Here is a 72,089-nt window from a genome sequence, read left to right on the forward strand (position 1 = left end):
CAGCTATTCTCAGGAGGGACCAGCAGCACCCAACATTTTGGACACGCCCACACCAATGGAACTGTCGCAACACCACTACTTTGAGAAAAATGTCTGTCAAGACATGATCACCATTTATGTAGATGGGTGCTCATTCAAACATCAGGGGACCCTGAAAGCTGGAGCTGGCATTCTGTGGCTCAATGACGACCCTGTCCCACCACAACAGCTCAAGCTTGGTCCTCACACATCGCAGTACACAGAGCTGGCAACAATCTTAATAACCCTGGAGATGGCCTCCGAACGTGAAGTAAAGGACCTGCTGATCTGCAAAGACTTCAGCTATGCACGTCTCAGCTTCATGTGCCATCTCCCTCACTGGACACAAAATGGCTTCAAGACATCAGGGAACAAGCCAGTCAAACACCAAGACCTCCTGCACACGTGCGATGCTCTGATTACCGCACGCAACACGCAGATCTATTGGAAGAAGGTCAGCGGTCATTCCAGACTCCTAGGACTGGACAAGACATACGATGACCACACGGATGCACTCACCAAAGCAGGACCACTGCACGGTGACTCGTGGGAGTTTTGCTCCCTCCCACCCACCCATGTCGTCCAGGTTGTCACCTGCAGCCACAGCCAAGCACCTACCTCGATGCCAGAGGCCTCACTGCTAGAACTTTCCCTTCAGGTCTCCAACTCTGACATCATCTCTCTCCAGCCCACTGATGCTGTGCTGAACAAGGTCTGCGATCACCTCCGCGACCTCTCTGCTAACTCGATCTCCACAACTGATCAGGCATCCCTTCCTGACCTCCATCACCTGATGATGGCTTTACCCTTTCTTCATCTTGCCGAGGGCGTACCTCTTGATGTCCCTGATGCCCACACTTCACCACGGCTCGTGGTCCCTGTTGGGGAGCTGGAGGAAAGCGCCGTAGCTTTGACCCCCTCTCACCCTTACCTATGTGGAGGAAGCGCTATCGCTTGCCACTCCACACATGCACTTCTTGGACTCAGGACTTAAAGAGACAGCACACTTCTTATCTTTTACTTGCGCAAGGGTGCCCACTCACTTAGATGCAACAGACAGTATCTGCACCTCAGTTCAGTGTCACACCGGGCAGTCCCTTGGCTTCTTTATTTATACTTGGCGGGAGGGGCTTACATGGGGCGTAGTTTAAACTGTTAATACTGCTAGTACCTTTACAGACAAAGGTTTATCAGGAAACGCTACACAACCCAGGGTAGGCCTCCTTGGCCATGTTGACAAGCCTATTCCCCACCCAGAGTTATAGTTCCTGTTCTCTCATCCTTCGGCGTCTAGGGACCACTTTGTTCTGCCCTGTCTCTAGACGCAGGGGCTGATACATATATATTACATAATGCTAACACACATACTTAATATGATAAAAGTAATACATTTTCCACTCTAACAGTCCCTCCTGTTTATCATGTTAATTGTAAGAAAGCAGAATCACACTGAGGGTCTCCTCGAGCTTCAGGAGTGGTCCACGCCCTTTAGGTTTTCGGACCGTCCGTCATTGTGAGTTACACCTCTCCGGGCTCTTCTTCCATCTCCATATTGTCGGTAAGGGACAACAACATATTGTCTTGAGCTCGAAACGCGGAATGTAGAGCAGAATTAATCAGCATTTTCAAACATGGAATCACAGTGATACAGCAGCAGAAAAATAGTATAAAAAACATCAGAAATGGTGCACATATTTTCATCAGAATGGTCCACCATGCTCCGGTGGTGAACCAGGACAACCAAGAGAACCCTTGCTGGCTCTTTTCTTCGGTCATCACCGTCCGTAGATCTTTCAGCTTTTGCAAGGCATTCGTCATGTTGGAAGAATGTACATTATCAGGAATATAAGTACAGCAGGTTTGATTCAGTAGTACACACACCCCTCCCTGCGCCGCAGTGAGGAGATCTAGTGCCATTCTATTCTGTATCACCATCTGCCGGGTTATATCCAATTCTTTATTTTGCTGCTGCTCTATTATTATGGAAGCATTCATGAACAAACCTAATCTGTAAGTCAGAGTTTCTACGCGGAGCAGTAGTTTTCCTACTCCCACGTGTGGAAACAAGGCAAGTATTACTTTCTTCCCTTCGGACCACAGCTTTTGATCGTCGGGGACATCTGTTCCCCACACGCTATCATGTTGTTTCACGGTTTCTTCCGTGCTGCGTTTACGTCGTTTAGTTGTGTCCTCGATGCTTATTACATAGGTGTGATCTGAAACATAAATGGGTGCACAAACTCCGTACCAGCCGGGGGGTAACACAAAATAAGCACGGCTACCACACAACCAGGCTACGCCTTGCACCCAATAGGACCCATTGCTGGGGCCTGACATGTTGACTGGTGCTCCTTCACCTGAAACAGCAATTTGATCACAGTTTGTGGTGTTACCTAGGGGGTTTGTGCCATTCATTTGGTCATAGCACATAGTATGGTTGAATGTTCTCGGGTCTTTATTCATAAGGACCGGGAACGGGAATGAACTATTGGACTTGGTGACCTTGAAGTCAATCCAAAATAGTCGATCACAAGTGTTATTGTCGATCCCTGGGGCATATGGGTTTGTGTCATTTATTTTAATACCTGTGTGCTGATATCCGACGCCTCCGAATGAGGAAGCACATTTAGCCTGGGATCTGTTCATAGGTTTCCCGGTTAAAGTTGGGCCTTCACTGTGGTGTGGCATGACAGAGCAAACATAACAGTTAGACAGATTCTTTTGTTTCACAGCGTCATGTACATATCTGTACCAGTAATTCTGTAGGAACGGATGTTGTGCATCTCCGTTTATACGGGTGAGGTGAATCCCATCCGGGGTCCACTTTTTCCCTACATCCACATTCTCATCTCCAAATTGTAATATCAGTATAATTAGTATAACGAAAAGACCTCCAAACAGACTTTTAGCCCACCATGGACACCCTGTCAGAGCCATCCTAAAGGAGTGCAGTTCAGTTGATTTCTTCACCGGGTTGAGACAGCGAAAACCTATTGTATTTCGTGCCTTTGTAGCGGACTTCCACTGCTACTCCGCGAGTGAGGCGTCTGGCAAGGGCTTTATGAGCTTACAGTGACTTTTGTGAATCCACGACGGTCTTTCCGCAATCTTCAGTGCGGTGGGTGTTGTCAGGAGTACTTGATATGGTCCGTCCCACCGGGGCGTAGTCCAATCCTTTCGTTGCAGGACTTTTATCAGTACCCAATCTCCAGGCTTCACAGAATCCTGTAACACAGACACAGATGCTTCTGGCAAATTACTAGGATGTTGAGCGCTCTGTTTAGCGAGCAGTCTGCTCATCCAATCCGCAAGCGTTTGCTCATGTCCCGCCTTCCCTACGTCAGTAGTTTCCCCTATCAACGGAAATGGTCTCCCGTATACTATTTCAAAGGGGGTCAGTCCACTGACCGCAGGCGTGATACGCATCCATAGTTTCACTAGTGACAAACATTCTGGCCATAGTCTGCCTGTTTCTTCCATGGTTTTCTTTAGCCTATTTTTTATTGTTCCATTAGTTCGCTCCACTAGACCTGCACTCTGGGGGTGGTATGCGCAATGATTTTTTTAGTGTGAATCCTAGTGCTTGTGAGCATAAGTCTAGTACTTTGTTTACAAAATGTGAGCCGTTGTCTGACCGTATTATTTCGGGGATTCCATATGTCGGAAAGAATTGTCCCACTAAGCATTTAGCTACTGTGATTGCATCACAGTGTTTTGCTGGGTATATTTCTACCCACTTGGAAAAGGTGTCTATTATTACCAAACAGTACTTTGCACCTTGTGACCACGTCAATTCTATGAAATCCATGTGTATTGCTTGAAACGGCTGCTCCGGCATGGGGAACTGGCCTCGCTTAGGTCTCATGTTCCCTTGTGCATTATGTTTACAGCAAATCATGCACGCTCTACAATAGTTTTTTGCAAAATCAGAAAAATTTATTGTGTAAAAGTGTTGTTGTATTATATGTACCATCCCTCCTGTTGAGACATGGGTCTTCCCATGACTCACTAAAGCTGCTGTTTTATACAGACTCCGCGGAAGGACTGGCTTCCCGTCCACTTCATACACATTATCTTTTTCTTGTGCCCCCCTTTTTGTCCATCTCTGTTTTTCTGCCTTTGAGGCATTCTGCTGCGCGTCTCGTAGTACATTAGTTTCTATGAGGAAGAGCCCATCGCTCTCTTCGAGCGGTGCGCTTTGGGCTGCTTCCTTAGCCGTTTGATCAGCGAAAGCATTCCCTTTCGCTTCCTCAGTTTCATTGGCCTGATGCGCTTTGCATTTGCAGAGTGCTAGCAGTTTTGGTTTCTGCACGACTTCTAACAGTCTTAGTAGTAATGCCGAATGAGTTAATGTGGTCCCTTGGGACGTCTTGAATCCTCTCGTTTTCCACACAGCGGCATGATGATGCACTGCTGAGAAAACGTACTGACTATCTGTGTATATTGTAATTTCTTTCCCCTCATGTATTTCACAGGCTCGGATGACGGCATACAGTTCTGCAGCTTGTGCTGAACAGGTCGGCGGCAACGCCTTTGCTTCTATTACTTTGTCTTGGGTTACCACCGCATACCCTACTCTGTTTTTGCCATACTGATCTTTAGATGCAGACCCGTCCACGAATAGGACTGTAGTCTGGGGTATGGGCGTTTGAGAGATGTCAGCTCGGGGTTTTGTTTGTTCTTCTATTATGGTTTTACATGAATGCGCGTCTCCCTCTGCCTGAGACGGCAGGAGGGTGCTGGGGTTTAATGGTCCACACCTCTGCAAGGTTATATTAGGCTGTGAAAGCAGAAGTGAGACCAGGGTCAGGTGTCTAGCGTGCGTTAAAAAGGGTAGTGGTGTCTGGAGCAATATCAGCGATACAGCATGTGGTACTTTCAGGGTCAGGGGGTGGCATAACACTAGCTCTGCTGATATTTTCACTGCTTCCGCTGCTGCTGCACATGCTTGCAGACAGCCTGGAAACCCTGCTGCCACAGCGTCTAGTCTTTTAGAGTAGAACGCTAATGGTCTGTGTTTAGTTCCAAACGGTTGTGTTAAAACGGCTTTCATATACCCTTCTTGTGCATCTACGCATAGCATGAAAGGCAATTCATAATTTGGTAAGGCCAAGACTACATCTGTCTGCAGCATGTGTTTCAATTTCTCAAATGCTGCTTCTCCCTTTGCGGTCCATTGTATTTGGTCTTTTAGTGTCATCTCCTTCCCATATATTAATTCCTGCAAAGGCTGTGCTAAGGTTGCATAGTCTGGTAACCATTCCCTACAGTAATTGCACAGTCCCAGGAAGGACATCATCTGTTGCTTTGTCCTTGGTTTAGGCGCCTCTCTAATCGCTTGCTTACGAGTTTCTAGGAGCGCCTTCCCTTCCCCCGTAAGATAATGACCTAAATATATGACCTTCTTCTGGCAATATTGTAGCTTTTCTTTCGAGGCCTTATGTCCTGTCTTGTACAAATGTTGGAGCACAGCCAAGGTCGTCTGCCGGCAATGTTCCTTAGTATCGGCTGCGACTAGGATATCATCTACGTACAACAATACTTGGCTGTGTTCCAGCACTGGGCACGTTTGCATAGAGAAGCGGAGGGCCATTGTGTACACATGTGGGCTTTCAGAAAAACCTTGCGGTAATCTAGTGTAAGTATATTTCTTCCCTTTGTAGGTGAACCCGAATAAATGTTGCGAGTCCTCATGTAGTGGCACTGAGAAAAAGGCATTACTCAAATCTATCACTGAGAACCACTTCTTGTCTCCCGTAAGGGAGTTAAGCAGTAAATGTGGATTAGGCACATCTGGTGCCGCATGCTGAACTATGTTATTTATTGGCCTTAAATCTTGCACCATCCTCCACTTTCCCGTTTGACCTTTCTGCACTGGGAATATGGGGGTGTTGCAAGTAGCCTCTGGTGCCTCTCTCAAGATTCCTGACCTCAACATGTCCTGTATCACCGGTGCTATTCCGGCTTCGGCTTCGGGTTTCAAAGGATATTGTCTCACTATCGGTTCTTGTTGTGTTCGTATTTGTACCTTATATGGTGGGAAGTCTTTTACTAGCCCTACATCAGTGGGGGAGGAAGACCACAGCCCTTTAGGTATTACTGACAGCTCTGGGCTCTCAACCGTAGCTATCAATCAGGCTGGGTCATCCATGTGTGTGACAGGGGTCACAGGCACTCGCCATCCCAAAGGAAATCTCCATATGTTTTGTGTTTCGTTATAGCTCCACTCTGTCCCTGGCTGCGTCGTATATTTAAGTTTTGGGTGTGATGCGCAGCTCACAAACTGTCCCAAATCTTTCCATCTATGCTTTTTTCCTTTTGAAAGAGAAATGTGTGGTGTGTCTTCTAGAAACAATCTCCATTGCCTATTCGTTAGGGTGACGGATGCTGCTGCTAGCCCATTTACTGTGTCCACATACAGATATGGGACCGTAATGCATTTATCAGTCTGTGCATGGAACAAGGCGTCATATGCTGGGTCTGGCCCTGGTACTGTTTTGTACCTTATTGTGACGTGCAGCGCATCACTCAGCATATATTGCGTTTGTGGTGCTTTCTGCTGTTGTCTTGTTTTTCTCAACATTTCTCTAGTTTGGTTCGTGTCTCCTAAGTCTAAGGACCAGTAATAGGTTGGGGTGTTATGTCCTTGTAACACACAAACATCCTCCTCTATTATGGCCTTCATTCCATTTGGGGTTGGCACCACGCCTATTCCTAATGCTTGCATTACATCTCTCCCATTAAGGTGAAAGCTAGCCTGTAGTTCCGTCATAGCTGTCCAGAACTCAGGCACACCGTCCTCTACGGCAGGGATGCCTTTCAGGGCGGCTGCCCTATCTTCTGCTGTCCATGGGCGGTAAACTAATATGGTGGCTGGTGGGGCTAAGCCATCTTCACCCGGGGCTATTCTTGGATTAGCCACTTCCACCATCGGGGCGAGAAGCTCATCTTCCTCATCTGCTTCTATTGCATGCCACTGAACTCTCTGACTTTCAGGGTTTATACGTTTTTGCAATTGTGGATCTGTCGCCCTGGTTTGATGTAACCTTGGTCTCTCTCCCTCCGCTCCCTGAGCCGCTTGCAAAGGTGCAGGCTCATTTTGATTATGATAGGGTGGTGGCTGTGGCCCTAGTGGCGCAGCCGCAGGCACATGCGGGGGAGCAGTGGGCGATGTCTCCTCATCTATTTTAACCAATGCTGCTTGTAACTTCTCTTTTTTGTTTTTCTGTTTCTCCTTCCTCGCTTTATCTCGGAGTTTGCTTTGCTCTAACCAAGCTTCAGACAGCATGTATTCTCTCTTCTTCTATACTTTATCTTTCTCTGAACGGCAACTAGCCAGTATATCTAATTTTAACTCGGTCTGCAGTTTTAGAATGTCCCCTGTATTCAGATTTCCAGGAAATTTATATCTTTTCTGCCATTTCCGATTACTCACAACTCCTGCTCCTACTTTGTATGCTTCCATAAATTTCTCATCTCCCGCCAATTCTACTTTGCTCTGACTCTGTCCCATTTTTCTACAAAAAAACAACAACCCCTAGGTGCAAGTCCCTGGCATGAGACCTCAGGAGGACACTGACACGGCCTTCTACTGTCTCCTATGGAGACAGCGGTATCAGTTTTCAGGGATGAAACCCGTCCTTTCTCCCTTGGTCACCAGTATGTTGTTGCACCCAGGCCAGACGTGCAGACCTTCTACTAGTCTCTTAATACACGTCTGTTTTCTATTCACGCTGCAGCGTCGTGCTTCTCACCTGATCCTTTCGCGAAGTGCTTCTAGTTCTTGTCCGGAGGCCCATCAGACGTCGCCCCAGCCGTCGGGAACGGTCCTAACCACCGGCCTGTAGACGAATTCACGTCACAGGTCTTTCACACACTCTCTGTGAGTGAGACTGTCGACAGTTTTCGGTGTTGTTCGTCGGCGGACTGGTCGGCGTCCTCTGGTTTCCTCTCGGATCCGGCTCGAAGGACCAAGTTTTATGTTGGGGAGCTGGAGGAAAGCGCCGTAGCTTTGACCCCCTCTCACCCTTACCTATGTGGAGGAAGCGCTGTCGCTTGCCACTCCACACATGCACTTCTTGGACTCAGGACTTAAAGAGACAGCACACTTCTTATCTTTTACTTGCGCAAGGGTGCCCACTCACTTAGATGCAACAGACAGTATCTGCGCCTCAGTTCAGTGTCACACCGGGCAGTCCCTTGGCTTCTTTATTTATACTTGGCGGGAGGGGCTTACATGGGGCGTAGTTTAAACTGTTAATACTGCTAGTACCTTTACAGACAAAGGTTTATCAGGAAACGCTACACAACCCAGGGTAGGCCTCCTTGGCCATGTTGACAAGCCTATTCCCCACCCAGAGTTATAGTTCCTGTTCTCTCATCCTTCGGCGTCTAGGGACCACTTTGTTCTGCCCTGTCTCTAGACGCAGGGGCTGATACATATATATTACATAATGCTAACACACATACTTAATATGATAAAAGTAATACATTTTAAACTCTAACAGTCCCTCAGGCACAAAGGGGGGTCATGCTACTGTACGCCCACGATGCACCCTGTGCAGGACACCGCAATGCCAAAACAACCTACGAGACACTTAGTCAAGTAGCCTACTGGCCTAACATGCGACAGGATGTAACAGAATATGTGAAAGGATGTCTGGTCTGCTGCCAATTTCAACCAGCAAACCCAAACCACAAGGCCCCTCTGCAGCGACGGGGTATCAATTTCCCATGGTCAGATCTACAGATTGACTGGGTAGGACCCCTGACGAGATCAGCTCGCGGAAACAAATACTTCCTCACAGTCACCTGTCAGTGGGTAGAATGCCTCCCGGCACCCAATGACACAGCCCAGACAACGGCATATCTGCTCACAAACCATGTGTTCTCCAGGTTTGGCCTCCCACTGAAAGTCAACTCAGACCGAGGCACCCACTTCACAGCCGAAGTGATGCAGGACAATTGGAAACTGTTGGGGATCAAAGCCCAGTTCCACATCAGCCACCATCCTATGGCATCCGGCCAAGTAGAACGGACCAACCGAACCGTCGTCGGTATGGTCAAGAAATATGTGGCATCCAATCAGAAAGATTGGGATGTGAAATTGCCTCTGGTGCTCATGGCAATCAGAGCCACACCCCACAAGTCCACAGGAGTGTCCCCCTTCGAACTGATGACAGGACGACAAATGACACTCCCTCTCCACCTGCTCTACCAACCTGGTGACAACAATCTCATCACAGCCTACACCACACAACAATATCTGGACAGCCTGCACCAGCATTTGAGAGCTTCCTTTGCATTCGCCCAACAAAACCTGCAAAGAACCGCAGAGGGCAGGAAAGCCTACAATGACCAGAAAACCTCACAAGATGAACTCCAAGTGGGAGACAAAATCTGGTACTATAGGTTTGTGCAACCAAACTCAGCACAAAGACTTTCCAGGAAGCTTCTACCACGCTGGTCGGGACCACATGAGATCGTGGACAAACTGTCACCTGTGGCTTACCGAATCCGAACCAACAAAGGCACCCACGAAACATGCCTCAAGCGGGTTCATCGGAATCAAATCAAGAAATACCAAGCCCAGAGAAAGCCTGAAACACCCACCAACCAGTCTTCTCAAGATGAAGCCAGCAGCTTGGAATAAACCACATTCCAACCAAAAGAAAGACATCTTTTCAGTCTGAAATCTCCCCAAACTCCCAAGGAGAAAGACCAAAGAGAAAGTGGAGGAAAGATGGTCACAGATAGGGTAGATTAAGGTGGTGGGCCTGACTACTGATATCTGGGTGACCTTTTCAGTTTTTGCTGTACTTATCTGTTTCTTTCTTTTGATAGCTTTTCATTTTATTTTGGTTGTTGTTTTTGGTAAGGACCTGGGGTGGCTCACGCGTGCCCGGGAAATTACTGAAGAGGATCCAGTTTTGCAATTTTCTTTGTCCCGTTTGTTTCTTTGCAATTGTTCTCTGGCCAAGAATTGTTGCCCACTATTTCTTTCTCCTGTTCTCTTTTGCACCGGTGTGCACAACATTCAGAGTCTCGACTCACCACCTCACTCCTAATCTGGTCTTTATTTTCTACCCCCTATTACTAGGATGATGCTGCCCCCGCTATTAGCATTACTCTGCCTAGGAGGCTGAGGCTCCAGTCTGACACGGCGTTCCCTGGGCCTCCGCCTGGCACCGTCTTCCGGGGACAGCCCGGTCTCGTGATTACCAACTGTTGTACCCACACAGAGAGAATATTCGTCGGACGATGTCAACTGAGCCATTACCTGCCCGAGAGACCCCAAACTAGTGGGACAGGTGTCAGATGGACTCAGGAGGCCCTGCATCATGCTGCCGCTGACACTACCCACAGATTGGAGCAGTAACCCAACGACCGAGACCCAAGCTGAGTCCAATCGACGGCCCAAGAGGCTCCTGAGCACCCTGCTGGGAGCTGCAGCAGCCGTTGGCACCCTGTTCGACATAGGATTCACCACTCCTCGCGGTCCCAGAAGCCAGGCGCCAGCCCCTGAGCCTCCTCCCTGTCCATCCTGTCACTGTGCCACCCAGAGTGCCAAACAATGGGATGTCAACAATGCCTCGTTGCATGGTGGTGATCCTGTTTCAACTTCCGTCGCCTGAATGATGGCAATGCCATCATCAGCCGAAAGGGGGGATATGTAGGATCACACATGCACATATCACAGGGCCTAAATTCCAGGTGGCCTGAGACAAGGCCGAGCCTGGTAACGAGAGGCACCAAAGGGGGGTTACACACACGAACACATACACACAGATAACAAGGGAGGCCAGTACTCCAACTTTTATTGCCCTTGACTTGGCACACAACCCCCCTCCACATACACTCTGCCTTACATCTCACTCACCCAACAGACGAACACCCTAAAGGAAATTTCATTTAAGTTTGGCTTTTGTATACAATGTATATTGATTTACTCACGACTACTAGTCTCAATCTACAGATACGTTATGCTTGTATGTGTCCTTAGACAATCTTAGTGTTTTGTGTGCCACCCTTATAACCATGTTCACGGAGTATCACCTATTTTACCCCTTTGTACTTGAACACATATAAATTTAAATAAATAGATAGGTATAGCTACCATTGTATATATGTTCTCATGGTATACCAGAAGAATCTGGAAAATTAGTGTAACCAATGTGTCCTAACTTTGTTAAAACCCCCCCCTTCTCTTCCAACATTCCTTTGTGGTCCTTATCTGATCTTGGTGGACAGTCACCAAGTTTCTTTGTTTCTACCATGCTATGTTAAAAGAACTGAATTAAGGTGTATCTTATCCATTCTGGAGAAGATGAATTGGCATAAGCCACACTAAACAAAATATGTTGTTTCCAGATGTGCAACTTATATTGATATTACCACAAACTAACGGCCACGCCTATCTATGGATAAGATGTGCTGTTTGTAATATGAATATTTGATGTAATATCCGCACAAAGTGTAACATCTGTTGAGGTGCAACCCAAAACACCTGTATCCTGATGTGAATCAGTCACATAGATAAAATAATTAATTGTTTAATCAATTAATACAGAGGGTATGAGGTATGTACCTGTGAAGCTGGTATGGCATGTTTGGTGTCAAACTGATTGTTAATCACCCCTGATTGCAAATCTGGTCAGTGATTACCATAAAAGTGGATGTATCAAAAGTTATAACAGCTTAATGAAAATCATCAGTAAAGGGAGAATCAGTCGGGCCATAAATCTCAAAAGGACTGATACAGACCCCCTTCCGAAAGCCCGCCAAATGGATGGCCAGCCATTGGGCCAGGAGTCGAATTCCTGGTCATCCCTATTCATGAACTTTACAGCATAAAATCCTGGCACCTCAGAACAAAGGCGAGCAGAACAACCGCCAGCCAGCGCAGAGAATAACCGCCAGCCCGAAGGAGAACATCAGTCCGGGAGGAGAGAAGCCCACAAGAAGCCCTCCGGTGAAGGCCCAGCTGAACAGAGAACAGCACCCAAGACAAAGCTTCACCAGGAGAGAGAATCTAAAGGGACTCCACTCCACTGCTCCAAACGCCGCGCCTTCCTGAGTGCCATCAGCTCAGCAGCTCTGCCATCAACTGCCAAGACCCCCCCCACTCTTCAACCAAGTAAACCAACTTCCTTTCATTCTAACAACTTAAGCTGTTCTGTTTAACCTGCTATAAGACTTTAGGGTCGTGTTTCCACAAACTATGCTTGCTTTGCAGAACAGTATTTCCCATTTAAGGTTACTCATTTAAATCCGGTCATTGCATTTTTATAATTACATCGTTTGTTTTATTCCGTTATTTCGTGTTTGTTGTTTGTGTTAGGTGTAATGTCTGTCTTATGTTAGTTGTAGTGTTAGTTAGGAATAAATGCATGTCTTTTACACAACTTCAGCCTCCGTCATTGAGTACTCACACTAAGTTCCTGCCTCTGTGTGATCTTGCTACACGCTCTGAACCTCAAACTCGCCTGAAACATCGCGAGACTCTCTCTCATTGGCCGTGAGGGAAGCTTCGCTACCAATCGTGTACATTACCTGGTGATGCAGCTCGCTGGACGAGCCTTCTAACCCAGGTTACTAAGCGATACTGGTAATTAGTGAATCCCATTTAAGTCTCACATTAACAGACTCACAGGGATGCCGCAATTGAGTTTGGAGGAGCCGACCATTCGGCATAACAATTGATTAATAATCAGCATTAAATAATAATTCATTAAACTTCAATTAATTCAAACATATTGGTGGAGAATATTAAAATTTATTTGAGCTAATAATTCCTACATTGGGATAGAACAACAAATTTAATCATTCTGCTCATTTAATATTTCGATTTTAATTAGGTTTACTTTTTGGATATCCATGTTTACATAATATTTAGAATCCCACTGCAGTTGAGAATGGAATGCCACAGATATTAGTCTCCACCACATATCATTGCTTGTTTTACTTCAGGATTCCTTTGGTTGTTTAAACTGATTGCTCTGTATCAGTTGGCTTTGTGTGTTTTGAGATGTATAATTGCCAAAGAGTCCTGGAAAGCTGATGGTTTAGATACCAGAATTAGTATGAGCAGGACTTAATGTGTTTTCTTATGGTGGGGATGTTAGAAGACATTGAGGTTTTTTATTCTATGTACATCCAATCTTAGCCTCCCACCCAAGATCACTCCATGGAGCACGAACCAACACACCCCACCAAGATCTGTTTTAGCTGTGGTAGCCAATATATTTGGGGATTTATGCACTTGTCCTATTCAACATCATAACAGTGAATTAAAAATCTACTAAATCAAAGGCAGTACCATGTCATGCTATGCAAATATACATATACATATACATACAGCTCAGGCTCTTTTCTGCAAACATAAGGCTACAAGGCCAAGTGTGGGTAATCAAAATGGCCTTACATTAACAAATACATCACCCCAAAAAAGCATTACATGAGCAATCACAGCTATTCCATTTTTTTTTATCTCAACAGAGAACATCTTGCAAGATCAGTATTTGGGAGAGTTTCCTTCATGACGGTGGGTGAAATATACCACAGCTGCAGAAAAGCCCAGTCTTGGCAGAATAGCCATATTAATGAGCTCTTGAGCAAAGACCTTTACTCCCAAAGGGACAGAAAACTGTATCAGGCCATGCTGGCAAAGACCCTTGTTTCAAACCTGGTATCACTTTGCGTTGAATGCTGAAAAGGGCCCTTTAAATACATTAGGTATGTTATTTGCTAAACTTGGGTTTACTTTACTCATAAAAAGTAATATCCCAATTTACCCAAACGAGTGAGTACAAATATTGATTTGAAATATTAATTAATGTTAATATTAAAATTAATTAATATTAATATTGAAATATTGATTTGAGTAAATCTTATAGGATAGTACTGTGACAGTGGGTAGACTATAGCTTTATTTATTTAAAATGTTTCTTAGAATTGGGTATAAAGTCAACCCAAAAAAGTGAGTGCAAATTGTTACATCATTCAATCTGAGTAAATTCTACAGTTTATTTTTTTCCAGTTCATGTACAGAATTACAGTACATTACAGTATTTTATCGACAAGGTTCTCATAAATATTGCCCAGAAAGCATTTTTTCTACAGTATTGTACTATTTTAAACAGTATGTTACTGTAAAAATGTCACTGTTTATTACAGCAGGGGTGCAGATTGAACCCATGACCCTGGAGGCGTGAGGCTATAGTAGGAGCAACGGACCACTATTCATACTGTGAGAAATGATGTATTTTTAATCATACATTGTAACTGATATGTCGTTACACTGCTTGTGTATGCTTTGCACCTTGCCTTTCTCCCTTACTTGTGTTTCTTGTTCTCCACACCTTGTGAGCTTCAACATGAATTGATTGATTGTTTTTTTTAATAAGGCCCCAGGTTAGTTAGGTCCAGTCTCCTGGAAAATCACTAGAATGTGTCCTTGCCTTTGGAAGCTAAGAGCGTCTTATTTTCAGGGAGAGCCCTGTAATATTTAGTTTAATAAATTATTTTTATTGATAAACCTTCATACTGATAATCCTCTTGTAGTGGTCCTAAAAGAAAACATGACTGAAGATATTATCCATTTTAGTACAGACACATTTCACGATTCAGTAACCTGACTTGTCCAATAGATGGCAGTGTAGTACTTCGACTAAGACGTGCTATGGAAACTGCCGGTAAAAACGGAAAGCTGGTTTTCCATTTTAAACGTTTGTCTGACTGAAATGACCACATGTTGTACATATGTAATCGTACTATACATCTAACCTTCAGCGTTGTATTACCTACCTTAATTATCTGCAGCAATAAAATATGTACGCGTAATTGGACAGTTGCAAGTTAAGCAATCTGTCTGATTTTACATTGAAGTAGGCATGGACGGACGGTAAGATGAATGCAGGAGAGACCTGTGAATAAGCTTAAAGTATACATAAAATATGATAAAATAATACATATTTTTAAACATTTAACTGGATAACGACAGCTTCACAGTACTTATATAACCCTGCACAATTTCGAATATCATCACAGCTCCCTGAAAATTAACAGCTATCATTATAGTACAAATAAGCAGTTATCCAGACATCCCGACTCTAACGGAAGTTCCGGGAGTCTCCCATATATTGACAGCGACTCCCTGATACCCGCAAATTGAATAAAATATCCCGGAAAGAAGAGGAAGTAAACAAGAGCATGCATGCGAGACAGTAGTGTGTGCATCGCGCACTCGAGAGACGCGCGCGTACGACGGAATGAGCGAGAGAGAGAGAGAAAGAGAGAACGTGCATATATGTGTTGATCCCTGCGTGTGTGCCTGTAGCCCGTGCTAGACAGACAGCATCCTGATTGGTTTACTTAGCAAAATAAGCCAATCAGATTTCAATGTGGGCGGGCTTCTATTTAACTTCTCGAGGACCGAAGTTATCGGTTCAGTGGAGCATCATGACAGACGAAGAGTGCCCCAAAAAACGGAAGTATAAAACGCATTTCACTTCAGAAAGTGTATCCATGTTTAATAAGGATGAAAATAATGACAGTGTTGCGTGCTGTACTGTTAGCAACAGTGATTTCAGCATTGCTCATGACGGTTTAAACGACTATAAAATGCATGTTGAGGTGAGTTTAACAAGTGTCATTTCATGTGCTGTATTATTCAGGTCTACACTAGTTAGACACTTGGTTAGTTGCCAATGCTGTCATGAAAGACTCCTTGAAGACTTTTGTAACGTAGCAATGGAATATAATTAAGGAATTTGCATAGATGGTAAAATAATCTACTTATATTATTGTCAAAATAATACATAATATTGACCTTCGTAATTTAGTGCGCTGACTAGAGGAAATTAATGAAGAAATTAAACTGTGAAATCAAGTTTGTTGGAGTTACATCTCACTCCTTGTCGGGCGGTTGGGGGCACCTCACTGAACTGAGTTTTTGCAGGTTGGGATGCCTGAATTATTCTACCTTAGGGAAGGGAGGGGGTCCTGGCTGTGAAAGTTGGGGGGCGGCGGCAGACGATCTCAGAGGCAAACTGCTGTCCACCCAAAAATGCAGGCCCCTCATGTAAGATCACATCCACCCAAATGTTCCAACCCCAGAGGCAAGCTGCTTTCAACTCAACCCCCTGACCCCAGAGGTAAGCTCACTTCCACCCAAAGACCCTGATCACAGAAGTAAGCTGACATTCACCCAAACCCCCAGCCCCCAGAAGGAAGCAGCCATCTATCTAAACGACCTACCCCCAGAGGTAAGTTGACATCCATCTAACTGCCTTGATCCTAGGCGAAAGCTGCCCCGGTACGTCTAGGTGGTGACACTCCATCCTACAGGGTTCACGTGATGCACTTTCCTGAAGCACACAGAGGACACGTCGGGTTTTAGGTAAGTGTGCTTTGTTTTTCTGTGTGTGTGTTTTATTTGGTATGGATTTTATTTAATGGCACGTAAAGATTTTATTGAGCACTGTTTTGGTTGATCACTGTAGCACTTATTCATCAATATTAACATTATTAACATTTATTAGCATTTTATTTGATCTGTTGTGCTGTTTATTGTGCGATTAACCTATTTCATTCCCAAGCTTACTGATTTTATGTGTTTTGGGAAGGTGTATGATGCCGTTTTAGCCCGACCCTTGTGCAGAGTAGGGCTGCACGATATTGGAAAAAAATTACATTGCGATATTTTTTTCCAAACGATATATATTGCGATATTGAGAGCCATCAATCCAGGCTAAAGTCAATAATTACCAATAATTACATATTAATAATTTCACTAATAAGCAAGCTTTATTACAAGTGACAAAAAGGTTACTTAATATTTTATTCCAAAATTCGAACATTTCTGTAAACACAAAAGCAGAACACATTTTTAAATAAAACAGCAGCTTTACACCAACCCCCCTGATTGATTTACAACAATATAACTTAAAATAAATATATTTTTTATAAAACAACTTATAAGCATTTTGGTTCACAATCTTTTAAGTCAACTTTTCTTAGCCAAAGTGCCAAAGTAAAACAGTGTTGGTGTTGGTCATCATAATCATGGCTAAATATATTAAATAAACTAAATGAAATAAAATTTTTAGATATTTTGTATTAAATCTTCTAAACAGATTAGAGAACATATTCCTGTAAACAGAAAAGCTGAACACATTTAAACAGCAGCTTTGCAACACCAACCCCCCTGATTGGTTCATAACATAACTTAAATATATATTTTTTTATTTGCTTTGCTAACTCAAGGTTTTTAGCTAAGAATACAAGTCTATCAACTAGAGGTCGACCGATATATCGGGCCGATATTTAGCATTTTTTAATGTATCCGCATCGGCCGATATCCGAGTGCACTACGCCGATTTTCAGACAGGCACGTCTGCGGGCAGCCCAGTGTTATTGTTGCTGTGGAACACGTGACCCATGCTGCCTTGTGCAGGGCCACAGCCAGAAGTTTTGGAAGAGTCCTGGGATAAAACGGTAAGGCTTAAATTCTGATCTTTCAATGACCTGTTTATTTAAGTAGTTTGCTATGAAATGTTGCTTTAAAAGAAAACGCGAATTACGCTATTGGGAACTGGGGTAATGATAATGAGCCTTCAACCAACTGTAGCTTACAGGTAACATTAAGGATCATTGATTCTAATAGAGTTCGTTTTGTGCGCTTATTGGTGGGCTCACAGACGTTTTTTAATCGTTAAAAATCATTTTAGTTGTTAACATTTTAATTATTACCGTATCAGCCCGATGTTATCAGTTATGTTTTTTTTCTTGTGTCGGAGAGTTTCACTCTGTGAGTGTGTGGGGCGGATCAGGCAGCTCTCAAATACTGCAGCGTGTGTGAGAGTTGCGTTACTCTGCCCTGATCACAGACAGCGCCGTCCTCGGGAGACACAGAGCTGCTAAGAACAATGCATGGCGGAGAAAAGTGTTTGTTCGAAAGCCTGGTTACCATTTACTTGAGCTGATGCTGACAATGGTCCTTCTGTGCAACTTTTTTTCATTTGAGACCGGAGATTCAAACAATTTGTCAGACGTCTAGATAAAAAGTGCATGACTTTGCGCAGTTAGTTTCCTCATTAAACATGTCTGTCCTTTATACGGGCTTATACGTAGACAACGTCAAAATCACTAGGGGCTTATGTTGTCCTTGCATACAAGGCTGTGCAATACGACAGTTATTTTATTTTATTTTCCGGGATCACTAGATTCTGATTGTGAATTTGGCTTTAAGCTATCTGTCTGCTAACAACAGAAACAACATGTTAGTGTACACTACTCATCATACCATGATGCACTTAGTGTTTTTTTTTTCTTCAAAATGTATTAGAGTGTAATTGTTTTAATGTGCATGGAATACTGGAATTGTAGAATGAATTGAAGATGAAGGTACTATAATAAAAATTCTAACCTTGCATTTATTCTTCTGTTTTAGTAATTGCTGTCTGATGACTGAACAAAAATCTAATCCTGTATGGCAGCATTTCACAAAGCCAACACCAGGAAAAGCCAGGTGCAATATCTGCAGCAGACTGGTGAGCTTGGGAGCTGAAGAATGAGTTTGCTGCTAAAGAGATTCTGATGCTGCTATCTTTATTGTTTATAAGTTTAAGTTGTTTATAAGTTGTATTGTGTTTTTGTTATTTAAGTTTATATTTAAATTTACACAAGTCAGTATTCAGTAAATGCTAAGTTGAGAAATTTTGTGTATCGTTTGTTATTATTAATGTGATATTTTATCATGCAAATAGAGGGGAAAACGTCCAATTTTCGGCCAAAAAATATCGGCAGCATATATCGGCCATCGGCTGACCCTGACTCCTAAATATCGTCATCGGCATCGGCTATTGAAAAACCCATATCGGTCGACCTCTACTATCAACCTTTGCAGGCTTGAGACAGGTTCGTTGGCAAGTGACGATGTTGCCACTAGTACTGAAAAGTCTCTCTGACGGCGAGCTTGTCGCAGGAATACACAGGTTTTTGCGGGCAAGTCTGGCGAGATGAGGAAAGCTTAGTTTGTGTACTTTCCACCATGCAAGTGGATCCTCCTCTTTGTCTATTGGAGGTGTTAGCAGGTAAGTGTTTAGCTCTGCTTCCAAAGCATCCTTTAGGGTCAGAGAGGAATCACCCTTTGCTTCAGTTTCTCTCTGTTTAAAGAAGCTTCCCAATGACTTCTTTGCTTTCTTTGCCTGGGGTGCACTGGTAACGTTGGGCTCCACGTCAGTGCTGCAGCTTGATTTCTCCTGGCATTCCATCATCTGTGATACCACTCTGGCCTTAACTTGGGTCTTCTTGTCTGCACTGATGAAGTCTATCTTGAACCGGGGGTCCAAAAAATATGCCATATCTAGCAGCTTCTGAGTATCATCATCTTCGTATTTCTCATTGAGGTAGTCCAGCATCTTCATCTTTATGTTCTTGGTCAGGTCTGTGTCTTCCTCTCACATTTCCAGTAGTGAAATGTTGAAGAGCTGAAGAACTGGCTTTACAAAGGAGACACTGACGTATTCATCGCCTGAAAGTGCATCAGTGAAATCCAGCATTGGGCCCAGTGACTTGCTTACAGACTCCAGCACATCTATATCTTGCCAGGTTGGAATTAGATGCCGCAGCTTCTTGTCTGCAGACAGGACCTGAGTTAAAGCCTGCTGCTGCTCTAATATCCTGCTGATCATCATCTGTCTGGAACCCCATCTTGTTTGGCATTCTGAGATGAGACAATGTGATGGTAGATTGAGTTCCTTCTGGACTTTTGCCAGGGCATCGCTGGCCTTCCAGCTGTGAGAGAAGTGGCTCACCAGCTTCTTGCAGACTCCTGTAGCACGATCATTGCGGCCATCCTTTTTCACTGCATTTTCTAAGCGGAGAAAACAAACAAAACATTGCGAACTTTAATTATTGAAGCACACTGTTTTATTTCAAACAATAAATGAAGAGCTCTTTTCCAAAACGCGATAAACGCCAATAATAATTTCCTTGTTTAAAATGTACTGCAAGATGCAGTTTCTTTCCAAACCCCAATAAGCACCGAACTTAATTTTAGCCTAGTGAACGTTCTCGCAATCCAACGTGGCTGCGCTCCTAACAGATGTTTGTTCATTAGGCTATAATTCCTCAAAATAAGTAAAAAAATCTTATTCTCTCTCTCTCTCTCTCTAAGTTTTCGGTGCTGATGCAGGACGCGTTCATGTAAACGGCACCTAAAAGCTGTCACAAAGAACCAGCAAAAGTAATGATTAGGAATATGTAAAATATTGCAATGAGACATTTTAATTGTTTATTAATAACTGCGAACATGAAAAATAAAAGACAAAAGACTTTTAAAAAAAGACAACCATCAATTTTTGGGAAAAATGGATGGATTTATAGCGTTTTGAAAAGAAAAAAAATTTACTTTGAATTTTTCAACAACAATATAGTTGTTTGATTTAATAATCATTATTCAACATGTTCAGACTAAGCAAAAAACATTTTAACAGGATAAATTGAATATTCACAAAATGTGTGGGTCTAGGTAAAACAATTAATTTCCCTGAAAACTATTGAAATGGAGTTATCGCATTTTGGAAAAGAGCTCCTCAAATGTGCTCATAAAACTATTTTTTATTTAAAATTAAATGTTTAGTGTCTGTATTTTTTCTTACGTTTTAAAGCTCTACGTACACACATGCAACAAATTCATTTTACAAGTTTTGTCAGGTTCAGGACAGGTTAATAAGTAAAACAGCTGAGTAAAAATGTATTTTTATTTTGGATAAAGATCATGGTCATTACTCACCAACTGCAAGATGCAGTCTGTGGCCGAAGCACTGTAGCCTGGTCCACTTGTTCAGATCGGCAGCTTTCACCATGTTCGCTGCATTATCTGTTGTTATACAGACTTGACGTGTCTCATCTAAGCCCCAAGCGGACACGGCTTCTCTCAGGGCCTCTGCGACATTCTCGGCTGTATGACTTTCCGGGAAAAATGCCGTCTGCAAACAGCGACTTTTTAGCTCGAAGTCCTCTGCGATGAAATGGACCGTCAGACTCATGTAGGGCTCCGTTGTCCTGCTGGACCACAAGTCTGTTGTAGTTGCATAGTATTCCACGTGCGACAGTTCTGCTTCAATCTTAGATTTGCATTTTTCATACAGCTCTTTTATCGCAACTTGGGAAAAATATGTGCGGGATGGTATAACATACCGCCTGTCAAGCGTTCGGATCATTTTCTTAAATCCCTCTTTGGCGACGGTATTTAATGGCAACATATCTTTAGCGATATGAAACGTTATTGCGTCTGTTATTTCTTTCTGTCATTGAGAGCCTTTCTGGTAAGGTGTCACACTGGCAAAGGCATCACAAACATTTGTTTGTTTTGGTTGACATCCAGATTTGGCTTTGTATTCGTTGTAAAGAGCTTTGTGGTGCCGTTTTAAGTGATCAGACAAATTGGTGGTGTTTCCATGTTTTGTGGCCACAACTTTATGACACTCCATGCAAAGTACCTCTTTTTGGTCAACATCCTCCTTTTTGTAGCCGAAATAGTCCCAAATAGATGATTTCGACTTTCTTTTTGGTACGAAATAATTTTTTTGCGGCGGATCCTCTTCGTCGCGCATTTTTAGCAGTGAATGTTGGCTGTGAGCGGTGAGCAGCGACACAGCGAACCAATCACTGTGCAGGCACGCGGAACGTGCATGTCACCCCAGCAACAAGCCATACAACAAACTCGTGTTTACTGTGTGCTACCGTTCTCTTAATACACAATGGGCTTCTACCCTTCACATCGTATGTTCCGGCGATGTGACTATCGCTCACGCGCACATCGCGATGTCGATGTCAAAACAGAATATCGTTCAGCCCTAGTGCAGAGCTTGGAAGTCTGCGGATGTGTTCCTTTTTAACCCTCTGGAGTCTTGGGGTAGGGGACACACTTTCACTAACTGGGGCATGCTCACACATTTCATTCAATATCATAAACTTAATTCCTGGCAAATAAATTATTTATTATATATTTGGTTTGGTAACAAACTCATCTTAATCTTAGTGTACTTTAGATTTATGTGAAGTTTGTAATTTGACATTCAAAGTATAGACATTGTAAAATGCACTTTGGAACACTCTGTGGGTGTTTGTTTAATATTATCTTTGAAAGTCTTATTGTACTGTGTTGGCATGATTTGCATAGTGTGGGAATGTTTCAGCCTTATAGATTGTGATTATGTGTTAATGTAAGTAGTACAAGCATAATATTTATTATTCATGTATTTGAGCTGATTTACATTTTGTTTTGGTATGAAAAGGTTATTTTGATACGTCCCCCATGGAGGGGACCACATATTAAACGGATTTTTGGAACAGGGAGCCGGAAGTGGGGCTTGCCCCATCTGCTCCAGGCATCGACCCGGTATTGCAGTGCTTCCAGGAACGGTGCACCTCTACTGCCCCCTGTTGTTGAAAGGCAGAACTGACTGACTGAATGGGTGACTAATAGACTGAGTGCCTCTGGATGGCCAACTAATTAGCCGCATGTGGTGTGAGGGAGGGGCCCTGTCTGTGCGCGGCCCCAATTTCCCGCCTTTTTTCTTTTTTTTTAAAGTAAGGTGACACGCTGTCGTTTGTGCGGTGGGCAGCTGTGCTGAGGTAAGGCATGACTTCATCTTTGCCTTTTGAATTTTCCCTCATGTTTGTTTAAATGATTGCTGTTTTTTGAGAGGACAGGGAGGACGCCGGTGACTGCGACGCCCCTGGGCATTCTACTCTGCGCGGGGGCGTCACGGAGGCCCGGCTAACGGCGACCCGCTAAGCGGCAGCCCCATATCGACTCGGGTCTCTCTTCGGTCTTCAGGACCGGTATACGTTTCTTCTCTTTTCTGGATTGGAAAAGACAAGAGCAAAAGTGGAAGAGTTGACGAAATGGCGTCGGATGGCGTAGCTTATAGCGGTGGGGCGTAAAGACCTTGCATTCCAGAGCATCCCTGCACATATGAGAGTCTGCTCCATACATCTCCGTTCAGGTAAGTCAAGTTCCGGTGTGATCACTAGACTCCATTCCTGTGTTTGTCCCTAAAGAGAACAGCCAGGATAGGAAATGCTGGAAACCCATCCTGACTGGAGTCCATCCCTTCCCGGTGACACAGTAACCCAAAAGTGTTTGTGAGTGTGGTTTATGTCAGATTAGGAGAGCTGAAATGAACCTTTTGTTGGATGATAGTCGGCGACCAAAACAAGAGCTAGATCACAGAAAAGTGTTTCAAAAGCGACAGCGTCAAAGTGAAATGCAACGCTGGATGGAAGTTTTCTAGTACTGATGAAGGATGTAGAATCGGAATCCAGATATGTTTCCATACAAGGAATTTGCCTTGGTGGTGCTTTTACATGACATTACAAAGAACATAAGAACATAAGAAATTTACAAACGAGAGGAGGCCATTCGGCCCATCAAGCTCGTTTGGGGAGAACTTAACTAATAGCTCAGAGTTGTTAAAATTTTATCTAGCTCTGATTTAAAGGAACCCAGGGTTTTAGCTTCCGCTACACTAGCAGGAAGACTATTCCATACTCTAACTACACGCTGTGTAAAGAAGTGCTTCCTCAAATTTTTCTCCCGCTAATTTCCACTTATGGCCACGAGTTCTAGTATTTAGACTAATATTGAAATAGTCATTTGGCTGAAGAGCATCCAGACCCGTTAGAATCTTATAGACCTGAATCATATCCCCCCTTAGTCTCCTTTGCTCAAGGCTAAACAGATTGAGTTCCGCTAACCTCTCCTCATAAGACATTCCTCTAAGACCAGGAATCATTCTCGTAGCTCTTCGTTGCACCTTTTCTAAGGCAGCAATGTCCTTCTTGAGGTATGGTGACCAAACCTGCACACAGTATTCTAGGTGGTGTCTTACCAAGGAATTATATAAGTGTATCATCACCTCCCTTGACTTAAACTCCACACACCTAGAGATATAACCCAACATTCTGTTGGCCTTTTTTATTGCTTCCCCACACTGGCGAGAGTTACCCACATTTAGCAAAGACATATGCAGAAAGGTAATAAACAATAGACTGGCAATTGGGTAATATGATAATTATATGATAATTAAGTTTATTAATGGTAGTAATGATGGTATTATGATATTTATATATGTGTGTGTACATAGTAATCATTGTAGTATGAATATAAACTATATAAATGGTATAATAATTTAAAGGGCTCTTAAATGGTGCCGTTATTAAGTAGCAGCCAAGTCAACTATATGTGCAAGAGTGCAATATGTATACAGAGTTTGCAGTATGTGTGCATAATGTGCAAGAGTGCAGAATATAATCATAGAGGAAGTTTATCAGTTGTTCACTGGTTATGCTGGTGGATATTTCACTGCAGCTGACGATTAATTGAACGTCCATTCAGAGACTGGTTTGGTTAATGAGAGAGACTACCTGAGGGGAGAAGCTCTTGGCGTGTCTTGTGGTCTTGGTTCTGATTGCCATGAGTCTTCTCATGGAGGGTAAGGCTTGAAAGATGTGGTGAGCAGGGTGAGATGGGTCCTCAAAGATTTTGTATGCCCGTTTCCTGGTTCTGGTGATGTAAAGTGTCTGGAGGGTAAGCAGGTTACTGCCGATTATTCGCTCTGCTGAGTGGATGATCTGTTGCAGTCTGGCCTTGTCTCGTTCAGTGGCTGATCCAAACCAGGCTGTGATGGAGGAGGTGACGATGGACTCAATGATTGTAGCGTAAAACTGGGCCATCGTGGTTATAACATGTTATTTTGGATCAGGCACGGACAGTTGTGAGAGTTCATTCCGCATTAGCTCCGATAGAATAGTATTAAATGCAAAGCTAAAGTCCACAAACAGAATCCTAACATATGTCTCAGGGCACTCCAAGTGTCGGAGTAAGAAATGGAGTCCAGTGTTAACTGCATCGTCCACAGGTCTGTTGGTTCTGTAGGCAGACTGTAGCCTGGGGTCAAGCGATAGGTCTGTGATGGTTTTAAGGTATGACAGCACAAGTCTCTCAAAAGCCTTCATTACCACCGATGTGAGAGCCACCAGTCTGTAGTCACTGACTGGTTCAGTGACTGGTTGAAAATATCTGTGAAGACAGGTGACTATTGATCTGCACAGTGCTTCAGAGTGGCTGGGGAGACAGAGTCTGAACCAGGAGCTTTCCTTGTATTCTGGCTACTGAAGATCTTGTTTACATCTCTGTCGTTGATTCTCCTGGGGAGGTGGCTGGACGTGGGGGGGGTGAGCTGGGTATAGTGTGGGCGAGGTGTGAAGGTACCCAGGTGTGAAGAAGGCCATTGAAAAGGTGAGGGCTGTATGATGCGCGAATGTGGCTTTTCAAACCCGCAGTAGAATTTGAACAGGTTTTTGTCACCACTCCTGTAAGCTTCATCTTTTGTTTTAGGAAGCTGCCTGAGTTCAGTTGTAAACCATGGTTCGTCGTTATTATAGCTGACAACAGACTTTTTGGGAATGCGAGAGTCCTCGCAGAAGCTTATGTGCCATGTTACAGTGTCCGTGTATTCATCCACGCTGTTAGTAGCAGTTTTGAAAACATTCCAGTCTGTCGAGTCAAAGCATGATTTTAATTGCTCTACTGCTCCACATGTTCAGTGTTTCACTCTAGTAACGACAGGTTTAGCAGTTTTCAGATTTTGTCTGTATGCTGGAATTAGATGAATTGTTGCATGGTCAGAGTTTCCTAGTGCAGCACCAGTCATTTTCTGTCATTAAAATGTGACGTCTTTTCAGTTAGCTATTTATTTATTTTGGCTTTTTCTTATTATTATGTGTTCATTGTAATTGATTAATAAAATTATTTATTTTCATTATTATTTCTTTTACTTATCTTTGAAATGTGATTTTGACATTTTAATTTGATTGTATCCTTGTCTTTGTAAAGCACTTTGAATTGCCTTGTGCCCGAATTGTGCTATCTAAATAAACATGCTTAAAATCTTTGATGATGACAATGTGCCCAGCCGGCTGTGAACTGTTCTTCGCTTTCTCCATCTTTGCATTTCTTGCATTGTGAAGATCTGCGAGCTGTTTAATTTTAGTGACCACTCCTTTTCAGGATTATGTAGTATATGTTTAACATTACTTCAAAGTGTGGAAGGGAAATTTAAAGTGATGGTAGGCCAGGGTTGGGAGGCATTGTGGGATTGTTCTTGTGTCTCAGGTTTTGTTGTTTTGGGGATGGTGCCGTGTGTCCTTGCCTCACAGCCACCTGCACGGAACCAGCTTTGCAGGCCACAGATCTTGGAGAACTGGGCTGAAGGGAACATCGCCGGGGGGAGAAAGGGGACCTGCAGGAAGCCTTGAAATGTAGCTGCTATACTATGCTAGACGCAGTTTGTTGTATGGTAGCATTTGAACACACAAGCAAGTTATGTACCCATAAGGGTTGTATATGTTTACGCTGAAGTCTTTATTTAGGTATGTTGGAGCACGGCGTCTCCACCGGGTCCGTGGATGAGAAGAGATTCACAGCTGACACGGGGAGAAGTTGCAAATCACCGGTTTATTGTCTGACAGATTGCAATCCGGGAGCGGCCGTCTGACATACATTCAGCATGTACAGGAGGAGGCTCTGCCATATGTATCAGCTGTATCCCTTTTAAAGCCCTTTGGGCATCTCCCCCCCTTTCTCGGTACCTTCCGTGTACGTGACAACCATATGTGTGATTCTAGCTGGCTCGTACTGTTCTTGGCCTTCTGGAAGGCTAAAAGATAAGTAGGGGCCGCTGATGTTCTCTGTCGCCCCCCTATCTGTTCCGATTAGGTAGCCTTGACTTGCCGGCGCGCCAGTCAGTTCTTGTTTTGATTAGTTACAGCCTTATAGAATCATTCCCTTTATTTTATTAATTATTCCCTCAATTAATATAGGGTTGGGGTTTCCCTTACTGATAACATTGTGAGCCATGCCAGCCATGGACACCAAAGGGGGGGTTGCACCTTTTTGCTGGGTTGGGAGTGGAATTTCCCTAATGTTTAGGGTTTTTGCCCTCCTTCCTAGGCTGGATAGACAGGATTATGTGTGGGACTCATAGGAGGCCTAGGCCTAACGAGGATTGGAAACTGAACATCCTTGAAGTAGACCAATAGAGGTGGCGTATTATGTTTGTTGTATGTTCGAAACCTGGTTTGCAGATGTTTGGTAACCAATCAGGACTTAGAAGTCCATATAGGGGAATTCGTCTTATAGTATATTAACCTGCTGATTTCTGGCATTGTCCCCGAGTGTGGTTGGAACACTATGCTGGATTGCTGAATAAAGAAGAAAATTTTGCTCATTACATGCGAGGCCTGGAGTTTGATTCAAGTGTGACAGAGTGAGAGTGATTATAGAGGATTATAGAGTCATAGTTGTTTGGGTTAATTCTGAGTACCACAAAAGTTTACAAGCCCTATTTTGGCAAGAGCTAATCCTAATCATTTTCATCCTTGCCGTTTAAATCACTCATGAATAGATGTGTTTGTGAGAAATTGATCTGTTTTAAGCATTTTCAATTTAAATAAATACTGCAATACTACTACGAGATATCTAACAACATACGATGCAACATTCAACAGGGGGTAGTGAAGTGATTCATGGCTGATCAAAGTGCCAATTCGATGTGGGGCAGTGATTAGCATGTGGAGAATGCTGCAGCAGTATTACAAAATCAGCAACTCTTTTAAAAATAATAGTGATAAAAATATATTATTTATTAATAAGTATATATAATCAGTACACAAAGTATAAGTATATAAATATAAGCATATAAAGTATACACTCACCTAAAGGATTATTAGGAACACCTGTTCAATTTCTCATTAATGCAATTATCTAATCAACCAATCACATGGCAGTTGTTTCAATGCATTTAGGGGTGTGGTCCTGGTCAAGACAATCTCCTGAACTCCAAACTGAATGTCAGAATGGGAAAGAAAGGTGATTTAATCAATTTTGAGCGTGGCATGGTTGTTGGTGCCAGACGGGCCGGTCTGAGTATTTCACAATCTGCTCATTTCACAATCTGCTCAGTTACTGGGATTTTCACGCACAACCATTTCTAGGGTTTACAAAGAATGGTGTGAAAAGGGAAAAACATCCAGTATGCGGCAGTCCCGTGGGCGAAAATGCCTTGTTGATGCTAGAGGTCAGAGGAGAATGGGCCGACTGATTCAAACTGATAGAAGAGCAACTTTGACTGAAATAACCACTCGTTACAACCGAGGTATGCAGCAAAGCATTTGTGAAGCCACAACACGCACAACCTTGAGGCGGATGGGCTACAACAGCAGAAGACCCCACTGGGTACCACTCATCTCCACTACAAATAGGAAAAGAGGCTACAATTTGCACAAGCTCATCAAAATTGGACAGTTGAAGACTGGAAAAATGTTGCCTGGTCTGATGAGTCTCGATTTCTGTTGAGACATTCAAATGGTAGAGTAAACAGAATGAGAACATTGGATCCATCATGCCTTGTTACCACTGTGCCGGCTGGTGGTGGTGGTGTAATGGTGTGGGGGATGTTTTCTTGGTACACTTTAGGCCCCTTAGTGCCAATTGGGCATCGTTTAAATGCCACGGCCTACCTGAGCATTGTTTCTGACCATGTCCATCCCTTTATGACCACCATGTACCCATCCTCTGATGGCTACTTCCAGCAGGATAATGCACCATGTCACAAAGCTCGAATCATTTCAAATTGGTTTCTTGAACATGACAATGAGTTCACTGTACTTAAATGGCCCCCACAGTCACCAGATCTCAACCCAATAGAGCATCTTTGGGATGTGGTGGAACGGGAGCTTGGTGCCCTGGATGTGCATCCCACAAATCTCCATCAACTGCAAGATGCTATCCTATCAATATGGGCCAACATTTCTAAAGAATGCTTTCGGCACCTTGTTGAATCAATGCCACGTAGAATTAAGGCAGTTCTGAAGGCGAAAAGGGGTCAAACACCGTATTAGTATGGTGTTCCTAATAATCCTTTAGGTGAGTGTATAAGTACATAAAGTATAAGTATATAAAGTTTAAGTATATAAAGTATATAAGTCTTAAGTATAAAAATGATATAAGTATAAAAAGTTTAAGGGCTCAGAGGACCGCTTCTCCTACTCATCAGAGTGGATCTGGTGCCTGAACTTCTTTTTCAGAGCCTTTGATTTTTTTATTTTTTTTTCTCTTTTCCCTTTCCTTTTTTCTTTCTTTTTTAAATTCCCCACCACCACCACCCCTCTTCGGAGGACAACTTTATTTTACACTAAATTCAAGAGCAAAGAGTGTGGCTGCTCCGAACTCACCCGTCCCGTGGAGGAAAGGAAAAAAAAAAAAAAAACGGGGGATACAGAAACAACAATCGTAACGAGAACAGACATTAATCACCATGGGGAGAGAAAAGAAAAAAAAAAAAAGGAAACAGAGGTATACAGGAAAAAAAAAACTAATAATGTAGGTGGGACGGAGAAAATGAAGTGTAGGGGAATACAGAATACAAACAACCATAAGAAAAATAACACTCATTACAAGGACATCAAACAACAAACATTATAACATCAGTAATAATAATTATAATTAATAATGTGACAAATAGGTATTATATATATATATATATATATATATATATATATATATATATATATATATATATATATATATATATATATGTAGCATACACACACGTGATCCTACCCTTATACATGTATATTTCAATTCCTATGTCTATAACACACGCTAGAAAGTAACAATAATAATGATACTGATCGCTCAACCATTCTTATATGTATGTGTAAGTGTAGGTGTGAACTGATTTGTCATTGGATGTGCTGGCATATGATGCCGTCGGGGGAAGTGACAGCACCCCACCCCCCCACAAGGCCGAAGGCGAAGGCAGGAGAAACCAGGCAACCGAGGCCACCCTGCCGCCCCCCCAGCACAAGGGCCCACGGCCATGTGCCCCGGAGATAAGCACCCGCCCAACCCAGGAAGCAGCCCGCGAGGGACTAAAGGGGCGCCAACCCCCGTACAGGGAGGCCCGCAGAGGGAGGACGGGCGGCGAGCCCCCCCGCCCAGCCCAAACCGAACCCCCCAATCCGCCTAGAAGGCCCCCAGTGTCCCAAGATCCCCCGGACTGCCCGCCAGGGCCCCACCACGGCGCAGCAGAGCCAAGCACCACCCGGCCCGCGGCCCAAGAGAGGAGGCCGCCCACACCCGCCAGAGCCTTTGATAAGATGGAAGTAATGTCCTCTTGAGGCCATGGGCGTCCCCTGTGTCAGCCCCTCCTTGGCACTGGCGTCCCACCTGGCGATCTCAGCCCCGGGTGCAGTTTAATGCGGGGCAGCTCCGCCAGGACATCCACCATGTTGGGGCCTTTGGTGGGTCCTGCGCCACTTCCCTGACGATGACTCTGCTTGGGGCCCTGGATACTAGCAGGTGGAGGAGGACGAGGTGGCGGTGGAGGATGAGGAGGAGGAGGAGGGGGCGGGAAACAGCTTGGAGCTGAAGTGGGGACTACAAAAGGAGTCCCAGTGGTCTCCGAACTACTCCGGGATATATATGGGTCAGTCAGGGCACCAGCAAGCATGGAAATCTCGGACCGGAACCTTGTCTTCGAGGGCTGCAATCTTTTTCCAAACTGCCGCCCACTCGGACCCTGCCTCTGCTGCAACAGCAGCATGCTGGAGATCCCCGTGTCCACTGGGGAGGTGGATGCCGTTGCAACACTTGAGGATTTCTTCACAAAGCGCTGGGAAAGAAAAAAATCTCCAGTTGCAAAAAACTTGTTACATTGCGCAGTTCAACGCAGAGGGAGCGACTCTGTGAAACAAGCGATCTTCCTTGGCCGAAAAAATACTGAATTCGGAACGGAATCAAATCCAAAAAAAAACAGTCTGCACACAAAGTACAGAGAGTTAGATGTCTTACTTAAACATCACACAAAATTATATTTTTTTCCATCATCCATTAACATACAGCGCAATCTCAGATTCACATTAGGCCATACTATGATACTATACAGATTTCCTGAATAACATTAATATACACATATACATGTATATACTTATATATGCACATTATAAACATTTCAACCTGCAATGGTACTAACAGGGTGGCTAAACTGAATAACACCATATCACAGTCAACGTATTCCGATCAATTAGCAAGTAGCCTTATAGGTAGCTTTAGCATTTTACATACAACTACAAAAAATGATACATTAGTAAAGAAAATAATCAACCACACAATCAGCAAAGGTTCACATTCATATCCTGACTGTTTTTCCTTCACACTAATGATCCCTATATCTATATTTTCAAACAGGTAAATTGACCTACCAGGATATCCAAAAGAGAGCACTTGCACCAAAATCTTTCTATCCACTAATTGCTGCAATTGTATGCTTAGGCCAAAAAAAATAAACAGTGCTCTAAACGTTGACATCTACACAAATATATATATGTAGATATATACGTTTATTTCCCTAAGTTGCCGTTCACTCCTCTTTCCGCTCTCTTTACCCGCCTTCCTCCGTCTAGAAAAACCCGCCGGAAAAAAAAACTCCCACCCTACCTTTTGGCACTCAGGAACGTCTTAAAGAGACAGCTGCCCACTTTGGTATACACAACTTATTGTAAGGTTCATGTCTCCCTCTTTACAAATTACGCTCTATAATAGCTTCAAAGCCTTATGGTAGCTTTATAGACCTGGCTACATTTGGTTTTGTTATTATTATTATTGGTATTAGTATTATTATTTTAAGAATGAAGCTAAATAATATAGCTAATATATCACATATGGGTTAAAATGCAGAGGACGCATTTCGTCGTTGTGTGATGTGCCAAGAATGGCACTTGATCACAAAGTACAAATACTTTTTTACTTGCCAACATTCATAAGCAACATTATTTTTCATTACAGTTGAACTTTTTTTTGGGGGGGGACTTTTTTATTTGAAGGACTTACTTCAAATATTGACAATAATAACAAAAATAAAGTACAAAAAAAACTGCTAAACAATAGCAAGTGCTCAAAGTGCTAAAGAACTGAACTGCTAAACTGAAGATTAGAAGTGAAATCAAGGCCATTATCACTTATTTTTTCTTTTTTTCTGGGTTGTAAGCAAAGTCCTGCAAACTCTTTCTTTTTAAGACATTTGGACCAGAAGATGGAGCTGGTACAGTGGAGGAGGATGAGGCTTTGGCTGGTCCAGATGATGAGGATGAGGCTTTGGCTGGTCCAGAGGGAGGGAGAAAGAGTTTGGCTAGTCCAGAAGAGTCTGGTCCAGAAGATAAGGATGAGGCTTTGGCTGGTCCAGAGGATGAAGATGATGCTTTGGCTGGTCCTGAGGATGAAGATGAGGCTTTGGCTGGTCCAGAGGATGAAGATGAGGCTTTGGCTGGTCCAGAGGGAGAGAGAAAAAGTTTGGCTGGTCCATTGGAAGTTGAAAATGGTCTGAATGGTCCAGAGGAGGAGGCTGAGGGTCTGGCTGGTCCAGAGGAGGTTGAAAAAGGTCTGGATGGTCCAGTGGAGGTTGGTGAGGGTCTGGATGGTCCAGTGGAGGTTGGTGAGGGTCTGGCTGGTCCAGAGGAGGTTGAAAAAGGTCTGGATGGTCCAGTGGACGAGGATGAGTGTTTGACTCGTCTAGAGGAGGCTTTGGCTGATCCAGCGATATTCCTGGCCTGCCGTATGAGTTTGTTTGCCATCTGTGATGGCCGAATCCTTGCTGCCTCATTCACCCTTTTCTTCTTTTGTGCCTGTTGTGCCTCTTTCTTTTTCTGCAGATGTTTTTGATATGTTTGATACAATGACAGGCAAGACCACCTTAATGGCTGGTCTATTGTCATTGTCGATGCTGTCCACTCCCTTGCTTTAATCGTGGATTTTACAATTGCAAGGCTCTCATAAGTTTCCACATTCATGGAGCATCTGTCTGCTTCAAGAATATCACCCATGAGATTAAATGATCCCTCAACCAGGGGGCCTGTGAAAATGCTAAGTAGTGCTTTGACCAGCTGACCCAGAATGGGAAATCTCACACCTCTCTCTGGATTTTTCATGGATACAACTCTGCTCCACCAATCTACATCAACTCGGCCTTCTTCTTCAATGTAGTTCTGGGCACACGTTACCAGGTCCACCTCTATTTGGTACGCCCGTATCTCTTCCTCCACCTGACCAATCTCTTCTGGTGCGACCACATTAGGCAAGGCCTCTCCTAATGTGATAAAAGCCCCACAGATGGAGTCATCTTGAATCAGAGAGGGAGTGAGTGCAGAAAGTGAGGTGATTATCTTGTTGTCCAGAGGAAGGTTTTTGAGAAGGAACTCTGATGACTTCATGTACCCTTCTCTGAGAGAGTTGTAAATGTTTCTCACCCATATCAGCCTCTCCACGCGGGCCTTGTTTAGTGCAGAGTAGCAGTATCTTCCAACAGACAACCTTTTGTCTTAAAGTTGCAAATCTTTACTCCGGACATCAACCTTGATGATATCCTTTGCACTCAGTGGGATGGCTTCCAGCTTCATAAATTTGCTGAGGAGCTCTCGAACTAGGGCCACCATCTCCACGTGCAGCAAGTGCGCCATTGGTTTTTCATGTTGCATTTTTTTCAAAAATCCCTGAAATGTTGAAAGTATGCCTGCAAACATTAAAAAAAAAAAAAATTTTATTTGACATTTTCACATGCGTAAAAAAAACCCAACAAGAAAACAGAATTAAAGACAAGTTGCATACAGTTCAAATAAATAGCAGTGCGTTTTAAAAAAGTGAATAAAGTATAAATACTTTTAATAGCTTTTATTTCCATATATCAGATGTAATGGAAAAATTACTCCAAATCAAATTATTAACGAATTTGACCAGGTCTGCAGTTTTTTTTACTGGAAGCAAAGGAAACGGAATATGAATCTGTTCCCAAAAAAAAATAAAAAAATTGCAATGTTGAGATTTTTCAAACACTTGACATAAACTTAAGACATTTTTCAAGATTTAACTTAACTTTAAATTACTGAAGTAATATTTTGGTGCATAATCATTGTTTTTGTCAGATGTTAATCAGATCATAATCAGATGTTATCATCAGTTAAATCTTTAAAATGTTTTAAGTGTATGTCAATGTTTGTGGCTGAAGAGAAAAGAAAAAATTCACAACACTGCTATATTTTTTTCTTAAGATAAATATTCCTTCTCTTCATTTCCTGTAAAAAAAAATGCACACTTAATAAAGTATTTTACATTTTTTGCCTTGGAATTGAATGTCTAATCTTTCCATTACATTTGAAATATGGAAATAACATACTGATTAAAAATAATTTCACTTTATTCACTTTTTTTTAACAATAAACTGCTGTTTATTTGAACACTTCTATATAACTCTGCATAACTTCTAAAGCTGGTTATGATTGCTGTAGTAGAGACCTGGCTGTTCCCTTTGTAAAAAACAACAACTGTTATTAACTTTCATTACATTTAGCCTAAAGTTTTTGCCTACACAAGTTAGCCTGCTACAAGATACCTCTGAACATGTCGACCATGACTTTGAATCGGTCAAACTCTGTAAAGAGCACAGAGATTCGTGCCTTCCGGTCAAGGTTGGCTTGTGTTCCCATTCGGGATGTTGTGGCTTGTTCTTGTTGAAGAATTTCTACTCTGGTCTTTTCCTCAACTGTTAGTGCATATCTCGTCAGCAATTCATTAAGAAGCCTTCTGTATCACACAAACACACACACACACACCACTGTGGCTATTTTCATTGCTTATTCCTACATAAAACCTAACAACACTCTAAACTAGCACATCACTCTACATGCAATATAATACAATAAAAATGGTTAACTGCAGAGACAGCACATTAAAAAATACTTAATTTATACTACAAAATGATTAGCATTACCTGTATTTGTGTTCTTCATTTGGATTCCCTTCCCTACCCTGTTGCAAGTCTCGACTTTAGTGTTGTGAGATGTGGTGACTATGTGCTTATTGCTGAGGTGTTTTTTTTTCTGTTCCTATATTGTACTTCCTACTGGAGTACAGTCTGGGGGCTGTTTTTTTTATTCACCTCCACTCTCCTCACGTAATCTGTTTCTCTGAGTTTTCCTACAGTCCCCTGTCTTCCTGACCTGTCTGCCCCCCTATAATGTTTGTGTATGTATGGTCGGGTTGATGGCCTGCTTTTCGCTGGTACTTGTGACTAGTGACATGGTGAATTGCAACAGCAATAAAGGGAATCAATCAATCAATCAATCAATCCAGCACATAGTAATAATGCACCACCAGTACATCCATGAGTTCATTCAGCCTGGTGCACACCTCCAGCATCTGAAGAAATCTGTTGCTAATAGGTCTTATCAAGCTCTTGGAAGGAAGATGGAGCAGACTCTGAAAGTCTGAGAAAATCTCCTTCTGTTTTGGTGACTTCTCAATATCATAATAGACATCGGAGCAGAAATTTTCCACTTCTGTGCTGAACGGACTCATGAGGCCTTGGCAGCATTGGAAACCATGTGCACGGTGTCTCCAGATACGTCAAGGAGGTATGGGTTCGCCTTCCTTGCTTGAGTTTCAAGTCCAGACTTTTTTCCTCTCATGACTGCACAGTTGTCAAGGAGGATGCTGGTAACTTGTCTCCACTCAAGACCATAAGTCTGCATGACATCTTTAAGTTCCAGCATAAGGTTTGGGGCATTTGCAATGTTGACTTTTCTGCTTGCCAGATGTTGTGTTATTACTCTGTTGCTTTCATTATCAAAAAAGCGAACAAGCACATTGAGTGTTTTATCCATATTCAAGGTTGTTGCTTCATCAACATTGAGTGAGAACATGCATTTTTTTAGCTTCTCAGACAAACATTTTTTGAACTGTAATGCAATTCCATGAGTGTTCATGTAACTCGCATGTTGATTTGAAACCGACAGGCTAGTTAACGCTTTTTTGTCTTCTGCCAGTTTTTTACACAGGGTGACCAGTGGATGCGAAATTCTGAATGACAAATCATGTTCTGCTATAAATGTGCACAAACGTATTTTTAAATCGCAGACACGGTCAGTCATAGACAACGGTGTGTCAGCTGTAACAGTTGCTCCCGGCAACGTCGTGGTAAGTTTGAGTGCACGGGCAGCGGCTCTATGACCGGAGTCTAAATCATGACAAGCAAGCACTTTCTTACCGCTGCTGGCATACAGTAGCTTCCTCGAGCAAATCGTGCAGAAACAAGCCCCGGGCTCTCTCAGTTTCTTGCACCAACTGCCAAAAGGCTCGCCATTTCTACTTTCTTCAATCCACACCCAGCACCATTTATTTTTGAGTCCTTTATCTATTGCTAGGACATCATCCCCAGGCTTCATAAACTTGCACTCCATTTTTTTTTCTCCGACAACGCTAACGTGACATTGACGTATGGGTGTCAATCATACCGTGTTGCAAGGACCCGCCCTTCTCTGCTTCTGATAGGCTTGTAACGTTAGTTAAAGCTGCGTTCCTCTCATATGATTGGTAGGTGAAATAAATTGGCTCGAAAATATTAAACCGCATGCGCAGGCTCTAAAATTTTATTATTTTTTTCCCTCACGGCCGCACGCCGGAGATCCGGCACGGTGCCGGAATACTTTAAGCCCTGCACTAAGGATCTGGTCTCAGTTTCGTAAACATTATGGCCTAGCCTCCATGTCTGTTTACGCCCCTGTCATGGCCAACCTGCTATTTCCAGCTTCTCTATTAGATAATGCATTCAGACAATGGTTTAAAAATGGAGCGTTGAATATTAAGATGTTATATAAGGATGGCGTCTTCATGTCATTTGATCAGGTTAGACAGGAGTTTGCTCTGCCAGCAAATCACTTTTTCAGATACCTACAAGTTAGACATTTCACACAGAATAACGTCAGTCATTTTCCTTCACTACCTCAGACATCATTTCTTGATTCAATCATAGAAAGTCAGCCAGAGCTTAGGGGAACCGTCTCAAAGCTGTACACAAATATATTTGACATGGAAGGTTCTTCACTGACAATAGTAAAAGAAGGATATGGGTACAACTATTAATGATGGTCAATGGTCTAACATACTTCAAAGAATCCACTCCTCCTCTATTTGTGCGAGGCACTGCCTCATTCAGTTCAAGATTGTACATAGACTTCACATGTCTGGGGTTAAGTTATCCAAGATTTACCCGGGGGTTAATCCTATTTGTGACAGATGTAGACAAGCACCTGCTACTCTCTTTCACACTTTTTGGTCATGTCCAAGTATGACTGCATTCTGGTCTTCAATATTTGAGGTGTATTCTGTGATTTCGGGGGTAACCTTTGACCTTTGTCCTTTTATCGGACTTTTTGGCATACCATTGAATGATCTCCCATTACGAAAGACACAATTAAATTGTATAGCCTACTCCTCCCTTTTGGCTCGGCGACTCATTCTTTTAAATTGGAAAAATGAGAAACCCCCCCTCCTTTGTTAGATGGATATGTGATGTCATGTTTTTCCTTAAGATTGAAAAGATTAGATATGCATTGCATGGATCAGTGGGAAAGTTTGATATGGTATGACATCCTTTTATTTCTCATATAGAACAGCTGACAATGCACCTTGACTCTCGATAATGTGTGATGTGTACAAAGTAACTGAGTGACTACTTTTTTTCTTTTTTTTTGTCTTGTGGTGTTATGTTTATTTGTCTTAATGCTTGTACCTGTGGGGGGTTTTTGTATGTCTGAAAAAACCAATAAAAAATACATTGACAAAAAAAAGAAACAATTGCATAACATAGGATACCATAAAATCAAGATAGGATAGGTTAAAAGAAGAAGTTTAAGATAAGATTGTATAAGATAAAGGATAAGATTAAGATAATGATAAGTAGAGATAAGGTTAAGATAACATTATATAACATAACATAGGATACGATAAAATTAGGATAGCTTACGATAAGCATAAAATAATATATAATAAGGATAGGATAGGTTGTATAACATTAGATAACATAGGACATGATAAAATTAGGATAAGATTGTAAAAATCGAACGCGAGAAATTGTGAAATTTACGTGACGTCCCCTTGTCCGCATCTGAAAACGAACACGGAAAAGTGAAGCATCAATTGGCCTTAAGTGTCACGCCAGATGCGTTAGTTGGCAACCCTGTTAAGCCCCCTAGACCCCATCCATGAAAGAATCATGATGGCCATTGAAAGGATGCAGGCAGACACTGGAAACAGTATTGAACACCTGGTCCAGACCATTCAAAAAAATCCCCCTGGCCCAGCGTCCATGGAGAACATGTGTTTTGAGAAGCCCTGCAGGACAGTGCAAGAGCTTGAGGGATTCAAATTGCAGTTGGAGGGCCCAGAACAAAAACTAAAGATGGAATGTTGATATGCTATATTGCTGTTTAAAAGGGTTTGTCTAATTGCAACACTAAGAATTGTTTTTAAGTATTTATCTTCATATGTTGTATAGATCCGTTTTTTTAGTCTGATGGGAGGCTGCAGCATTGGGGACGTTGTGAGGAGAACCCTCAGAAAGATGGCTACAAACGAGGTCTGGTCACAGTTACAGCCTGAAAGGCCGAAAAGGAAAGCTGTCCTTCTTGGGAACAGCACTCCACCATGTTGTTTTAAATTACCTAGTATGTTAAACGGTTAGATTTCACAAAATGTCCATTACATTGCATAGACCCATTGTTTAATATTTATTAAATACTGCATTTTTTCTAGGAGCTTGTGCTGCACAATTTCCGAGGGTTAGCGAGAAGGACATTGAAAATTATATAGGGGATACCCTAAAACACGCACCTCACCGTGCAAAGATCCACCCAATACCTGTAAGTTTTTTTTGTTTTTCTTCGGAGCAGTTAACACTTAAAACTGCACTGCACATTGATGCCATTTTTAAATTCGTAGTACCTGTTCACTTAAATCGGACAAGCCAAGGTCGTCACGCCCAGCTCGTCCGATCCTCGTGTGTGCCACGTCCCCTCATTACTCACGTGCACTACCCTGATTGTGATCACCTATTTCCTGTTATTTCGGCTTGTCTTGTGTGTTTCAGTCCGCGTTCGAGTCTGTTTCCCCAGGTCTGTCATTGACGTTGTTAACCGAGTGCTCCCCTGTCTGCTTGTTCTCCATAATAAACCCCGTTGCCCTTGGATTGCGGTCTCCCTGCTCCTGCTTTTCCGCATCCCACTCGCTCGCCCGTCACCCGGTCGTGACAAAGGTGCTGTAACATTTTATGGCAACACAGGAGGACATCCAAGATATTAGTGTAACTGGTTACTTTAATTACCCTTCACCTTGTCTCTCTATTAAACCTTTGTTTTTGTCACAAATTCATGGACACCTACTCATAGTCTAACCACTAATAATCTCAGTTTTGTCTTATATTTCCACACTTTACATGGCAAACACATTTGGTTAATATGCTAAGTTACCTCATAGCCTGTACACCTAAGGGTAATCAAAAGCAATTAAAAAGTAAACGAAGTGACTGGGAAATATTGTTATTTATGATTTTCAGGCAGCGGAAGAAGAACCTGGGCCATCTACACAATATCAAATTGAAGACAGTGACGGAGTTTTCTCTCAAACATTTCTTTCTTTTTTATTGATAGTGTTTTTGGATGGTTTCAGCTCAGTTTGAGAAAAGAACATTTTAGATGTTACTACAGTGACTGAAGTAATTGTTTCATGTAAATAATTTGTTTAAATAATTGTTTTACATAATCTGAGTCATTTTTGGTCCAAAACCAAAACATCTCTCTCTCTCTCTCTCTCTCTCTCTCACTCGAATTATGAACAATAAAAGAAATAATAAGAACTGAAATGCATTGGATATAATTGTTTTATAGTGTAAACACGTTTTGGTATTGCATATATTAAACTTTAAGTCACCTAAATGTTGTGCAAAAGTCCCTGTAATGTTTCTAAAGTTCTGCAAACGATCTGAGTTGTGCTGTACGAAAAATCCACCTCCGCATCATTGTGATGTGCGCATGCACAATATTACTCATTGGATTAGGTACTGTTTTGTGTCTGTTGTTGCAGCTCGGGGTAACACCACTAACCTATTTGTCACACTATGTTAATTGGTAGATAATAACAAGTCCTATTTCATTACAGGTTATTTTGGGTAATCTCTCCTTTTCTGTTGCATAAAAATCTCAGTATTACTCGTGGAAAGATCACATATGGTGATGTGATCGTACAGCCCTAGCTTTGAGAAGGTGGTGCAAGGACTAAAAAATAACATTCCAGGTAGGTCCCCTAAAGGTTACTGTAATTGTCACTGAAGATCTATAAAAATCCTGGGAAAGTGATGAAAAGACCACATAGGACCCGAAACGTTACCAACACGTCCTGAAAGTTCCCCGAATTTTCCCAAAATGATGTTCCCCGAACGTCTAAAGAACTCCACATCGTGACATCCCGGGAACATTCTGGGAAGGTTACACAGCGACGTCCTTTACACCAATGGGTACGTTCTCTGAACATACAGGGAACGTACAATTTCCAGCTGGGTAGACTCCATTCTTGTGTTTGTCCCTAAAGAGAACAGCCAGGATAGGAAATGCTGGAAACCCATCCCGACCGGAGTCCATCCCTTCCCGGTGGCACAGTAACCCGAAAGTGTTTGTGAGTGTGGTTTATGTCAGATTAGGAGAGCTGAAATGAACCTTTTGTTGGATGATAGCCGGCGACCAAAACAAGAGCTAGATCACAGAAAAGTGTTTCAAAAGCGACAGCGTCAAAGTGAAATGCAACGCTGGATGGAAGTTTTCTAGTACTGATGAAGGATGTAGAATCGGAATCCAGATATGTTTCCATACAAGGAATTTGCCTTGGTGGTGCTTTTACATGACATTACAAAGAACATACCACGTTTAGCAAAGACATATGCAGAAAGGTAATAAACAATAGATTGGCAATTAGGTAATATGATAATTACATGATAATTAATTTTATAAATGGCAGTGATGATGGTATTATGATATTTATATATGTGTGTACATAGTAATAATTGTAGTATGAATATAAACTACATAAATGGCATAATAATTTAAAGGGCTCTTAAATGGTGCCGTTATTAATTAGCAGCCAAGTCAACTATATGTGCAAGAGTGCAATATGTATACAGAGTTTGCAGTATGTGTGCATAATGTGCAAGAGTGCAGAATATAATCATAGAGGAAGTTTATCAGTTGTTCACTGGTTATGCTGGTGGATATTTCACTGCAGCTGACGATTAATTGAACGTCCATTCAGAGACTGGTTTGGTTAATGAGAGAGACTACCTGAGGGACTAAGGAACTTAGAAGCTCTTGGCGTGTCTTGTGGTCTTGGTTCTGATTGCCATGAGTCTTCTCATGGAGGGTAAGGCTTGAAAGATGTGGTGAGCAGGGTGAGATGGGTCCTCAAAGATTTTGTATGCCCGTTTCCTGGTTCTGGTGATGTAAAGTGTCTGGAGGGTAAGCAGGTTACTGCCGATTATTCGCTCTGCTGAGTGGATGATGTGTTGCAGTCTGGCCTTGTCTCGTTCAGTGGCTGATCCAAACCAGGCTGTGATGGAGGAGGTGACGATGGACTCAATGATTGTAGCGTAAAACTGGGCCATCGTGGTTATAATATGTTATTTTGGATCAGGCACAGACAGTTGTGAGAGTTCAGTCCGCATTAGCTCCGATAGAATAGTATTAAATGCAAAGCTAAAGTCCACAAACAGAATCCTAACATATGTCTCAGGGCACTCCAAGTGTCGGAGTAAGAAATGGAGTCCAGTGTTAACTGCATCGTCCACAGGTCTGTTGGTTCTGTAGGCAGACTATAGAGCAGGGGTGTCAAACTCCAGTCCTGGGGGGCCAGAGCCCTGTGTAGCTTAGTTCTTTCCCTGTTCCACCAGAAATGATTCAGCTCAAGAGCTGTGTGGTAATTAGCACAAGGAGTTGAATCAGGTGTGTTAAATGAGGGGAAACCCAAAAATGTGCAGGGCTCCGGCCCTCCAGGACTGGAGTTTGACACCTGTGCTATAGAGGGTCAAGCGAAGGGTCGATGAGGACACCATAAACAGTGGTGTCCTCTCACTGTTCTTCGCTTTCTCTTCGCTGTTTAATTTTAGTGACCACTCCTTTTCAGGATTATGTAGTATATGTTTAACATTAGTTCAAAGTGTGGAAGGGAAATTTAAAGTGATGGTAGGCCAGGGTTGGGAGGCATTGTAGGATTGTTCTTGTGTCTCAGGTTTTGTTGTTTTGGGGATGGTGCCGTGTGTCCTTGCCTCGCAGCCACCTGCACGGAACCAGCTTTGCAGGCCACAGACCTTGTAGAACTGGGCTGAAGGGAACATCGCTGGGGGGAGAAAGGGGACCTGCAGGAGGCCTTGAAATGTAGCTGCTGTACTATGCTAGACGCAGTTTGTTGTATGGTAGCATTTGAACACACAAGCAAGTTATGTACCCATAAGGGTTGTATATGTTTACGCTGAAGTCTTTATTTAGGTAATATAGGGTTGGGGTTTCCCTTACTGATAGCGTTGTGAGCCATGCCAGCCATGGACACCGAAGGGGGGGTTGCACCTTTTTGCTGGGTTGGGAGTGGAATTTCCCTAATGTTTAGGGTTTTTGCCCTCCTTCCTAGGCTGGATAGACAGGCTTATGTGTGGGACTCATAGGAGGCCTAGGCCTAACGAGGATTGGAAGTTGAACATCCTTGAAGTAGACCAATAGAGGTGGCGTATTATGTTTGTTGTATGTTCGAAACCTGGTTTGCAGATGTTTGGTAACCAATCAGGACTTAGAAGTCCATATAGAGGAATTCGTCTTATAGTATATTAACCTGCTGATTTCTGGGTGCGGGGTGCATTGCGCATTGTACCCGAGTGTGGCTGGAACACTATGCTGGATTGCTGAATAAAGAAGAAAACTTTGCTCATTACATGTGAGGTCTGGAGTTTGATTCAAGTGTGACAGAGTGAGAGTGATTATAGAGGATTATAGAGTCATAGTTGTTTGGGTTAATTCTGAGTACCACAAAAGTTTACAAGCCCTATTTTGACAAGAGCTAATCATAAGAGGTAATCCTAATCATTTTCATCCTTGCCGTTTAAATCACTCATGAATAGATGTGTTTGTGAGAAATTGGTTTGTTTTAAGCATTTTCAATTTAAATAAATACTGCAATACTCATTGCAGAAATACATCTTTTCCAATATTGTGCAGCCTAATAATGAAGTACTTACTACTACGAAATATCTAACAACATACGATGCAACATTCAACAGGGGGTAGTGAAGTGATTCGTGGCTGATCAAAGTGCCAATTCGATGTGGGGCAGTGATTAGCATGTGGAGAATGCTGCAGCAGTATTACAAAATCAGCAACTCTTTTAAAAATAATAGTGATATAAATATATTATTTATTAATAAGTATATAGAATCAGTACACAAAGTATAAGTATATAAAGTTTAAGTATATAAAGTATATAAGTATAAAAATCTTAAGTATAAAAATGATATAAGTATAAAAATGTTATAAGTATAAAAATGTTATAAGTATAAAAAATTTAAGTAAAAAAAGTTTAAGTAAAAAAGGTTTAAAGGCCTCAGAGGACTGCTGCTCTTACTCATCAGAGTGGTTCTGATGCTTAAACTTTTTCTTAAGTGCTTCTGCTAAAATGGCAGCAAAGTCCTCTGAGGGCATGGGCGTCCCCTGCGTCGGTCCCCTCCTGGTCACTGGCGTCCCACCTGGCGACCTCTGCACTGGGCGCAGTTTAATGTGCGGCAGCTCCGCCAGAACATCCACCACGCTGGGGCCATTGGTGGGTCCTGTGCCACTTCCCTGAGGATGACTCCTCTTCTGCTTCGGGCCCTGGATATTAGCAGGCGGAGGAGGAGGAGGCGGCGGTGGAGGAGGAGGCGGTGGAGGAGGAGGAGGGGGCGGGAAACAGCTTGGAGCTGAAGTGGGGACTATAAGAGTGGTCTCCGAACTGCTCCGGGGCATATTTGGGTGAGTCAGGGCACCGGCAAGCTGGGAGATCTCGGACCGTAAACGGCCCACCTCGTCTTCGAGGGCTGTAATTTTCTCCCAGACTGCCGCCCACTGATCCCCGTGATCCCCGTGTCCACTGGGGAGGTGGATGCCACTCCCGACCGTTGCAGGGGCGTTGCCATTTATAGCAACCCCGTTGCAAAACTTGAGCATGGTGCAGTGGATTTGCCCACACGAAAGTTGGAACGCTTCAAGCTTCTCAGACAAGTGCGTAGAAAACTACGTAAGCGACTGAAAGGAGCCATTGCCGAAGTTATTTAAAGGAATTGAACAGGAACAGTAATCACCAACCAAGCCCAAATCAAGACTGAGAGAAATAAAAAAAATTACAGCTTCTGCTTCCAGATATACGTAGCAATAACTATAAATTCTAGAATCTCTCTGAACCTTCGCTTGACGTCACTCCATTGGCACGCTGATTGGGTGGCTTCAGTTTCTTAAAACAAGAAACGAAAAAAAAAAAAAAAAAAAACAATGAGTACGCAGAACCGTTCGAGGTCAACTTAGCCGACCATTTCACATTCTAAAATTTACAGGATATTTGGTTTTGTTATTATTATTATTGGTATTAGTATTATTATTTTAAGAATGAAGCTAAATAATATAGCCGCCCACTAATATGTCACATATGGGTTAAAATGCAGAGGACACATTTCGTCGTTGTGTGATGTGCCAAGAATGGCACTTGATCACAAAGTACAAATACTTTTTACTTGCCAACATTCATAAGCAACGTTATTTTTCAGTACAGTTGCGGTTTTTATAAATCTTGGTGATTAATATTCGCGGAGAGCGTGGGGTTTCCATTTTTCTATAACATTTATATTATTAAAGGAAACACAACTTAGCAAGCTGATTAATTTTAATGACTGATTGTTTTCAGACTAGTATTTGTTTAACATTGGTTTAAAGTTGACTGCTGCTACTTTAGCAACAGCTCGGCATGGGCTCTCTGAGCTGATCCTAATCACTTTCATCCTTGATATTTCAGTCAGTCATGAATGGAGGTGTTTGTGAGAAACTGATTTATTATTATTATTATTTAAAAGATCATTTATAAACACTCCAATACTTACTGCAGAAAATGATTTTACGCAATGTCCTGCAGTGCAGTTATGAAATACTAATCTAACTACATACCATGTGCAGCCCACAGAAACGCTGTCTGTGCGCAGCCTGCTGGCAAAAAGCGGAACTACAGTTACAGCAAATAAGGCAGAACGGAAACATCGGCGTCACTCCTTGGACTGATGATAGCTTATAAATAGTTATAAGTAATCGCTTGTGTGATTATAAATGTGCTGTGTGTTATGTCATGTATAGTGGTTAATGTTTATTGTTGTGTGTAGTGTGTGTGTATGTGTGCGTGCGCCCACCGTGTGTATGAGGAGTAAACGGGGCGACGTGCACGCGGTGAGCAGTGCCGGTGTGTGGGTTGTAGTAGTGCAATTGTAATAAACGCATGCATCTGATGATTAAACCCCGAACTATCCCTGCTGTTTTACCCTCTGGGGTCGAGTGCATCGTCGGCGATGCAACGTACTTTTCGCGTCTATTTCAGTTTATATCTCGCTGAAATCTGTTGGAGTAAGTAATCTCCACCGGGTCCGTGGATGAGAAGAGATTCACAGCTGAGACGAGGAGTAGTTGCAAGTCACCAGTTTATTCTCTGACTGATTACAATCAGGGAGCGACTATCTGACATACATTCAGCATGTACAGTAAGAAGCTCGAACAATAGTTATCGGCTGTCTTTTTATAGCCCTCCGGGTACGTGTTCCCCCCTCTTTTGGTATTTTCCCAGCTACGTGACATCAACATGTTTTTACATTTGCTTCTGTTTGTCAGTTAGCACATGTCCCCCCTCCCAGCATCTTATTGTGTCAGCATTTTTGCAGCCCCCTTTTGTTAAGCAAAAGTTAAAATAAGCATCTGTTCCTCTTTTCCAACTGTCTGGGACGAGGTCACCCTGCCCTGCTCGCACACTGTCAGTTCCTGATTTCTGTTAGTTGTATTATTTTAGAATCAACCCCCTCCTTTCATCATGCCCTGCTTTAAGCTATATTCTCCTTTTCCTCTATTCATTGTATGTTCTTTATAATTCTATTGAATCCCACAAATCTTAATGTAGAATCATGAAAAATCCGTAATCTGTCTTCTTTTCAAAACATCCATTGACGGAAGTATTAAAGTTTTTTAAATTAGGTTGAATCGGCAAAAAAGTAAACCATGTCACCTTACTTTGTTTTACCTGCATCGGGGGCGTGTAGCGCGTATTCAAATCGCATTCGCATGGTAATTTGATTAACAGCGCAATGGTGAAACGCGATCCAGATACTGTACGTCCCCATCAGCGCCATAAAAGGGGGGTAGGGACGTGGCCAGGTGACAATGGTTCATTCATACACATTAAAGTTGCTACATATTCAATGAAAGGAGCCAGAAATAGTTACATGAGTTAGGTTTTTCTTATTTATTTATCCAAATGAATGTTGCAACTACACCATTTAGTCATCTTCATGTAGCCAAGACTTTGGTGATCAGATATCTGGGATCAAAACAAACTGCCAGCATTGCTTACTATGTACTTTTATAATGTTTCTGCAAGTGTTCCAAACTGCATTTTGCAATGTCTATACTTTGAATGTCAAATTACAAACTTCACATAAATTTGACATATTTACAAAGTACACTAAGATTAAGATGAGTTTGTTGCCAAACCAAATATATAAGAAATAATTTATTTGTCATGAATTAAGTTTATGATATTTGAAGAAATGTGTGACCATGCCCCAGTCAGTGAAAGTGTGTTTCCTACCCCTAGGCTCCAGAGGGTTAATTATTGTGAGCATGGCTCAGCGACCCACTATTAAAATACTTTATTAGAAATATTATAGTGTGTGTGTGTATGTGTGTGCGCCCGCGCCTGTTTGCTAGCCTGGCGCCGCTGAGTCATGTGACAGCTGGGAGCAGCAATTGAGAGCAGCAGCGCGAACACACAGCTGCGGTGCATTCGGGAGAGATTGAAACTTATAAGTATCGATCTCATTAAACTGGTATTGATCAATATAAATACCAACATTATTATCGATATTTGGATCGATCCGCCCACCACTATCGGACAGTATTGCTGTGTTATAATCACTTCAGCATAAATGTTAAACCTAGTGTTTCTGTTTCTGTCATGTTGTCAATATCAAACAGTAAACGTTGTAATGGATTGTTTCTATATATGTGCTTTTAAACAGAATGCCTGCATGTGGGGCTAACAGAACACATCTACCCTATAGGAATACATATATACTATAAACCTGTTGTGGGTTATAAAGCCAAATAAGGAAAAATAACAGTGGGCTATAGGTAGCATAGTGAGCACATTAACGTCGCCTCGCTGTTGAGAAACATGGCGCAGACATCGGGGGAATGTCGAATCAATGTTCGGTAGCGATGTTTCTGCAACAGAGATGCTTTGACGATGGATTTTCAAGGATCGCGGAGACAATGCCAATGCCTGGTAGTTATATCATTTTAGTGTTGCAGCTGTGACAGTGCGAAACAATACAACTGACAAATTGTCAGTAAGGTCGGATGGCGTTAGATCATAAACCGGAAATTAGCGGAACAGGACGCATTTGTAACTTAATATTTTAACGAAAGACAAAAGTAACAAGTCCATTTAAATTTCGGTACTGTTAATTGTGTTATTTAACTTGAAAGGGTATTTAGCTATATTACTCCTTACAGCCAAACGTAGTGGAATTATAGTAACGTGTTACTTCCAAAGATTACTAGGCAGCTGTTTGCTAATGCTAACGTTAGCATTGCGTCATTTTGCTTCTTCCACTCTCAGATAAGATAAAGATAGCTTTATTGTCATTGTGTAAATGAAATGAGATGTCTTTAGAGCAAACCCGTGGAGGCTATGTTAAGGATAAAACTGTAAACATGGGTAAACAAAACATAATATCGGCATAAGTGCATAGATCCACCTCTGTATTTTTAGGAAGATTAGCAATACATGAAAATTTCCTTCAAGTGTGGTAAATATTCAGTTTTAAATGAAAACCACATGTGACATATTATCTGTCCCATTGCATTAAGCCCTCCATCAAACCCCCATGAATCCTAACTGAATGGGTCGCTTTTCGCTGTGAATTCTGGGAGTCTGTGCAACGTCGGGACCGCAGCTCTCGCGTTACTTCTAAAAGGGGAAGGAATTATATTCAAAGTCTTTAATAGCGCCCGATTTTAACAAACGACCAAATTATGTCGATATAAACTGTATTGTGTCCTCCTTTATCTGGTTTTGATAATATATCGATATTCCGTAAATATCCGATAAACAGCCCAGCACTAATTGGTCCGTCTTGTTTCATTGTCACCCCGAAACTTGTGTGGATTGCTCCAGAAAACAACCCTGGTTCCATTAGCCCCGGTAAGAATGGCAAAACGATGGCCAGAGTAACTCAACACTTGAAGAATGAAAGTCAGAATAGGGCTGTCTGGTGTTGTTGAGTCTTGTATTCTGTGACAATCATCTTGTTTTGGAAGTGTGTGTCTTGGAATACTTAAAAATAAAATGTTCATAAGGGATGGATGGAGTTTTACTTACAGTAATAGATCGTGTTTGTTACCATGAAACGGTAAACATACGGGGCTCTAATCCACATGGTTACTGTATTGTATAATGGAATCGGTAAATTCTGCTGCTGTGATGTGTTTAAACATCACAGATAATCATTGTGAAATAGTAAGATAACAGGTGAATATGTCCCCATAATGTAAATCAGAAAAGGCAGAATTCTTACTTTAGGTACCCTGAGAGTAAAGAAATAATGGAATTTATGGAAGGCGCAAGATATATGTATATTGGTTTGTATATTTAGTGTCTGTCCTGTGCTGCCTTATGCTGTCTTACACAGTCTTAATTACTTCTGTGTAAGAAGTGAAATTTTCTTTGTGTTATCCATATGTTGACTATGTGCACCTGTCTTTTTATGTCTGCACATTGAGCCTGGAGGTATGCAATTTTGTTCAGCTATGCTTCCGTTGTTGTACTGTTGTATGGTGTGAATGACAATAAAGTTCACTTACTTATATACAGTAAATGATTTGATTGAATAGTCAGTTCCTGATGCCAGCATTTGGATTGAGTGGGCTGTTAGCCTTGGTGCACATGAACCTTTCCAGCGTTGCTATTCTCTATAGTAAATGCTGTTCTGCATATCAGGCAATCTGTGCACTGACTGGTGTGTTTTTATAGGTGAAGTACCCCTACGGAAATGCAGGCAGCCCAATCCGAGACCAGCGCGTAAGTCTCCCAAGCATTCGTTTCCTGTCTCCAATGAGACAATGAGACGGCAGTATTTTTCTCAATGTGCAGTACTGACTGCCAAGTGTGCTGTCTGTCTGTCACTAACAGCCATCAATTGATTTGACTCTTGTATTTTTACACTTTATTTTGCATAATTGTACCGTCATTCTTTTATCAGGACGAAGGAGGAAACCTAAAGGACGGAAGGGGGCCATATACCAAGAACTTACAAAAGCTGCTATTCTCCAGTAACCCCTTCGATTCAACCCATGTGGGATCGCTACCATCCTGCATCGAGTCCCAACAACGTCGCACCCTGAGCCCTACTCACCAGCCTTATCATCAACTTCCTTCTTAGTTCCCTCACCAGTCCCATCCTCTTTTGTTTTACCTCCTTCTCCATCTCTTTTTATGGACTCCCCTCCTTCATCCCCATGCGTAGCCTCACCAGTTAGTCCAGCTCCAGAACCATCTTCAGCCCCAGCCGTAGTTCATCCCACCCCTCTGCCTCACGTTCTGGTGCAGGCCCCCTCATCTCAGCTGGTCATGGGTCCAACACCACCGTTTTTGTCCCCTTCTCTTGTTATTGAAAAAATGGAAAAATTCAATAATTACGATATAAGCAACTACAATAAGATGACCTATGATGCCAAGTGCTATGCTCATTACTGGTGCCAGCAGTTCTGGAACGACTTCATGAGCTCAGCTCACATCTGCAAGCAACAGAGGAATGGAAACTCTGAGGCTCACTATTCGTACGGGGATAATGAGGGTGCCCCTGCGACCGAGACTTGATGAAGATGAGGTCAAATTTCCTAGTGATGTGCTGGACCAGCTGAGTGACATCCCTGGGGTTCTGGAGATGGCTGTGGAGATGGGCTATCTGTCAGATGTAAATAGCGACATTTCACATAACGTAAGATAACATAGGATAAGATAAGATAGGTAAAGGTATGTTTAAGAAACAATTGCATGGGAACTTCCGGTTGACGTTCGACACGTGAGGCTGTGAGGTCCTGGAGCTCAGCGAGCAATTTCATTTTCATTATATTTACATACTTGCAGAAGCCATATTGATAGATAAATATTTATCCGAAAAGTTTAACATCACTAATTGAAGGACTAAGGCAGCAAGAAAACGCGTTTAAAAGTTTTGTTTTCCTCCTCGTTTAAAAATGGCTAGTCACTCACAGAAACCTGCTAGCTAGCAAGAAGGCTACCACTGAGGGTGATGCACAGCAACTTTCTTCGGATTCGGTTGAGAAAATTATGACAGCGATTGAACTATTGGGCACGAAAATAGATACACAAACTGCTGTCCTCTGGCAAGAAATAACTTCTATCCGCCAAGAGTTGCATTCTACGGCTAGCTCCTTACAGACTGCTAATGCACAGCATTCCGAGCGTTTGGACGACCTCGAGCAGTCTACCACGGCGTGGAGCTCTACAGTCTTTACTTTGGAAACTGCTGCGAAAAAACTGCAGTCAGATGTGTGTAACCTGACAACTAAATGCATTGTTGGAATAGAGGAGGGCCAAGAGGGGACCAACCCGCGGCAATTCTGCGCGACTGCTTTGAAGGAGATACTGAACCTGGAGGAAACTCCACGTCTGGACCGGGGCCACCGTTCATTAGCACCGAGGCTGCGGGAAGGGGAGAGGCCAAGACCATTCATAATCCGTGTACATCATGGTGACGTGAAGGATCGCATCCTTCGCCTCTCCAGCCAGAAGAAGCAGCTGTTTTACAAGGAGAAGCGTGTGCACATCTTTCCGGACTTCACTCTGGAGATAGCAAAGAAGCGAGCTGCCTTTAAAGAGGCAAAGCAGCTCCTTAGAACTGTTAAGGATGTGAGATTTGGTCTCCGTTATCCAGCTACATTCCGTATCACATTTGATGGCGAGGAAAAAACCTTTACCGATCCCCATCGGGCCATCTCGTATATAAAGACTACCATTCTCCTCCATCATGATCAGGTACAGACATAACTTTCAAAAACGGTCAGTGTTTTTTAAGTGACCAAACTGTACAGGTTTATTTCACCGTCAGTGTCAAAGTTGAATTAACCAGGTCTATAGCCTACTAAATGCAGATAGTGCTATGTTGCTCAATTTATGAGAAAGACATTTATTTTCCCTTTTTTCTCTCGGTTCTTATTAGTCTATATGGAAAGGTTTGGTGTAGGCACTTTTTTCAACATGCCGGGAATTCTTGTTCTCTTCCTCATATAAATAGGCTATAACATATGAATAGTTGATTTTCTTGAGCTGCTTTTGTTTACTATAATTTTAAACCATTAAACCATAGTATTTCATATTAGGCTACTGAATTGAAAACCAATGGGCTGCTCTTTGATAGTACACTATGTTTAGTGGCCTAATATTAGTTTAGGCCTACTTCATTTGAGACATTACAAAGTACATGGTATTTTGCACTATACAGTGGTACCTCGGTTCTCGAACTTAATCCGTTCCGGACTCCAGATCGAATCCTAAAAAGTTTGAGTTCTGATCTAATTTTTCCCATAAGAAATAATGGAAAACCAATTAATTGGTTCCCGGCCCCCCAAAATGACACCTAAATATGTGTGTGTGTGTGTGTGTGTGTGTGTGTGTGTGTTTTTTTAAGCACTTCAACACAAAATGAACAGGATAAAACAAGAAGAGCATTTTTTTTCTTAATGGCTTCCAAAACGATAAAGATATTATCCCAACATTACCCCTGTCCTGCCCCGATCGGCCGCTCCTTCCGTGTGCCACGCCCCCTCGTTAAGCTCGTGTGGGATCCCCATGTGATCAGCTGTTTCTGGTTGTTGTCATTAGTCCTCTGTATTAAGTCCGCTTGTAAATTTTGTTTCCCCAGTCCGGTCATTGGGTGCGTTCGACTTGCTTACAGCGCTGGCTTAAAGCAACGCATTCTGATCCTGACGCAATGCATTACGGTTAGATGCATTGCGACCTCTCACCCGGCTGCACAAACTGGAACCGCCTCCGTGACAACACACCTTTGCCCTTATTGGCTGAAGAGTTTAGTTACATGCATGACGTTTGTATCCCAGGCAGTTCCGATGCGTAATCTGCTATTTCTCCCGAATATCACGTAAAGCAGTGGTTTTCAGTTAATTTACCTGGTAAAATAAAGTTTAAATAAATGACATAAATGCTCTAATAGTACACGTAAGTTAGTGGTTTATTTATTGTTAGTTACTGTAATGTTGCGCTGTTTTATTTGGTTAATCGTCCAGTCTGTGAAGAAGGCATTCAAGTAAGAATTGCATTGTCGTATGACTCATTTCCTGGCGCGTACAATTTATATTAAGTCAGTGTTCATGGTTCGACTTCTGATATTCAGATCGAGTTCTAGGTCAAACTGGTTTGTTCGACTTTCAAGAAATTCGAGTTCTAGTGAGTTTGAGAACCGAGGTACCACTGTATATATATTTCTGAATGTGATTGCTCGCTGTGCTTTGGGTCGTTTTTGGTTAAATTAGAGACCCAAGTTAGAATTTTGCAGTGTTTTGCTCTTGGGATATGCACTGTGTTCGGGATAGTGCTGGGGGGTGGGGGTGGTGGTGTTTTTGTACTTAAAGTCTCTTTTTTATTTTGTTGTTTTTTTTGTCTTTCATTTTGTCCATTAGTGGTTACACTTTGTTTCGAACATGACATCTACCAGAGTCACAGAATTAATTTACTGCAACTCAGATTATGTCTGCTGGATATTACCAGTATTAAATATGGCAAATTCAAATGTGGCTTCTGGGAGGAGTGGCCAGTCAGTTAAGTTTACTAATTGGAATGTGAAAGGCCTAAATCATCCTATGAAACGCACCAAGGTCCTTGCTCATCTTAAGTTTTTAAAAACGGATATAACCTTCTTAACTGAGACGCACATGCGCAGGTCAGATCATTTGAGTTTAAAAAGAGGCTGGGTTGGACAAGTATTCCATCCAACCTTTCGGAGTAGGGCCAGGGGGGCTGGAATCTTGATCAACAAATCAGTATCATTTGAAGTGTCTGAAACAATATTGGACCCCAATGGCCGCTTTGTTATTGTGGTGGGTAAACTGTACCGTTTGCCTGTGATATTAGCTTGTGTATATGCTCCAAATTGGGACGATTCTAAGTTCATGAACAATTTTCTATTGACCGTACCATACCTGGACACTCATCAGCTTATTTTAGCTGGTGACTGTAACTGTGTAATTAACCCAGTATTGGATAGATCCTCCAATCGCCCAATTGGTGCTTCAGAAACAGCTGAATGCATAGAGACTTTTTTACAATCTTGCAAGGTGTCTGACCCATGGAGATTTCTTTATCCTACAAAGAGGGAATACTCTTTTTATTATTCACGTATAGATTATTTCTTTATACATACATACATACATATCTACTCCCATTGGTAAAAGAATGTGTTTATAACAGTATAGTAATATCAGATCATGCACCTGTAACACTGGTCCTGACCTTCCCCTATCATAGACCTAGCAGATTCAGATGGAGGCTCACTTCACTTCTTTTGTCAGATGAATCATTTATTGCCTTCGTAAATGCTGGTATAGATATGTTTTTAGAAACTAATGTAAATGAAGAGACCTCCCCTTCCTTACTTTGGGAGACGCTCAAGGCTTACCTGAGGGGCCAAATTATCTCCTACAATGCCTCTGTTCATAAAACACAGGTAGCTAGGCAAACATAACTTTTGGAATTCATCTCTAGAGTAGACAAAGCCTATGCCACTGGTCCATCTCCAGAGCTATATAAACGGCGGATGATGTATCAGGCTGAATTTGATCTGCTCTCAACTGGACAGGCGGAACGGGCTCTGTTAAAAACCAGACACATGTTTTATGAGTTTGGGGAGAAACCAAGCAGGGCTCTGGCTTATACAGTAGTTTAAAACAGACATCTAGTACTCAAGTAATTGCCCAGATTGATTCTGACACAGGACTATTATCAGATCCCTTAGATATTAATAAGCAGTTTAGTGATTTCTATTTTAATTTGTATTAAACACTCTTTTGATCTGAGTTTAATGGATAGGTTCTTTGAAGACCTGAATATACCCACCGTGGATGAGAATGTAAGAGAATCCTATTTCCTTACATGAAATTCATAAAGCTATCACATGCATGCAGAGTGGGAAATGTCCAGGCCCGGGCGGCTTTCCTACAGAGTTTTATAAAAAGTCTGCAGCAAAATGAAACCCTTTACTCAAGGATGTATTTGATGACAGCTTAAAGTCCCAATGCCTGCCTCCAACTCTACGTCAGGCATCAATATCCTTACTTCTGAAGAAGGGCAAGGATCCCCTCGCTTGCTCCTCCTACCGTCCAATTAGTCTCCTTAATGTTGATGTTAAGATACTGGCTAAGGTGTTGGCTCTCCGTCTTGAATCTGTATTACCCTCCATTGTGTCATCTGATCAAACTGGTTTCATTAAAAATAGACAGTTGTTTTTTTAATATTAGGCGTGTATTTAATATCCTTTACACATCATCTTCGTTTGAGTGCCCAGAGGTACTCCTATCTTTAGATGCTGAGAAAGCCTTTGATCATGTTGAATGGAACTATTTGTTTTATGTTCTGAAGCGGTTTGGCTTTGAGGATATTTTTATTTCTTGGGTGAAATTGCTGTACTCCTCGCCTTTGGCTTCAGTTAGAACCAATGATACTTATTCACCATACTTCCCTCTTCAGTGTCGGAATTTCTGAGGCATGCATTTAAAATAAGTATTTTAACTGGAAAATTGTATTTTATAATTCATATTTGACTTGTTCATAAAACTTTTTTTAAACAATTTTATTTTAAAGAACTGTGTAATTTCAGAGCCAAATGCCGTGTGTACACAAATATTTGAATTATTATTGTTTATTATTATAACTGCCGAATACATTCCTGGAGCCTTCGATTTAGCATACACAGTGCCCTCTACAGGATTCTGTCGAAACAGCATCTCCTTCAATCTCATTTATTTTTACAAAACACCTGTTTTTGAGTTCACTGGGTCTGTATGATAATTTTAAGCAATGGACATATTTTTCCTCTAATTATAAGGTGGTCTGGTTTCCCCAGGGATATGTGCGTTTTTTTCACAAAACGTTTTCTTCATAAATCCCAAAATCTTCCTATAAATGTGTGTATGAATGCTTCTCATATTTTTCAGTCACATTTATAGATGAGCACCCTGATTAATCTGTTTACATGAAAACATCTTAATTGCATTAAGGCATGTAAACGTAGCCACTTAACAAAAGGTAATTTGGTGACTTTGCAAACTGCATGTTCCTCATCTCCTCTGTATGGACCATAGAGCTGTGCATCGGAGAGTCTGGCAACACGCTACGTTTCAAGATACAGGCATTACAATTCAATGCGCTGCTCTATTTCACCTTAAAAAAAATATCTGCTTTTAGGAAAACTTGGCATAGTATAAAGAGCACACCACCAAATTCATGAAATCTGAGCAAAAACGTTTGATTTTAACGCAATCAGAACAGCATTTGCATTTAACACAGTCCCTGTAACAATCCAGCCTTGTAGCACTACAACTATTTCGGATTCAGCCAACTGGCAGTCTCGTGCAAGTAACTGAAAATGACTAGTTACCAATTACTGCATATCCTCCTGAGACCCGACCCATTCATTTATGTCCATTGTAGTGGACATTGTATTTTTGCATTTATTTTTTCACTGATGTTAGGAAACGTATTTATTCCTGTTGTGCACTAAAGAGGACATGCTGTGAAATTAAAAATAAAAATAAATTAGAAAAAATCTAAATTGTAAGATGTCTTATTTCCTCCAAAGACACATAACCTACAATTGAAGGACACTTTTTTCCTTGGGTCTCAGGAGGATATAAAAGTAATTATAATAAGGGTGGGACTGAATCGAGCGTGTCTAGATCTCTGCCTGGGGGGTCGCCGGCCGGGATCGCGAGCAGTTCCGACGTGTGGTGGGTGCGGCACCGGGCTGCATCAGCGCCTGCTCCCCCGGCCTGAGCTGCCCTGTATAATAACCTAATAACGGAAAATAACAGCGGGCTAAAGGCTGCAGAGTGATCAAATTAACATCGCATCACTGTTGAAATACATGGCGCAGACATCGGGGGAATATGGAATCAAATGTTCGGTAGCGATGTTTCTGCATCACAGATATGTTTGCCGATGGATTTTGAAGCATCGCGGAGACATAGTACCAATGCATGTGCATGTGCACTCTGGTTAGTTATATTATTTTAGTGTTGCAGCTATGACAACGCCAGACAATACAACTGTCTAATTGTATCTATTACCGTACCTATAATATCAGCCATTCATTTCGCCACGGTGAGGTCGGATGGCGTTCCATCAGAAACAGGAAATTAGGGGAACATGCTGTCTTCATCTTTCCTATTGATGCACTGGAGCAGCTAAGTGCCATCCCTGGGGTTCAGGAGTTGGCTGTGGAGATGGGCTATCAGTATTAAGATAGGATATGTTAAGGTTAAGATCAAGTTCTGTAGCATAAGGTAACATAGGATAAGTTAAGATTATATAGGATAAGTGTTGGATTATGTGTTCTCATCTCATATGTTTGTATTATTTCTGATTATTAAGTTTTTTCCACGATGTTGACAAAAAGGGTCTACTTTTTCTTTTCTGCGCATGTATAATGTGTGACACGATGTATGCTGCGTGTGGAGTGATTTCTTCTCTCTTTCTGTAAGTTTTTCATGACAGCAGACGTGTGTAGACGTGTGTCAAAATGTATGCTTTAAAACGAAAATGTAAATACTGAAAAGACGTAAAATAAAACACCAGTTTACAATATTAATCAGTTTATTGATTTACACAAATGAATGAAGAGAACATTTGGTTCATACATATGGAGGCAGAAAGCTCAACAATAAGGTTAAGATAGGTCAAGTTAAGATTGTATAACATAAAATAGCATATAAGTTAAGACTAAGACAGGATAACTTACCATAAGGTTAAGATAAGATTATATGATATAAGATACCATAGTATAAGAATGATAGGATTGTATCATGTATTTATAGGATTCCTATAAATGTTTGTATGAATGCTTACCATCTTTTTCAATCAGATTTATAAATGAGTTCCCCGATTAATCTGTTTACATGAAAACATCTTAATTGCATTAAGGCATGTAAACGTAGCCACCTAACAAAGATAAAGATAATGTTTATTGTCATTGTCACTTGGACAACGAAACTGAAAATGCAATTCAAGTCAATGTGAGGTATAAAAAGAGTAATAAAATATTACAAAATATACAAATTGCATTGAATACTGCATTGACTATACCGACTGCACTGAATAACCATACTGCACTGATTAAATATAAGAAATGAACTGTTATGTTTTGCATTTAACGCCATGATTGCTAGGGGTGTGGTCCTGGTCAAGACAATCTACTGAACTCCAAACTGAATGTCAGAATGGGAAAGAAAGGTGATTTAAGCAATTTTGAGCGTGGCATGGTTGTTGGTGCCAGACGGGCCGGTCTGAGTATTTCACAATCTGCTCAGTTACTGGGATTTTCACGCACAACCATTTCTAGGGTTTACAAAGAATGGTGTGCAAAGGGAAAAACATCCAGTATGCGGCAGGCCTGTGGGCGAAAATGCCTTGTTGATGCTAGAGGTCAGAGGAGAATGGGACGACTGATTCAAGCTGATAGAAGAGCAACTTTGACTGAAATAACCACTCGTTACAACTGAGGTATGCAGCAAAGCATTTGTGAAGCCACAACACGCACAACCTTGAGGCGGATGGGCTACAACAGCAGAAGACCCCACCGGGTACCATTCATCTCCACTACAAATAGGAAAAGAGGCTACAATTTGTCCATCCCTTTATGACCACCATGTACCCATCCTCTGATGGCTACTTCCAGCAGGATAATGCACCATGTCACGAAGCTCGAATCATTTCAAATTGGTTTCTTGAACATGACAATGAGTTCACTGTACTTAAATGGCCCCCACAGTCACCAGATCTCAACCCAATAGAGCATCTTTGGGATGTGGTGGAACGGGAGCTTGGTGCCCTGGATGTGCATCCCACAAATCTCCATCAACTGCAAGATGCTATCCTATCAATATGGGCCAACATTTCTAAAGAATGCTTTCAGCACCTTGTTGAATCAATGCCACGTAGAATTAAGGCAGTTCTGAAGGCGAAAGGGGGTCAAACACCGTATTAGTATGGTGTTCCTAATAATCCTTTAGGTGAGTGTATATATATATAATATTTATATTATAATATTATATTATTTAAGCTAATTTCCTAGATCCTTAAATTTGCAAGCAATCATTTGAAGAGAGAATGAACCTTTACTATGTGAGAAAGAGAAGTGCTCCTCCCTGCTTAATCAACTTAAAACACATAAAACATTCTCCTTCACCTTTCCCCTTATACTACAAGCCTTCCATTTCAGTTTAGCTGATTCTTAGCACAGCTGACTAGTAAATTTCTAGTCAGGCGAAAGGGGGTCAAACATCGTATTAGTATGGTGTTCCTAATAATCCTTTAGGTGAGTATATATGCATGATAACGTCATGTGTGCAAAATGTTTGTGCATATACAAGGAGGAAGCTTTTTTAGACATTTTAATGAATGGTCATTAGCGTCGATAGCTAGTTGATCACTTGTGTTGAGCCAAAAAACTTGCAGGCTCCATTTTTAGGGCCTATTCATTTTTATACTTTTAAAGGTCTTGCTGAGTGTAGAGCTGAAATTGTGCTTGTCTCAGAGGCTTGAGAGTACAGCAAGGGAAGACGAAGTGTCTCCGGGACGACCACAGGCAACCTGGCACTGCCCGGGCAGATGAAAGAAGAAGGGCACAGAGCCAGGTTGGGCACCACAGCGCTATCCAGCCCATGGTTGACGATGGTCACATTCCACCAGAACCTCCCAACACTAACTCCCCGGGGAACTTCCAAGCAGCAGAGCAGATCCCAACAGCCGAGGATTAAAGGAAAGGAGAGATTCTGGCAGGAAGAAGATCTTGTGGCCAAAGTTTGGAGAACAGATGTGTTACAAATGAAATATCACATTAAGCCTGGGTTATTTCACCATTTTCATTAAATTTGTGAAACTCATATTTGAAATAAAAGTATGTGCTACAGCTTAATCATTTTTACATACATTATTTTGTATTTTCAAAATGTCTTTATTGTAAACTGCACAGCATGTGCCGCTGTGAGCACTATCCCCCGTACAGGAACTATGAATAAGAAGCCTTTAACCTGGGCAGAAAATACATTGTTTTTTTTCCCCCTTGTCGTGTCCGGCAGTTTAGCAAGCAGGATGTTAGTCTGGGTGCTTTATTGTGCCAACACTTTTATTTTGCAAAGTGGAGCTTCGGATTTAAGCTCCTCTTGTTACTTGAGGTATACTCTTTATTAATCATTTTTATGTCATTGCGCCACAAAGCCGGAGCTGACAGGGGCGGTTAGTGGGAAAGAGATAGAGAGAGAAAGTGAGAAAGGAGAGAAAGGGGTAAGAGACAGAGGAAGTAGAAAAATAAATAAATACATAATAAAAATAAAATAAGGAGGGGGGTCAGAGAGAGACAGGGAAAGAGAAATAATACATAACAAACAGTAGAACAAAAAGGAAAGAGTGATAAAAGGACAGCTTCTGCATCTTGTTGCTTTACACCGTATCATCACACCAGCTGCTGTATCTGAAAGATAAGATCCAGGGACACACACAAACAGTGTGGAAGTAAAATTGGACATTAGTAGGCCCGGGAGGGGAGGCATATTGGGTCTGTTATGTCTTAGGCCTTAGGCCAGAAGAGATTGTTTTGAATACTGTGTGACCTCGCTTTGTGATAGCTGCCTGCAGTTGGCTCCGCAGAAGCTCGGACCTTGGAGGGGCAGACAGTGGAGCAAAAGGGGGGAGAAACCATTGCAGGAAGAGACTTGAAGCCACCCCAACTGGTGCACAACAAGTTATAGCTTAATAGAATAGTAGTAGTAGTAGATATATAATATGTTATATGCAATTGATCGCATCATGTTAATCATACTTATGTTAATCATACTAATCATATGTTAACCATGTATTTTCAGTGATTCAGAGACAATACGTCAATGTGTTAATCATTAATCAATGGAACACCCAAACATTAACACTGATTCAATGTCATATAATTAATATCTATATACATATCTCATGTAGAGTCTAGAAGCCGAGGCTGTCTCCAGTAAGTTGCGTATAATGGGTGGATTTTACCTTGCTACCAAAGTGAACCAATGGAGCGGGAGAATTGTGTTTGTTATACGTTTCAGCTTAGTTTGTTGATGTTTCATGACCAATCAGGCCTTAGAAGGCCTGGTAGTTATGTTTTATCTACTGGTTGCTCTGTGTGCCGGGTGTGACTTGGTACCAAGTGCCAGAGTGTGATGGGAGCGCTTTGCTGAACTCACTGGAATAAAAGAGATTTTCTTTACTCACCAACCTAAGAGGTCCAGACTTTTATTCTAAGTCCTTGATTTATAATTTTTCTACCACAGTTTGGCGCCCAACGTGGGGCAGCTGAGTTCTTTGTTTGTTCCAGACGATGGGATCCTGCGATAGAAGTAGGTAAGGCGTAGAGCCTGATGGGACCAGATCCAGATGAGATTGAGGATTGGTCCAGTCCCTCGTCGAGGAACAATGGAGACCACGCTGTCCCAGACCTGAACATTCCTGAGACTGATTTGGCCGGACTTGTTTTGGTGAGATAGAGGCTTCTCTGTTTATTCATTCTTGCTGCTGCTTTGCTTGTTGCTGAAGGTTATGTGTTTGGTAGTGTTTGAGTGTGTTATGTGAAAGTCCGCCGTGACTGAGGGGATCCAAGCACGGGGAAGCGCTGACCACGGTTAGGAAGGCCGGTGGGAGAGCGCTCATCCACCTGTAGTAGGGAAAGGGTGCTGTCCAAGTGGAGACCTGAGTGACCTATTACGTGGAAGAGGTGGATGCACGAGACCTTTGGGAAAGTCCGTGATTTTGGTGGCGCCACTGTATATTTGTGTGACGGGGCACAAGGAAGGCGGCAGGGAAGTCGTCACCCGCAGGGGGTCCAGACACGACGGTGATAAGGCTTGGTGCAGCAGGGGCTGAGGGCAGGGTGGTGTGTGCTCTGTGTGGTGCGACATTGTATGGTGAAGGCTGGACAGTGAATGCATTGCATGCGGTAGCACAGCACTGCGTAACAGGCCAAGGACGGGTAAGATTCCTGTGTGAGGACAGGAACAACCTAAGACAGGCGCTGTCGTAGACCCCTGGCACTGGGCTGAGGCACTGTTCGGGGTTTGGCCCACTCTCGGTCCCACGGGAGTATAAAGGTGTTTGTTGATAGGGTGTATGGGTTTTGGAGAATGCGTACGTGGTAAAGGGTGTGGGGTCTCCCAGGTGCAGTATCCTCAGTGGGATAAACAATACATGGTTGATTTTGCTCCACACTGTCGCATGCAGGTGCTAAAAGTAAAAGGAATAGTGGAATAGCCCTGTGGACTAATATAGCAAAAAGTGTCTGGGGAATCATGTGTTGGACCTGAGATATACTGGGATAGGCTTGTTAATTTGCTTTTAGGACACTAAATGTTTGGAATAACACTTAGTTCTTTTTGATTCTTTCGTCACCCAGTAACAAGGTGTCTTGTTTAGTTTAGTGACCACCCAGCAGCTGCGTGCTTAGTACAGACAGCAACTGCCTTGAGAAGGGGAGTTTGTAGAATATCAGGGTCAGAACAGATATTTCATAGGTCTTGTGTTCAACGCCATTTGTTACAGGGTAGATATGGGGATTGCATCAAGTGAACATTCACACCCTCCTGAAAGGGACTCAGAGATCGAGGGAGAGATAATGAGGAAATGTAATAAAGGGGTTAAGGGGAAACAGTCCCCAAGGCAGATAATGGAACGGGTTACTGGCCTGGGACTAAAGAAGGCTTGTAACACATCGTCAGACTGGGGGTAGATGGCCAAAGGAGGGCACTCTAAACATACTGGAGCTAGAATGTTGTGAAACAATGTTAGAAAGCAGGGAAAATGGTTATTGGGGTAAGGGAATGTGCAGGCCAGAATATTACTATCAGTGGTAGTCTGTGACCTTGTTGAGAGCTAGGAAACCTAGGGAACAGCTAAGTGATAAGGAAAGCCGTGTAAAGTTAGCAGAGAGGAAAGGGGGGCCGATCCGACTGCTGCTGTTTCTCCACCTGAAGCTGGTGCTGAGAAGAGGAAAAAGCCTAATTCAGATATCTGGTCCTGCCTGAAGTGTCCCCTCCTCCACTGCCGTCACCTGCACCTCGTCCTCCTGCCTATGTTCCTCCTCCTTTTTGGAGAGCTGAGCCTTCTGCCCCTGATGCTGAAGAAGGGGGGGCAGTGGGACTGATGCCACAGCATTCTGTGAAACAGGAAGACTTTCTCTACGCCGAGAATGAAGGTGGACATGGGGGAAGACGGTTTCACAGTGACCTCAGAGGCTTTGGGACTGTTTTGCTTATCGGAGAAGGATAACTTTGCCGCTTGGTGGCTAGTGGATGATACAATCCTGAGAGACTGTATCCCTGAAGGACAAGATCAGCCTGACAGATTGCATTGCACTGCTCAGTTTTCTGGACAAGGAGGATTTTGAGACTGTTGTGCTTGATTACCTCTATGTGGCAGAAGACAGGTCTGCGGCATCTGTCTGTTTGTCAGTCGGCCAGGAACAGTGGTACGTGGGAGGTTCGGTCCCCCATGTATCATATGGGAATAAGGGGTCGCTAGAATGGAAGGATTTAGGACCCTGGGTCGCTGAGTGTGAGAAAAGGACTGAGTGGGTATGTGTGAAGGAAGGTAGGTGAATGAGTAGTGATGGTCAGGTGCAAAGGTATAAAATAGACCAGTGTGTAGAGGTACAGAGAAAGGGGGATGCAATAGAAGATAAGGAGAAAGGTATTGACCCTCTGCCGGACTGGTTAGGGGATGTACCAGATTGCTTGTGGGCAAAAGGGAAAAATTTTGGTCGAGTGGTGTCAGCTGAGCCTTTGGTGGTCCACCCCAAGTCTGAGTCTCGGCCTCACAAGGCCCAGTATCCCTTATCTAGAGAAGCAGAGGAGGGAGTGAGAGAAGTACATGCAGATCTGGTGAAAAGGGGGGCTATTAAGGAAATAGCCTATTCTCCAGTTAATTCTCCTATCTTACCTGTGAAAAAGGCAAATGGTACTTGGAGGTTTGTACAGGATTTGAGGGGTGTCAATGCAGCCATACACCCCAGAGCTCCTATTGTACCTAATCCAATCACGATTCTGGCTTCCATACCAGCGGAGGCTAAATGGTTCTCTGTCATTGACTTGGCTAATGCTTTCTTCTCTATCCCAGTAGATCCAGATTCCCAGTACTGGTTCGCCTTCACCTTTCAGGGGAAGAGGTGGACTTGGACAGTGATGCCCCAGGGCTACACAGAGTCACCTAGCGTGTATGGACAGGAGCTGCCAAAAAATTTGGAGGGGTTTACTGCGCCTGGGGGTAGCACACTGGTACATGTGGATGATTTGTTGCTTTGCTCTCACACTCGTGAGTCCTGTAAACAGGACACCATAGCTATGTTAGACTTCCTGGCGAAAAATGGGCACAAAGCCTCCAAAGAAAAGCTGCAGCTGGTGTCACAAAGGGTTAAATACCTTGGACACGTGTTAACAAGCGAGGGAAGGTCATTAGGACTGGACCGAGTGGCATCCATACAGGAGATGCCCAAACCAGAGACTAAACAGCAATTGCTTTCAGTCCCAGGCATGATTGGCTATTGCAGGCCTTGGATTCAGGACTATGCACAGAGATCACAGCCCTTGGTTTGACAATTGGGCTAGGACTGACAGACAGACTGACGTGGACGACTGAAGCCGAAGACGCCCTGACTGACTTAAAGCAGGCGTTAATGTCAGCCACAGCTTTGGGGGTGCCTGACTATCAAAAGCCATTTGTGCAATATGTGGTGCGAGATGGATCACTAGTGGACGGAGGGCAGCTGCCTAGACATTGGTCCGCACAGGCGGCTGAGCTGTTTGCACTGCAACAGGCCTGCAAACTGGCTGAAAAACAGAAAGTCACTATCTACACAGACTCAAGATACGCCTTCGGGGTGTGTCACGATCATGGTGCATTGTGGAAGCAGATAGGTTTTCGCACCAGCACTGGAAAACCCATTCAGCATCATCAATTAGTGGAGCAATTGTTGGACGCTCTCATGTTACCCGAACAGGTGGCAATAGTGAAGTGCCTGGCCCACACAAAGCGGACTGATGAAATCAGTCAGGGGAATGATCTCACAGACCAGTGGGCTAAAAGTTTAGCTAAAGACTCCACTGGGTTTGGGAATAAGGTTTTGCTAGCAAAAGGATGTTGATAAACTATGCGCTGATAATGACCTTGTTTTGATTCAAACAGGTGCTACAGAGGGTGAGCTCCGTGGATGGAAACGGAACGGTGCACGGTGTGATGGGGAAGGCGTGTGGCGACATTCTGGGACTAACCGACCTTATCTTCCTAGATCTGCATATCCAGGAATGGCCAAAGCCGTTCATGGCTTGGATCATGCGTCTCGTGACGGGATGGTGGCAGCTGTGACTCGGGTGTGGCATGCCCCTGGGTTTGCCGCAGCTGCTGCCCAGTTCTGCGGGAGGTGTATGGTGTGCATGAAATTCAATGTGGGGAAGGGCATCCCAACCGACCCGGCAGTGACCCCGAGTCCCCAAAGCCCGTTTGATCACCTGCAGATGGATTTCATTGAGCTAACGCCGTGCAGGGGATACAAGTACTGTTTGGTGATTGTAGATCTGTTTTCCAGGTGGGTGGAGGCATTCCCTTGCCGTCGCCCTGATGCTCTGAGTGTGGCTAAATGTCTGCTAGAAGAGGTGATTCCGCGGTGGGGCATCCCATCTAAAATCACCACAGACAATGGTCCTGCGTTTGTTGCAGAGACCCTGGCTAAATTGTCTCATTGGATGCAAGTCGATTTGAAACATTATTGCGCCTATCACCCCTCGAGTGGGGGGATGGTGGAGAGGGCGAATCAAACTCTGAAACTGAAATTGGCAAAAATTTCAGAGACGACTGGCATGCCCTGGGTTGATGCCCTGCCCCTGGCTTTGTTATTCATGCGAGCCAGGACATACCGCCAAACAGGGTTGGCTCCTTTTGAAGTGTTGACAGGAAGGCCAATGCGTGTTTTGTCTCCCTCGCGATATGACACACTGGAAACTGTGGATGGGGACTTGCTGACTTATCTTACAGGTTTGTGGCAAGCGATAGGTGCAGCCTGGGACCAGGTTCGTGCCTATTGGAGGACTCCAGAGGGAGAACCACTACGAGCTGTGACACCGCTTGACCCAGGGAGCTGGGTGTTGGTTCGTGACCTGAGGAGAAAGAGATGGAACACGCCGAGATGGAGGGGACCACACCAGGTGCTGATGGTGACCCCTCACACAGTGAAAGTGGAGGGAATCGACGCCTGGGTCCATCGGGTCCACTGCAGACGCGTGTCCGACCCTGGTGGTTCTTTCAAGACTGGCCACTGAGGGGGTCACAACTGTGTTGCCTTTTTATGATAACTATTTTTATTGTGACTGTTATGTTTGGGATTGATGCTATAATGTTTTGGAGAACTGCTTTTTCCAGCTGTGTCACCCACTCTTCTCCGACAGTGCCAGACAGACCCACGGGTTCTGGATTGGGGGAAAAGGGGGGTGATGGATGCCAATGCTGTGGAGCTTTTGTCCCGAGCGGTGACTGCTGAACTGAATGTTTCTGACTGTTGGGTCTGTCATTATATGCCCCACACTGCTGCGGCGTGGCCTTTTTTCGGGGTTCCGTACACCTATCATGATATGGCGGTCCTAAATCAGACATGCTCTGGCCTTATATCTGTTATGGCTGGGCTGCTCACCCGCGAGCTAGGGTCGTTGTCCTCGGCCCAGCCACCACCTATATGCCGCATTTCTGGTATCGCTGTTAAGTCACGGGCAGTGGAGGAGGCCCTTAAGGCCACACATGACCGTTTACTGCTGGAGTTTGCTGGGAACAATCCAAACCTCTATCTGACGCAGGCTGATGAGTCCAATCACTGGGGTTTCACTACGGTTCATTTGCTGGTAGGCGTGAATAGTACAGGTGAGGGATGGGTTTGTTCGACCCAGGTAATTATCACATGGGCTGTTGATGCAGCATGGATGGCTGAGGACCCCGAACGCTACGGGGCGCGGGTCCGAGAGCTGACTGTAACTGCCCTACATTGTCGACGAAGCCCTGATAACTGTACTTATTCTGCTGTGTCCTGTCCATCGGACACACATGTGAGGGCGAAGGGGAAGACCCTGCCGGAGGATGGCTTGGCTGTCATCCCTGTGAATGAGACTGTGTGTTTCCACCTGTTTAATTCGGCCCAGTCGTTAGCTCTTTCCTCCCCGCCTTTGCACTGTAGGGCTTATGTTAACTTCTCTGTCCTTGGTGATGTCTTGCTGGTGGCACCACCGCGTTCGGTGTTCGTCTGTGGTCGCAAGGACTCTCTTAAGGGTTACTTTGTTTTGTCTCTTTCGACAGCGAAGGTTGGTTGGTATTGTTATCTGGCTTATCTTGTTCCTCCTATTCGCGTGGTGCCCAAGGAGCAGATGTCTTTGGCTGTGCGTGCATATTCCCGCAGCAGGCGGTCGCTGAGTCGGACTGAACAAAGGTTTGGGGTGTTTATTCCATCCCTTGGAGTGTCGGACCTTCAGACTGAGGTGGCTGCCCTGCAGACTGCAGTTGAGAAGGTGGCCAATCAGACACTTGATACTGTACGGGCCGTGCAAGGTGAATTGGATATTCTGTTAGCTGAGAAAGGTGGTGTTTGTGCTGTAGTGGGGAGAGAATGTTGCACGTACATCCCTGATTCCTCTCAGGCTGTGCAGGATCTGGAAGACGTGGTTCACGGGCAGATGTCCGCGATACATAAGGAGCATGGCCTGTTTGAGTACAGCTGGGACAATTGGTTCTCCTCACTGATTCCGGGTTTATCTGGGGTTTTTAGACCTTTAGTTTTTGGTTTATTGCTTTTGCTTGTAGTGTTGCTGCTAATCATTTTGCTGTTTAGGTGTTGCTCTAGTGTTCTGTCTTCCCAGGCGAGCTCTGTCATGTTGCAGCGGGCTTCCCATGATCCATACGGGGATGATCCTCTCCTTCCTGCCTGGCTCTTCGACCCACAGCCCCAGGTCGTCATCGATTTCACCTGCGGCGCCAACTCTGCTGGTGACTCGTGTCCATCCAGCCGCCGCCAGCGCCCATCCCCCCGCTGCGCTATTGTCCGGAGTTTTACTACACTGTGTACTCTGATTCTGTGTGAACAGCGCGGATTTTGCGTGTTCAAAAGGGGGGAGTGTGGAAGTAAAATTGGACATTAGTAGGCCCGGGAGGGGAGGCATATTGGGTCTGTTATGTCTTAGGCCTTAGGCCAGAAGAGATTGTTTTGAATACTGTGTGACCTCGCTTTGTGATAGCTGCCTGCAGTTGGCTCCGCAGAAGCTCGGACCTTGGAGGGGCAGACAGTGGAGCAAAAGGGGGGAGAAACCATTGCAGGAAGAGACTTGAAGCCACCCCAACTGGTGCACAACAAGTTATAGCTTAATAGAATAGTAGTAGTAGTAGATATATAATATGTTATATGCAATTGATCGCATCATGTTAATCATACTTATGTTAATCATACTAATCATATGTTAACCATGTATTTTCAGTGATTCAGAGACAATACGTCAATGTGTTAATCATTAATCAATGGAACACCCAAACATTAACACTGATTCAATGTCATATAATTAATATCTATATACATATCTCATGTAGAGTCTAGAAGCCGAGGCTGTCTCCAGTAAGTTGCGTATAATGGGTGGATTTTACCTTGCTACCAAAGTGAACCAATGGAGCGGGAGAATTGTGTTTGTTATACGTTTCAGCTTAGTTTGTTGATGTTTCATGACCAATCAGGCCTTAGAAGGCCTGGTAGTTATGTTTTATCTACTGGTTGCTCTGTGTGCCGGGTGTGACTTGGTACCAAGTGCCAGAGTGTGATGGGAGCGCTTTGCTGAACTCACTGGAATAAAAGAGATTTTCTTTACTCACCAACCTAAGAGGTCCAGACTTTTATTCTAAGTCCTTGATTTATAATTTTTCTACCACAACAGTATACACACAAAGAAACCAGTGGTACCGTTATGACATGGGAATATGCTTGTGCCAGTATCTGCTTCTGGAATTAAATACGTTAATACCAACGAAAGAAAATAAATATATATACATAAGCAGACCACCAGGAACACTGTCTAAATATCGCCGTACCCGTATCTGCATCTGAGAGGAGGGAGTGGAAGCCACACACCAACTTTCACACATACTCTCACACACACACACACCCAGACAAGGAGAAAGAGGGATAAAATGGGGGAAGAGAGCCCTAGACTCTCTTGTGTGTGTGTGTGTGTGTACATGTGTGCGTGCATGTCTATGTGTGTGTGCATTCTAAGTGTATGTGTGTTGATATGAAAGTGTGTGTATGTGTGTGCGTGTGCATATGTACGTGTATGTGTGTGTGTTTATGCATACGTGTATGTGTGTGTGTACGCATATGTGTATGTGTGTATGTTTGTGTGCTGTGAGTGTATGTATGAGTGTGCAGGTTAACATGGAATGATTCCCAGTGAGTGTGCGAGGCCACAACAACACCGCCCTGGGGCCCCCAGACGGCCGGGAGAGCTCCGACGGGTCATGGACCCAGCCGCCCCACAGCGGCCAGGTACCCGGGCCCCCCGCCACCGTATGGCTGCGCGCCCACCCCAGGAAGGCAGGGGGGGAGGCACCGGGTGCCCCCCACCGGCGAGCACGAGCCAGGAACCCCACGGCCACAGGCCCGGGGGTCGGCCACGCAGGCACGGACAGAGCCAGGAGCCCGGACCACCCGCACACCCCGCGGGGGCCCCGCCAGCCCCGGGGAGACCCGCCCCCCCCCCCCCCCATTGTTTTTAAGTCGGTCTTAATGAAATAGTACCAGTTTCAGAGGGCATTAAGTTGAAAAATACACAGTGAAATATCTAATAATAATAATAATATCTGAACATTCAAACACAGCATACAACTCAGTTTGCAAATTTAAATTTTATTTTAAAGAACTGTGTAATTTCAGAGCCAAATGCCGTGTGCCCACAAATATTTGAATTATTATTGTTTATTATAAATGCCAAATACATTCCTGGAGCCTTCGATCTAGCATACACAGTGCCCTCTACAGGATCCTGTCGAAACAGCATCTGCTTCAACCTCGTTCACGAAATATGCGTTTTTTTCACAAAACGTTTTTCTTTATAAATCCCAAAATCTTCCTATAAATGTTTGTATGAATGCTTACCATCTTTTTCAATCAGATTTATAAATGAGTTCCCCAATTAATCTGTTTACATTGCATTAAGGCATGTAAACGTAGCCACCTAACAAAGATAAAGATAATGTTTATTGTCATTGTCACTTGGACAACGAAACTGAAAATGCAATTCAAGTCAATGTGAGGTATAAAAAGAGTAATAAAATATTACAAAATATACAAATTGCATTGAATACTGCATTGACTATACCGATTGCACTGAATAACCATACTGCACTGATTAAATATAAGAAATGAACTGTTATGTTTTGCATTTAGCGCCATGATTGCTTTGGGGAAAAAACAGTTTTTCAGGCAATTTGTCCTGGTTTTCATGGCTCTGTATCTCTTGCCTGATGGCAAAAGCTGAAAGAGACAGTGATGTGATGAATCCTGTGAAATGTCCAAAGCTTTTTTCCGGCATTGGGAGGTGTAGATCTGTTCCAGGGAGGGGAGAGGGCAGCCAATCGTTTTCTCCGCTGCCCTGATGACCCTGTGGAGAGCTCTCATGTCTGAGGAAGTGCAGCTGCCGTACCACTCTCCATGGAACAGTGATAAAAGGCATGGAGCAGATTTCTGGGGAGACGGTTCTTTCTGAGGATTCTCAGAAAAAACAGTCTCTACTGCGCTTCTTCAGCAACTCCTTAGTGTTCTTAGGTAACTTGGTGACTTAGCAAACTGCATGTTCCTCATCTCCTCTGTATGGACCTTAGAGCTGTAGGGAACTTGTAAATTCTAAAGGGTTCACAAACTTCTAAGCACCATTGTTGTTTTATTGTATGCATGACCATTGGCTAAGATATGTGATCATTGTTTGGCTGTAGTGGAGGCTGACTGATATTCTGCAAAGTACTCAATTTCAGTAAATCTGCAGAGTGTCCTGCTGAGTGATTATAAGGGGATTGAATAATGTTTATTGCATCTGTATTCCACAGACGGCTATGAAGAGGGCAGGAGGAAGGCCAAAGAGGCAGAGACGATGTCTGACCTCCAGTCTGAAGCAGAGGTGTCTAGGCAAAGGCCACCAAGGTGTAAAAGGTATGTCAGTTTGTGTCACATCACTATTACTTTTCCCGTTCACACGCTGTTTAAAGTCTTGTTTTCTATTAAACTTCACTGAATTGAATTGGTACGGGTCGAGATTTGCCTTTTATTTTACACAGTTTTCCATTAAAGGTTCAAGGTCACTTTATTGTCATCAGCAGCTTCATACATGTACAAAGAGTGATGAAGCAATGTTTCTCCATGGACCCAGTACAACATATAGTAACATATAGTAACACTTAACATCACAGTAACAGGACGTGCAAGGTGCACACAGGCAGTAAATAAATAGTGCAGAGATATAAACTTCGTAAGTAAGTGCAGTTGCTCATGTTTGTAACCCCGCAACTGCACCACCTTTTGCAGTAATCACTGCCAACAAGCAATCTCTGTACTTCACCATGAGACGTCTGCATTTGCCAAAAGGTAGTTTGGCTCACTCCTCCTGAGCAAACTGCTCAAGCTGTCTTAGGTTTGAAGGGTGGCGTTTCCACTGCAATTGTTAGATTTTTCCATAGATGGTAAATATGATTAAGATCTGGGCTCATAGAGGGCCATTTAACAATTGTCCAATGTTTTTTTCTCAGCCATTCCTGAGTGCTTTTAGCTGTATGTTTTGGGTCATTATCCTGTTGGAGGACCCATGACCTGTGACTGAGGCTGAGCTTTCTGACACTGGGCAGTATGTTTCACTCCAGGATGCCTTGGTAGTCTAGAGACTTCATTGTGCCCTGAACAGATTCAAGGTTCCCTGTGCCAGATGCAGCAAAGCAGCCCCAGAACAAAACCGAGCTCCTCCATGTTACACAGTAGGTATGGTGTTCTTTTCTTCTAAAGCTTCATCTTGCTTCTGTAAACAGAGCTGATGTGACTGGCCAAAAAGCTCCAATTTTGTCTCACCAGTCCAAAGGACATTCTCCCAGAAACTTTGGGGCTTGTCAAAATGCATTTTGCTGAATTCCACTCTAGCTTTTTCATGTTTCTCTATTAATAGTGGAGTCCTCCTGGATTCTCTTCCACGGAACCCATTATTGTTCAAAAGGCGACGGATGGTGCGATCAGTAAGTGACGTACCTTGATCTTGGAGCTCAGTTTGAATGGTTTTGAATGCTTTCCATGGCTCTTTCTACCATCCGCACTATCCTTCTGATCAACCTGGGTTGCATTTCCTCACAGTTTTGTGCAATGACCTCATGCTGCCATCTTGGGGCATTGCCAGTCTTAATGCATTGTCAGTCTTAGTGCATT

At 43.1% G+C, this 72,089-nt stretch overlaps 1 long non-coding RNA gene and 1 pseudogene across 1 annotated transcript; both read left to right on the forward strand.

The window, feature by feature from the left end:
• Positions 1–17,238: 17,238 nt before the first annotated feature.
• LOC140582343 (uncharacterized) lies at positions 17,239–27,323 on the forward strand. The gene is made up of 2 exons (XR_011985276.1): positions 17,239–17,514; positions 18,470–27,323. It is a non-coding gene; the product is annotated as an uncharacterized lncRNA (long non-coding RNA).
• Positions 22,228–22,460, forward strand: LOC140582533 (U2 spliceosomal RNA; annotated as a pseudogene).
• Positions 27,324–72,089: the final 44,766 nt, after the last annotated feature.

Source organism: Paramormyrops kingsleyae, chromosome 24 (assembly GCF_048594095.1).
Source record: "Paramormyrops kingsleyae isolate MSU_618 chromosome 24, PKINGS_0.4, whole genome shotgun sequence".
NCBI classification, from domain to species: Eukaryota; Metazoa; Chordata; class Actinopteri; order Osteoglossiformes; family Mormyridae; genus Paramormyrops; species Paramormyrops kingsleyae.